Below are 72,089 nucleotides of genomic sequence, written 5' to 3' on the forward strand. Positions count from 1 at the left end.
AAAATCGTTTCGGAAAGTTCTTCAACTTAAGATTAAGCGAAGTACAGTTAAAGAAAAGCAATGGAGGCAGTTTGCAGTTAAGATAGAGAGCAGAATGTAAATACAAACCGAGATTTAGAGTGGTTCGATCAATCTTGACCTACATCCACTTTTGGCTTTCTCCTCCGATGAGGTCACAAACATCCACTAGAGGCCTTCCTTCAATAGGTGAAGGCCAATCACCCTTTTATAGCTTTACTCCTTTTGATGGGATTAGGAGACAACCCTTACAGATTTTCACTCCTCTCTTGAATGATTAAAACTTAGAAGGAAAGAGGGAGAAGGACTTTTAGCCTTTTACAATACTTTTGAGTTCTCAAATTCTCATAATAAGATCAAGATTTCAGTGTCATTTTATGCAGGAAAGGGTGGGGTTTATATAGGCCCTAACTAGTTCAAATTTGGAGCTCAAAAATATCATCTTCCGAATTTCTGGGGTCTTGGCCACCATAATTGGACAGTACTATCGCTTGGCATTGCTCGGAGACCGAGCTCAGGTAGTACCACCGCTTGACAGGGGTGGTACCACCACTCAGCTTCGCTCGGAGACCGAGCTCAAGTGGTACCACCGCCTAACAGGGGCGGTACCACCGCTTGGCATTCCTGGGAGACTAAGCTCCTAGGCGGTGCCACCGTCGGCCAGGAATTCTGGGTCCGAATGGGCTAATCTATTCGGCCTAATTTAGGTCTGTCAAGAGCCTAATTGCCTCCAGATTAAGTTAATCGGATCACCTCCCATTTCTAACTTAATCTACATGCTAACTACGATATTTAAGACATTAATACTGCAACTAGCTCTAGTGTGTCAATCGCTTCTTCCGGCGAACTTCCGGCGAACATCCGACGAACCCTCGACGATGCTCCGGAGGACTTCCGACAAACTCCTGGACTTACGACAATCTACTTGGCGAGTTTCGATGAGCTTCTTTGGCAAGCTCCTGGACTTCTCGGATTTGTTCCCGTAGAACCTTTGACGATTGTCCGAACTTCCATCGAACTCTCGAACCCCCAACGTGATCATGGTCTTAACTCTGGCGCAACTCCTGCTGCATGTCTTACTGCCATCGCAGTTAATCTTGCACATGTAAAACAAACTTCGATCTAGACAATTAATACTAAGCATTAATCAAGTTGTCCGGCATGCCATTGGTCCCTCGACGCTTCGTCTGATTCTTCGACGCATCATCCTCTCTTGTGGCCTATTACCCAATCGGCCAGTTGACTCTGCAACTCTAATATCCTTAGCGCAATATATGTTCTTCTTGGTCCAATGCCCGAATCCACGGTCCGAAGCCTTCTGTCGATACGTCGACCGATCCACCGGCCCAACGTCCAATCTTCTAACATATTCTCCTCCGGCACAACTTAATTTTTCCTACTTTAATTGTCTTATCCTGATCGAAGTATCCTACGTCACTCAAAACATAGATTAAAATATTAATATAATTATTAATTGATTTCATCATCAAAATATGAGATTCAACACATGACTCATCATTTTATACTTATTTATATCTTTATCAAGGAGTTGAAGTTATCATATTTCCCGTAGTCTATAGCCAAAACACCCTTGACCACTTTTCTCGACTATTGAATCAATATATAAACAATTCAAGCTCTCATGTTAAGGAAAATAAGTATATAATTAAGAATTGTAGAGACTAATGACCTTCTTGACTCAGCTTTTGTCATCTCAAGAAGAATGATCGATCCAAGTGGGGGACAATGTAGTGTATGCTTGGGACAAGACACATGTCCCACTTAACTATGGTTGTGGGATGATCCATCGTATAATCGGATATGATCTAGTATAAAAAACAAAGTAAACACTCACCAGAGATATGTTATCACGAATATTAATATATCCCAATGTCAAAAGTTACTAATATCCTGTTCACTCGAGTTAACAATAGCTCGACCTCTTCGGATTGACCACTTCCTTAAGATGGTCGTGTCCTCGATAAGGCAACCTTAAGATGACTGTTCTCAAGTCAGTTGTACTCTCAAGATAAACACTCTCAGGTTAACCCATGATATTAAGTTGACCACAATTTATGATATTTCCAAGATGAGATGATCACATCCTTAAATTGAGTATCAGGTTAGCTCATCATATTAAGTTAGTCACAATTTAAGATATCTTCAAGATGATCTCATCCTTAAATTGACTATATCTTTGGGTCATTCTCAATCACTCTTGTCTTCAAGTCATCATTGCCTAATTTATTTTCAAATCACATCTTTGATTCATCCTCAAATCGATCCATACCTCAAAGTTCTTCATGATTGTAAGTAATACATTCGCCTGCCTTAGTGAGTGAGGTTAGCACTGCTTGACTTATTCAAATAAACAAGGCTCAAGCCGAGATCTAGCGATAGTCAACAGCAAAGAGAGTATTTTTTACCGATCAAGCCATGAGACCTCTCAATACAAAGAGCCCTCAAACACCAAGCCACTTGTGTTAACTATATTGACAACACAAGTTTAATAAGCTTAACACATGAACACCTCAAGTCAAGAGTTTTAGCAAGCAGGCCAAGTATTTCTGATCTCGACCTATCAAGGATCGGCAGCAAGAGGAGCGATAAGTGACAAAAATTTTATAACTAAAAAAAAAATTAATTTTCATGAAACTGATTTGATTTTCATTCTTAAATCGAAAGATATTTCATGAGGCACATAAAACCTTATAGCCAAGTTGAGAGCTTCACTTGTGAATAAAGAAGACATATATCAAAATTTTGATAGAAGGATTCTTAGTTCATTGGTGCCCGCCCAAAATAGAATTCTGAAGATGGAAAATTTAGTGAACTAATTCACTAGAGAGAGGAAGCAAATTCCCCTAATTATATATAAACGTATGCGAAGGAACCACCACCAATCATAGGTCATGTTAAAGTTTCCAGAATCGAAAGGACAGATCATGCCAAGGCCCACTACAGTAATGTCACATTAGATTCTTGTCAATAAGACATATACTTTGGTTCTATAGTGATAGACTATTTTGTGGAACACACTTGCATCATGTGCATGCTTTGTCTCTTGCAACTAAAGGGAAAATGCATAACTTGTAGTTACAGTCATCACAATTATAATTTCATTGGTAGGATATAAAGTGATTTGTAGATACATTATAGTTGTTCATTTTCCCAAATGCAATGCATTTTTGTTTGTGGGCATTTGCAGTTGCAGGTAATCATTCAAACAAAAAATAAAAGACACAACTGATGAAAGAAATTTGACATTGACATTAAAGGCTAATTGATCAACTTCCTTAACATAGCTGGGACTGGTGACAAGGAGATGATTCCAGTTCAGTCAAAGCCTAGGAAATTGCTAAGGCTTTCAGTCACCTCTCCTCCTATCTACAGCTACATCAAAGGTCTTGAAACTTTTGGCAAGTCAAGTTAAATATGTAACTTTGGGAATCCTCAACCACTGGTAGTTGACATGTTCACATCACCTTTCATCCAGTCAACTCCAATAAATTCTCCATCCAATTCCCAGCCTCTTTTTATTACAATGGATATTTTCTATACTCACTCAATCGAGTCAAGGTGATGTGCCAGAAGAAATAACTCAGGAATTACATAGCATGAAGTGAAAGAAAGCATGCAATCTGTGAGGAGTTTGTTTACACAACAACAGTTTATTATTTGACTTATAATGCACTCATTATTGGTGTTTTTGGAGTTGAGAACAAGTTACTGATTTCCACAGACCTTGATTCCTTTTCCTCTCTAATCATGAAACATGCTCATTATTCTGCCAGCCACACCTACAACATTGATATATAAGAGCCTGTAGCTTGGCACTGAATTCAAACCTCGAGTAGTGAACCTGAATCCTTTACTGCTGCAGCATTGTCTCTTGTTCTTCTTCATCCAAGATGACCGACCAGTATAGTTAAGGTTTCTACTGCAATTAGGTGGACTTTGGGCTCTCCTGCTTCATGACCTTATTAATAATACCACATACCAGCAGTAGTCCATATGAAAGCTTGACAAAGACAAGAAGCCTTTTAGGTTGCATCGTGAAGCAAATCCTCTCGATATCAGAATCAAGTATGACCAATCTAATACAACAAACTGACCCAAAAACACCCGGAATGTGTTATTGTGCCAAGAGAGTGCAACTAAACTACAAACCACAACCTAAACCACTGTAAAGGAACACTGGTAGACTAAGAAGACCGAATCTGAAATAGTTGGGACATCTTAGAATAAATGCATATATATCACATGCAACTATCAGCTCACTGATGCATGGGATAGGTGAGAGAGTTCATATGGGAGCCATTGCAGCTTTAGGTAGTGCAACAAAAGAACCAGCTAAAAGACTATTTAACTTTGGAAACATCTTCCCATGCCTATCTGATTCCAGCTAGGGGACAAGGAGGAAAAATTGTTGATCCAGCAAAAAAGTGATAACATTTTTGTTTTGGGAGGCCCACTAGTCAAACTCCTAGTGAACAAGGAGCATCAACTTAAGGCATCAGGGTCCCATCTTTGTGGTGACGAGAAATTCCAATTTACCAAACACATAGACAAGGAAGAAGAAATGGTTAAATGTGCTTAAAGAGAGTCGTCATCCTACTTTGATTGTGTGTTTTCTTTTTCTTTTCTTCTTTATATGAATCCTCCACACTTTGATTTATTATAAATGCCTGTATATTTTAGCTTCAAGAAGTAACACAGGAGTTGGTAGAGGACAGTGATTCTTGACTCCCATCCACTTCTACAGATAACTCAGATGAACATTTGCTCTCACTGGATACACTTTCTCCTTCCATCTAACTTCAGGACCACACCATCTCTCACAAAACCAATAAACTCTATAGAGGGAGAGAGAGAGAGAGAGAGATAGAGAGAGAGAGAGAGAGGTAGAGGTATACATCTTCAAGGTATTGAATTTAACAGCCTGTTGCTGGGGCTCCAACTCCAGCAATGTAGTAAATACTCTCATCCACAGATAGGTCAGCTACCCTTCTCTCATCTCTCACATACAGCTGCAGTAGATATTCCAACATGAGCACTTGAACTCTCTCATCCACAGAGTCCACATATGCCTTCTATAAATATGAAGCAGCTTCTGTGAACTGAACCACCTCCTTCCTCTACAGAAACACTGATACATCACATTGCAGCACAGAGTGGGGACTCTGGGAGCTCTATGCTTGCTGCAATGGGTGGTCATTTGAGGGACGCCTCCCTATCTTTGTTGTTCATCTCTCTACTCCCTTTGCTTACTGCTGCAGTGGGCACCATGGCCGACCAACAAGCTCACGACCGGATCACGGCGCTCCCTGGGCAACCGCCGGTTACCTTCGCCCAGTTCTCGGGGTATGTCACAGTAAACAAGGAGCAGGGAAGAGCGCTCTTCTATTGGCTCACCGAGGCTGCCACCGACGCTGCTGAGAAGCCGCTGGTACTCTGGCTTAATGGAGGTCAGTCTCTCCTTCCTTGCTTCCTCGCTAGCTACCGTGACTGAACATTTGTGGCTGATTTCTTAGTCATTGTCGACTCTTTAGGCCGTCTACTATAATTCATCTTCAGTTCTCTACTCTAATCCAAAATCAGCTCTTTAGATCTAAAAGTGCTTCATGAAGGGAACCCTAAAATTCTTTTGGGTTTGACCATAAAGTTTGAATTTTTATCGGGGTAGAATATAAGATAAGACTCATTTGAGCTTTATTTCTCTCCAAACAAATTAGGATTTTTTTTTTGCTGTTAGACTTTGTTTTTTAGATCATGAGAAGAGAGGAGAAGATCATCTCTTTGTTCTCCTAAGGATTTAAGAGATGCCATTGATTCCAGAATGATAAAGAGGCTGTTGCTGGTTTACAGTAAACTGGCCACAGTAAAACATTGGCAAACACTTCATGATCCTATCTCAAGTAACTGCCAAAGTGGCATGAGCTGGGCCTGCCAGCGCAGGATGCAGGAACCCGAAAGAATGGATGCCGTCCAATCCAACCAAGAGAAAGAGCGAATGTTAGTGCGCGAACACGGGTTTCTGCGAACGTGCTCCCTGAGGGTAGGGTGGAGAATGTGAAGCAAGAATATTAGATTACAGAGTTGGATCTTCTGAGGTGGTTGTTTCTTTGCTTCTTTGGCCTGCAGCACAGTTTGTGGATCATGTGAGCAGCGATCACTGTTCCCTGGATAAGAAGGACAAAGTCCAAGTCATGATTTCCTCCTCTGTTTGGTGTCAGCTCCTCATATCATAATCTAAAGTATTCTTTGTGTGTCTGCCTAAACTTCCTAACAAATCAGTATCTGTTACCATAAACATTTCAGATGTTCGGAATTTACAGTCTCCTTTATTCTGCAATCGTATATACTTGCATGTGAGTTGCGCTTCTTCTTCTCTTCTTCTTCCCTTCCCCAAAGTTATCTGTGAAGTGATAATCTCTGGTAGGCATGTGGCAGCAACTTGAGTGTTCATTTGTTTCTGTAAGAAGATGTGGGAAGTATGAGTTGGATGGGGGTTCGAACTGTTTCCAGTTTGGACAAAGATAATAACGGCAAAATATTTTGTTGTCTACAGTATCATTTTGTTTGGCTACATGCTCTAAAAGGTGATAACAAAGATGCAAAGTGTGTTGGAAACGCAAGCAGAGATCATAAAATAGTTAGGCAGACCTTTTGGATTGAAAACAATGGAAGGATAGGCTTTTGCTTGCAGTCCATCAAACCCAGGATTTTTGCGACTTCCGTTTGCTGTTGAACTGCCCAAAAGACCCAAAGCTGCAAAATTCTCTTTGTTTCTTCCACTGTCATCATCACAGTGGGAAGAAACCAAGAGCATGAAAACAACAACTTCCACAGCTGAAGCAACTTTACCCTTCCAACTTTTGGTTCTTGAACTGAGCCAAAGTGTGAGGAGGGAGAGGAAAAGGAAGGTGTTCACTGCTCCTCCCCTTCTTTGTGCATTAATCCTTAAGCTTCCATTACTCTATGCCACGGTTTGACTTAGTGGGAGATGCGCTGGTCAGTGACAGGACAGAGGAGTCTTTAAAGCACGCGCAGTGTTCAGGGGATGCGTTGGGATGCTGCTGCTACTGTACTGCTACTGCTGCCCCCCACAACCCCCAACACCGAACACCACCCCAATCCCCCCGGCCCCCTCACCCTCCCCTCCCCCCGCGGCGGGCGACCGAAGTCAATTTATTATTTGATTACCAACTTCTTGCTCCAATGTAGCTCACAGTAGATCCATAAAAGTGGGGACTCATGTCGTTTACGGTCTGAAAGAGTTACAACAGTCATCTGCCGAGTCCGATGACAGAGTATCGGGCTACGGAAATGATGCTCGATCGAACACATGCCGGGGTGCTTCGTTAGGGCGTCATCCTTGAGCCTCCGACATGTTCCAAAAACTTTTCATGGTTCAGGACTTATGATTATTGGGCTGACAGTCCATATTCAATCTAAGGTGGGCTTTATCAGCTCATAGCTTATTCCCTCTTAATCTAATCCTAATTTATATTAGAGGAGTATAGTGACTATAAAAAGAGATAAAAAAAGACAGCAAAGAGGTAGTGTTTTGGTAGCCACGGGATCATGATTGAGAACAATCTGTCTGTATTGTCCTTATCTTCTTTCCTTTCTTTCTCTTCCTTTTCTGTCTTGTTCTCAATCTAGTAGTGCTTTCATCTCATGTTAAATCAGATCTACAGTAAATTCTTATTGTGATTACTCAAGGAGAATTAAGGAGGATTTAGATATTGTGCACAGTGACATGATCCTTGTATCCCAATTATTCTCTTGTGATTGTTGCTAAGGTTTTGGCAAGAGATTAAGATTTGTATATTCATTATTATATTATTATTATAGTGGATTATCTATAGTTTATCCCATGATTTTTACCCTTCACATTAAATGGGTTTTCTATGTATATCTTGGTGTTCTGTTTGATTGTGGTTCCATTTAATTCCATTGTGTTATTGCTGCTAGTATTTATTCATATACAAAAGTTATTTCTCTTTATATCTCATCAACTGGTATCAGAGCAGGGTTGTAGTGATTTAATTTTGTATTTAAACATAGAGGCCAGTAATGTTTCTCGCTTGATTAGTTTAAATGGAAATAATTGGATGACATGGAAACCAAGAATGGAAGATATCTTGTATTGCAAAGATTTGTATAGACCTTTGCAGGAGGATAGTGCAAAACTCACAACGACAAATGATGAGTGAAAGAGGTTGGATTAAAAACAGTTGGGTTTATTCGATAGTGGCGTGATGATAGTGTCTTTTACCATATTTCTACTGAAAATTCTACATATTCTCTTTAGAAAAAATTGGAAGGTCTTTATGAAAGAAAAATAAATGGTAATAAAGTTTTTTTTATCAAAAAACTTGTGAACCTAAAATATAGAGAGGGTGCTTCTATTGCTGAGCATTCGAATGAAATGCAGAGTGTTACTAACTAGTTATCTTTTATGAAAATATCTCTTGATGATGAGTTGCAAGTATTGTTATTTCTTAGTTAATTACTAGAAAATTGGGAGACACTAGTAGTTTCTCTCAATAATTCTACACCATATGGTGTTGTCGCCATGAGTCAAGTAATAAGTAGTTTATTGAATGAGGAGTTGAAAAGAAAGAATTCAACAACATCTCAGAATGATTCACAAGCACTTATCTCAGATAACAGATGAAGGTCAAAGTCTAGAAACAGTTCACACATTGGTAAAAGCAAGTCAAGATCAAGGAAAGATATCGTTTGCTATACCTGTGGTGAGAAAGGACATTACAAGAATTAATGTAAGCAACCTAAGAAGAACAAGAAAAAGGGAAAAGAAGTGGAGTCTACATATTCAAAAGATAATATCACAGCTATAGTGCAGGGTGGTGATTATTTGATTTTGTATCTTTCTAATGATATTTTTTCTTGTATATGTCAGGATCTTGAGTGGGTGATTGACAGAGGTGCTTCTTATCATGCTACACCACGGAGGGAGTTTTTTGCTACATATAGGTCTGAGAATTTTGGTGTTGACAAGATAGGCAACTATGGCACGACAGACATCATTGACATGGATGATATCCATTTAAAGACCAATCTTGGCTACAAGTTGGTGCTTAAAGATGTGAGGCATGTGGTTGACTTGAGACTGAATTTAATTTCAGTTGGAAGATTAGATGATGAAGACTATGATAGCAGATTTCATAGAGGGCAATGAAAGCTCAGTAAGGGTTCTCTTGTTATAGCTAATAGAAAGAAATGTCATACCTTATACAGGTTACAGGCCAAAGCTTATGATGAGCAGTTAAATGCTATAGAGAAAGACTTTAGCATGGAGTCGTGGCATAGACGACTGGGACACATGAGCGACAAGGGATTGTAAGCTCTTTCCAAGATGGAGATATTGTCATACCTCAGAGGTACACAGAGTTTCATTTGCTAGACCTGGTATGTCTAGAAAAATGCATGCCTTAGACCATGTTTATACAAATGTATGTGGTCCTTTGAGGAAAAAAACTCCTGGTGGATCTGTTGATGTTCCTAGTATAAGTGGTGCACTTTATTTTGTCACTTTTGTAGATGATTTTTCTAGGAAAGTTTGGGCCTATGCTTTGAAGACCAAAGATCAGGTGATTAATATCTTCAAAAAAATTTATGCTAGGGTTAAAAGGAAGACAGAAAGATAATTGAAATATATAAGATCATATAATAGTAGTGAGTACACATGATTATTTAATGATTATTGTAGGTCACATGGTATCCAACATGAGATGACAGTTCTGGTACACCTCAACATAATGCTATTGCAGAGAGGATGAACCACACCATCATAGAAAAGATTAGATGTATGCTTCCACAGGCCAAGCTACCCAAAAGGTTTTAGGATGAGACTTTGAGGACTGCAGTTAATGTGATCAACTTATCACCATGTACAGCCTTAGATGGTGATGTTGCATAGCATGTATGGTCAGGGAAAGATGTTTCCTATAGGCATTTGAAAGTGTTTGGTTATCGTGCATTTGCACATGTTCCAAACAATGAGAGGTCCAAGCTGAATGGTAAGACTAAAGAATATATTTTTCTTGGTTACTCACATGATCAATTTGGTTACAGGTTTTAGTATCCAGAAAAGCAGAAGGTGTTCAGAAGCAGAGATGTAGTCTTCTTTGAGGATCAAACCTTTGAATATTTGAAGAAGAAGACACTGGCCAAGACTTCTACAGAAGGATTAGCAGATTGTGACCCAATTACTCCTCTAGTATATTAGAATGATGGGGGAGATATGTAGGAGGATGGTGTAGAGCTTGATGTTGATTTACTTGCAGGACATGTTGAGCAAGAAGAAGTTGAAGAGCAACTTCCTGCAGAACCTCAGTTGAGAAGATCTTCTAAACAACGTCAACCTTCCAGAAGATACTCTACGGATGAGTATGTGATACTAATTGATGCAAGTGAACTAGAATATTACTAGGAAGTAGTTGAAAGTGAGTAGAAAGAGAAGTGATTCATTGCTATGTAGGAAGAAATTGATGCTTTTCAGAAGAACCACACTTATGATTCGGTACTACTACCAAATGGATTGAAGGCCTTGAAGAACAAGTGGGTTTTAAGTTGAAGACTCAAGAATATTATTCTCAACTAAAGTACAAAGCTAGATTGGTTGTAAAAGGCTTTGGTCAAAAGAAAAGTATTAACTTTGAAGAGATTTTTTCTCCTGTTATTAAAATGTCTTCTATTCGTGTTGCTCTTGGTATTGCTACTAGCTAGGACTTAGAGGTTGAGCAATTAGATGTGAAGGACAGCTTTCCTTTATGATGATTTAGATGAGGAAATTTATATAGAGCAACTAGAAGGCTTCAAAGTCAAAGATAATGAGAACTTTGTTTATAAGTTGAAGAAGAGCTTGTATGGGCTAAAGCAAACTCCCAGACAGTGGTACAGAAAGTTTGATTCATTTATGATAGAAAATAGATATTAAAGAATAACTTTAGATCATTGTGTGTACATCGAATGATTTGGTGAGAAATTTATTATTCTCTTACTTTATGTTGATGACATGCTTATTCTTGGGAAAGATATGTCTACAATTGACAGGTTGAAGAAGGAACTAAGTGAGTCTTTTGCAATGAAGGACATGGGGCCAGCAAAGCAAATACTTGATATGCAGATTTCTCGTGACAAGAAAAATAAGAAGATTTGGTTGTTACAAGAGAAATACATCGAGAAGGTATTGGAAAGATTCAGTATGAGCAATGCAAAACCAGTTGGTTCTCCACTTATAGGTCACTTCAAGTTGTGCTCAGAACAGAGTCCGTCAAGTGATGAGGAGAAGGAGAAAATGCAAAAAGTTCCTTATACTTCAGTAGTCGAAAGTTTAATATATGCAATGGTGTGTACAAGGCCGGACATCACATATATAGTTGGTGTTACTAGCAGATTTTTTACAAATCCAAGCAAAGAACATTGGGCAACAGTGAAGTGGATTTTTAGATATCTCAGAGGGAGCTCTAAGGTTTGTTTAAGCTTTGGAGGTGGACCACTTGTGTTGACAGATTACACAGATGTAGATATGGCAAGAGATATAGATACGAGGAAGTCTACATTAGGTTATATACTTACTTTTACAGGGGGAGTTGTGTCATGGCAATCCAGATTACAAAGGTGTATTGCTCTCTCCACCACAGAGGCAGAATATATTGTTGCTACAGAGGTATGCAAAGAAATGTTATAGATGAAAGAATTCTTACAAGAATTGAGGCTGAAACAGAAAAATTTTATTGTGCATTGTGACAGCTATAGTGCCATCCATTTGTGTAAGAATCAAATGTTTCATTCCAAGTCAAAGCATATAGATGTCAGATACCACTAGATTCGAAATGTATTTGAAGAGAAGTAGTTGCATCTTCAAAAAATTCACACAGATGATAATGGAGCAGACATATTAACAAAGATTTTACCAAAAGAAAAACAAGAGATATGCCGATAGTTGGTCGGCATGGCTTCACATTGAGGAGTTATGGGACAACCTCCCTTATAGGCTGAAGGGGGAGGTTGTTGGGCTGACAACCCATATTCAGCCCAAGGTGGGCTTTGTCACCCCCCAGCTCACCCCCTCTTAACCTAATTATAATAACAGAGAGATTGTTCTCAATCATCTAGTTGTGCTTTCATCTCAGGTTAGATCAGATCTCTAGTAGATTCTTACTGTGATTATTTAGGGAGAATTAAGGAGGATTTAGATATTGTGCACAGTGACGTGATCCTTATATTCCAATTATTCTCTTATAATTGTTACTAGGGTTTTGGGCAAGAGATTGAGATTTGTATATTCATTATTATTATAGTGGATTATCTCTAGTTTACCCCGTGATTTTTATCCTTCACATTAAAGGGATTTTCCACATATATCTTGGTGTTCTATTTGATTATGGTTCCATTTAATTCCGCTGTGTATTATGGCATGCTAGTATTTGTTCATATACAAAAGTTATTTTTCTTTATATCCCATCAGCGATGACGGATCGACCGAGGGGGCGTTGGGTAGCTCCAAAGGGAGGGAGTGTAGGTGCAGTTGGCGATGGAGCCATTAGCTACATGAGTTGCGGGATAAGCGGGGTGACTATTTGCATTATTTTCATCGAGGCTTATACCTGCTTGGCAAAGACCGAGGAATGCCATGGGCAAGACGACTAAGGATGCCGAGGTGTTTCTGGAGGGAGAATCCCATTGAACATACACCAGTAGCAATCCGACATCTATGTCAACCCCGCCCCATGTCCCCATGGGCAGTGAGTGGTTGCCCTCCGAGCCTATAGGCAAGGTGGGTTACTGGCGATTCTTCGACGAAGTGGGCTCCGAGTTAGTCGTGGGTCGTTCCTATGATATCGACCCTCACTCTAACGTTAAAATATTAGTGAACTTATCTAACCGCAACTGAGGTGTTAGCATGGCTCGATCTGATCACTAATGCTTAGGATCATCCTTGCGATGTGACCCTTGTCGGGGTCAAGTTGAGCTCGGGGTTGGCTTTGCACGTTATTCTTTTGTCGACACGTAGTTTGCTTCGTCATCACTAGGTTCCCGTACATAGGCCTAGGTCGAGCAGGGAGGGGTTTCTCGACCTGGCCACTCCGAAGGTTAAGTTAACATCATCCCGATTATAGAAGTTAAGTCATTTTCTGAGAAGAGGAAGTCCCCCCCTCCGATCAGGGAAGGTTGGCTTTTTATACCTGCGAGGATGAGCTAATCGTATATGGCCCATTTACTACGACAGCTCATCAGGCGATCGACTTAAGCTTTCATGTGAGCATCGATCGACTCGCATGGATCGATGTCGCGTAGTGCTATCCTGAGCTTTCAGAGACAGCTGTACTGTGATGATGTTGTTTCGTATAGAGGGGTGGCAAGCGGTTGCCCACCACATGTGCACTATGCACCATATAAGACTTGAAGCTTCATATCCATATTGTCGCGTACTGAAATGTACCCTATCATCAAATATATAGAATATTACGTTATATAATATCAAATTGTTAGGGGTTGGAATAGTTCTTTCTTAACACTAACAAACAACATCTTTTTCATACTGAATGTCTCTTTTTAACTTATTTCTTAATGATAATAACTTATAACAAGTTAATCATGATTCTGCTTTTTGTTTTTCCCTTCATCTCGTGCTGTTAATCATGAATATTTGAATTGTTCTTTGAATAGTTGAATTGCAGACAAATAATGCTGCTTTATCTGCTGTATCTACATTAATTCTACATAAAAATCTTCATCTCAAGCTCTATAAAGCCTTGCCTGCACATAAGAAATAAAGCACTAGAAGACAAGTCAATCCAAACCTGCAACTTCTCTCTTGGCTTATGGAGCCAATATTGTCTGACTCATAGAGCATGTTCGGAACTAAAATGAGAATCCATATGTAATATGTAAAATTTTGAATTGGATTCGGATCTTATTATTGGCTCCACCAACATTAAGTTCTATAACGAGTATGAATTTGTAGGACCGCAAATAATAGAAGCATTGATGTAGTGTTAGTACTTTGTGCAGACACAATTATGATTGCATGACATTTAGTGCGCAGGGTTTGGATTTTTCTCTGAATCTTACGCCCATCCGATTTGCTTATATTGCCTTTGGATATCCTTTTAAATGGATTTATATGAAATAGCTATCTGATATGATTTTGGATATGATAAATTCATCAGATTTTTTTTCAAGTATTCATTATCCAATCCACTTAAATCAGATTTGGAACGGACTTGAATTAAAAAAATAATAGATACTTGAAATCATACTTAGCCACCATAACACAAGTTTAGAGATAATGATGATTTGATAGATTTAGATAAGGAAAGTGTTATATTTTTTAAAGATTTAATTCTGCATACTCTACATATCCAGGTAGAGGTATTGAATTCTGGTACATTACTATCAGATTAATATTTTTAGTATTTTTTAATGGCAATATTGACTATTAGGTTGAATGCAAAAATACCTGTTTTGACTTGCAAGACTAATGGAAGTCAAAAGATGACTTCCCCCACCAAATCCGGTCTCCTTCCCGAATTCAATTAGAGCCTTGACCAAAATGGCATTCTTGAACCAGGCCCAGGTTGCTCGTCGGTGGCTTACGGCGCCTCGGAGGAGATCGGTCCCTTCAGGATCAGCCGTACCTGTTCATCTATCGACCTCAACCAATTCTCATGGAACCGAGGTGACCACCATCTCCATTCCCTGTTCCGATCAAGTCTCAATTCACTGTTCCACTCCATGAAACCTTCTTGATCTGAGCAGAAGCGAACCTACTGTTCTTGGAGTCGCCCGCCGGAGTCGGCTTCTCTTACACCAACACCAGCTCCGACCTCAAGACCTCTGGCGACGAGCGAACAGGTAAACGCTCGAGACGAGCAGTTCTTCCCTGCATCGAAGTGTTTGATGCTGATTTCTTCTCCATCTGCAGCTGGAGATGCTCTCATGTTCTTGATCGGGTGGATGTCGAGATTCCCGCAATACAAGGCTCGAGATTTCTACATCTCTGGAGAGAGTTATGCTGGTAGTAATTTTCTCGTGAGCGCGCAGTCACGTTGATCGCCTTCCTGGTGGCGCTTCATTTGCTTTGACTGGTTTTGTTGCAGGGCACTACGTTCCTCAACTGGCAAAAAAGGTCATCGATCACAACAAGGCGTCTTCGGAGCCTTTCATCAACCTCAAAGGAATTTTTGTGAGTGTTGGTTGAGTTCACCAGCAGGATCTTTGGATTAATTGTTGTAATGAGATGTCACGATGAGCAGGTAGGCAATGCGGTGACGGACAACTACTACGACAGTCTCGGCACCGTCGCCTACTGGTGGACTCATTCGATGGTCTCCGACGGCACCTACCGATCCATCCTCTCCTCCTGCAACTTCAGCTCGACGAAGACGTCGCGGAAGTGCGACCGCGCCATCAGCTACGCCATGAACCACGAGTTCGGCGATATCGACCAGTACAGCATCTACACCCCCTCTTGCGCCAACGCTGCAAAGCGGCGGTTGCGGTTCAAGAACACCCTGCTCCGCCGCAGCTCCTACGGCTACGACCCCTGCACCGAGAACTACGCCGAGAAGTACTACAACCGGCCCGACGTGCAGAGGGCGATGCACGCCAACACCACGGGAATCCCCTACCGGTGGACTGCGTGCAGGTGCCACTTGCAACCCTGTGGAACGAACACTGTTTTCTTCGTTGCAGAATTCAGTGATGGAATCTGTATTTGGTTTTCTCCAGCAATGTGCTGATAAAGACGTGGGGCGATGCTGAGTTCTCGATGCTGCCCACTTACAAGGAGCTGATCGGAGCTGGCCTGAGGATATGGATGTTCAGGTGAAGTATGACGAGGTGCTTCTTGTTGGGTTGTGATCATGGATGTTTGATTTGAGGTGATTTCCATGGCAGTGGTGACACCGACTCCGTCGTCCCGGTGACAGCGACGAGGTTCTCCATCAGCCATCTTGGGTTAAAGATCAAGATCCCTTGGTATCCATGGTATTCAGGTCGACAGGTATGCATCTTCTTCTTCTTCTTCTTCGAGATCCCTTGATGCTTTCTGTGTGTGTGATGTTGGAATTGTGCAGGTTGCAGGGTGGACTGAGGTATATGAAGGAATGATATTTGCCTCAGTGAGGGGAGCAGGGCATGAGGTGCCACTCTTCCAACCAAGGAGAGCATTCCAACTGTTTCAGTCATTCTTAGCTGGGAAACCACTGCCCAAGACTTAAAGAGAAAGCCATCATCTCTCTCTCTCTCTCACATTCATTTCATCTAAAGCAGATGAATGGGTGGGGTTTACATGAATATAAAGGTAGAGAAATCTTTGGATTCCTTGGTAGGTGATAAGTTGGAAATCTATAAATTGAATGGTGTTACAATGTGATTATTGATTAACTGGGATCCAGAACACTCTCATTAAGGATAATGGGGTTATCAGTTGAAGGAAATTATTCTCTCTCTCTCTCTCTCTCTCTCTCTCTCTCTCTCTCTCTATATATATATATATATATATATATATATATATATATATATATATATATATATATATATATATATATATATATATCTATGTGTGCAATATGTATAAGTATAATATAGTTCCTTCTGTTGAGGAAGAAAGTTGTGCTGAAACATTCACTCAATTATTTGGACAAACTATTGTTCCATTGATATGGAATGGTTATTTCTGAGAACTATGAGGATTTGGTATTCAAGATCTGTAGTCAAACCCTGACACTTAAAAATGGTAAAGCTGGTTGTCCCCCAATTAGGCTTATGATCTGCATCATCATCATGCAACAACTTGCTATATCAAAAGATCTATTGCTGGTAAGAGACTGCAATATTAGATTTGAACTATGAGAGGGTGACCAGAAAGAATTATTCAGAGCGGAACGATAATGATCACTGATCATAATTATGATGCATACAAATCAGCTACCATCCAAATGAATCGTAGTATGTTGCAGAGCAGAATAATTATTTTCTTCTTTTTCCCAACCCAGTGACAAGGAAACTACATCAGTATGCTAGCTGCAGATCAGAACATAAACTCTACTGTGAAGAAGAAAAAATTCTCTCTCTCTCTCTACCATTGAGTCAAGGATCCACAAGTTCTGAAGGCCAATGAAAGCTGTAAACAGGGAAGCCTTGGTGGGTGCCGAAAGCCATAATAGATGGTCACAGCTCCCAGACACCTGCTAATGATACATCTGCAGCTTTCCCTTGCTCAGCAGCAGTAGCATAAGGGTATGAGCAGACAATCCTCTCTCTCTCTCTCTCTCTCTCTCTCTCTCTCTCTTTTTGCTTGAATCTGTGTTTAGCTTCACCATATCGGACTTGGGAACTGGAAGCATTCAGCACAGGAATGTGACGCTGATTCCTTCAAGGAAGGAGAAAACAAGAGTGCTGGTTGATTTAGACATTTATGTGTTTACCCCATTGATGAAGAATTTCAAATTATCCCCTGGAGGTGTTTTGAAGGAAGTTTCAGAGACGGGAAGGGGGTAAGACTTTTCATCATTCCATGTCAAAAGGGAAGAAAATAAAAGTTTCAGACTGGGACAGTTTCTTTTGTAGTCACACGAGGAAAGTGATGGGGGTGCCTCGAAAGAAATAACTGAGAGAGGAGGGGGCAGTCGAGTAAACTAGGCAACCAACAACACTATAAAAGAGTTTTGTCCCATCCACATCCATTACCATTGCCCCCCACCACCATCTGATCTGCACAAGGTACTAAGGCAACAGGTGCGGCATCAGAGCGAAGCAGCAGCCACAAGCTAGTCTCCTCTCATCCCAACCAACATCAAAGGGAGCAGAGAACAGAGATCATGCCCTCCAATCTCTCTCCATCCATCTCCTCCCAGATGTCCCAGCTTGTCATAAAATTTATACGATGGAAGGAAAACAAGAGGCGGAGGTGTGGAGAGAGCGAAACAGGGAAGGATGAGGATGGAAGGAAAGAGGAAAAGAGAAAGAAAGAAGGATAGGTGCCTTCAGAGGAGGGTGTCTTCCAAACCCACCCCCCCCCCCCCCCCCCCCTCTCCCTCTCTAGACACAGAACATGCCACAAATGCCCCTCTGCAACCCCAAAAAAAATCTCCGACTCCATCAAAGAAAAACAACTCCTCACCTCCTCTTCAGTTCTCAAATTTCTCAAATGATTTGGGGCTCTTTGGGTTTTGTCCTGGTCAGACACGCAAGGAGAGAGAGAGAGAGACAAGGGGAGGAGGCTCCCGCCCCGCCCCCCCCCCCCTCCCACCCCCTTCTCTCTCTCTCTCCACCAGCTTTATTTCTCCATTGCCTCCTTTCTCTCTCGGTCTGTCCATCTGTTATGTCCATGACCTCCTCTTTTTGAATATATTTGTTTCGCATCTGGGCTCTGCCTTCTCTCCCCCTTGTATTCCTCTTTTCCCTCTGAGGTGGAGATCTGGATGGCGAAGAAGGTGAGGAAGGTTCCCATGCAGCCTTCCCCATCCAATGCTTATCACCAGATTCGGGAAGATGCCAGGGCAAGGTTGAGATATCAGTACCTGCTGCAAGATTATGATGATCTGCTGAAGGTGAGAATGTTTCTTTCATGTATTCCTTTTCTTCTTTTTTGGCTATAATTCTTGGATTTGTGGAGCAGTAGATCCGTATGTATTCTTTTTTTCTGGGGTTTACCTTGATCTTAGGATCTAAAGGATTCTTGGTGCTATTTCTGAATCTTCACTTTTCTTATTTTTCTTGGTTGTGTGGATCTCAGCTTCATATTTTCCCCATGTTGATGTTTTTTTTCCCTATTTTTTTGCTTGATACTGACATCCAAGACTCCATTTTCTCAAATGGGTTCTCCAAAACTTTACAGATTCGTTTTCTAGGCAATGATCTTTCTGGTTTTTCTTGTTTTTGCCACTGTTGATCAGTTAGATTGAAAACCCACCATTTATTGTATAAATGATGACATATATATTGATATGTGAAACTAAATTAATAGTTCAATTTGCCAAAGGCTTTGCCTTATGTTTGCTGGCTTTCTGTGTGTGTCTGATCTTTCATGGGATTTTTATTTTTTTAGATTCAGGGAAATTAGTTTTGAGGAAGAAAATAAAAAAACTACAATGTTTTCTTCTGAGATAAAAGCTCTAGAGATATAAAATATTAGAATTAGGTCAAAATTTTCAATTACATATTTAAACAAAAAATTATAAAGGTTATGAACTTTACATTTTTTTTCCAGGAAACTGAAGAAAAGAAGAAGAATCTACAAAAGGCAAAACAAAAGAAGCTGAGACTCTTGGCTGAAGTCAAGTATTACTCTTTCATGTCTTTGGCAGTCCTCTGTTCAGTTTCACAATCTCCTAAGATTACATTCAACAGATTCAATTTTCTTTTCAGATTCCTGCTAGGAAGATACCAGTCCTTGTTGGAAAATCCATCTCAGACCACCTTTCATAGACTCAAGAAGCAGCTTCATAAAACTTCATCGCCTATCGCTGGCATTGTTAAACCAGCAAGGCTGCATGTTCCAAACGAGGTTTCCTTCAAGGGGAAGAATCACAGTGCAGTCGAAGCTGCAAAACCTAGCACTTCTACAATGCTAGATCTGAATCAAATTTCTTTGCCGGTACCTTCACGATCCCATCATTCGCTGTATTCTGTGCATGGATTCGTCGGTAGCCGATTGCTAATGTTGCTCTAGTATGCTTGTAGAGTGGCGAAGATGTGGAGTTTCAGTCACATATGGAGCCCCTGAAACCTGAGATGTCGGAGAGGCACTCAATGGATGGAGGGCCAAACAATCGAAAGTTTGCAGTCTGTAGAGATGAAGGGAGCAGCTCAAACAGGGCAAGTAAAAGGAAAATAACATGGCAGGACCAAGTAGCTCTGAAGGTTTAGAATTCGACTCTTTTGTGCCAGTGGTGAGAAACAATGTTCATCCTTTTAACCTCATTAACTTACTCTTTCTTTTTTTAACTGCATTTGATCTCTACAGAAACAGTTCAAATGTTAGATGTTAAAATCCATGTTATATGTGACGCATGATGTGGTTAATGGGAGGAAGTGAAACCTTTTACTCCAGAAATATGCTGTATGATTTTATTTATTTAATGTTCATAACGGGTTTTGCCAAACTTAAGTGAACTGTGAAGCAGGAGCCTGCACTAAACTTACTCTTGCTGGATTAAATTACAGTTGGATTAAACATGGATTAGTTTCATTTGTCTGTCATTGTGTTTTTGTTGGATAAACAGTTGGATGATAAATATCGTGATTGATTTCTTTTATCTCTGCCTGCTGTTAAATACTTCACAGTCAATTATCTATCAAGAGGAGATGGTATCACTAGTTGACTGAGCAATGATCTCTCGAGGTCCTGCCTTTGAGTCTAGGATTTATAATAAATTATCAAAGTCCTTTCTAGTTAAATTAGTTAGCATTAGAAGAATCTTACTTAAAATAGTTTCATAAATCTTAGGATAATATACCAACTCCTAAGATAGGCTATATGGCTGGAGGAAATGAGAATACAGAAGCCATGAGCATTACTTACCTTGGAAGACATGGTATTTGGTGGCACTACCGTTCTTGATTACATAGAACAAGAGACTAGGAAAGTCTATTGTTGATCTATGAGCCAATGTTAGATGGTTGGTGACTCCTGGAAATGGCAAGATCCTTGCCAACCTTGGCTTACAAATGGCTTCTATGATTACCAAACGGTCTCCACCAGGTTGATTAGTGAAGGTCACCAATACCTCCTCCCTCTGATACCTCTCCAAATGAAGCTTTTGCAAAAGTAAAAGGTAGTATCACCTGCAAACTATGGAGAATGATAAGCCTAAGTGTTGAGCTCAAGGATTTAAATCTCGGTCCAATGTTAATTTAGGCGATCAGATCAAGTATTACCGAAAAAATATACATTGGATCAGTAAATTCGGACTGATGTTGTTGAGGTTGGAATTGAGAGATGTGAAGCTAATGTTGTTGAGGTTGGAGTTGAGAGATGTGGTGGTGAATAGAGAAATTTGGGTTGTTCTTTTGCTAATGAGTCATGAAGATTTATGTTCATGCTACCATAAGATGTAGTGCAGCAAATAGGAAGAATCACCAGAGACTAAAATGCTGATCACTGCAGAAAGCGTGAGTAATAAGCACAGAATTGGGTCTAGGTCACCTCTCCTTTCTCTTCCTGTTGCAAATTGTAATGTTGTTTCATGCATTCTCTTTTATGTCGCACATATTGTGTCTTGCTTGATCACTGTATCCCTTGTTTTTACATAAAAAAATCAGTTGTGATCCGAATACGATTTAACTCTCAATTGATGAGTCCGTATTGGTTGGATATCCATCTCAAAATTCATAAAGCCCTATAAGGTAAGGTAAGGTAACCTACCTTATCCGACCATTGACGAACGAGAAGCAGCGGATTCCTTTTGATAACAGAGGAGGAATAGAAATATAGTATTTTGATAATAAAAGAATAGAAAGATAGTAATTAAAAAATAATAGGAATTTTTTGATAATAAAAGAATAGAAAGAAAGATAGTAACTAAGAAATAATAGAAACACAAAGGATAATTCTGACTCAAGGAGGGAGAAAGAACTCAATTTCAATGTTTTAGTCCCTTTTTTTTATAAGTTCAAGTAAAAAAAAAAAAACCATAAGAAAAATTATAATTGCATATGATGACCTCTTTGAATATAATTTGATTTGAGAAATAGTCTTCCTATCTTAATGATATTTTTGTAAAGATGAATCTTCAGTCAAGATTTATAATATTTAATAAAAATAAATATGATTTCCAACATCTTTTTTATATTTACTTCATTTTTTCTTGTTCAGTAAATACCGATATGTGATAACTTATTATATTCGTAAAATATCGCTAAACTAATTAAATTTATTTAGATAAAAGATACATTAATTGGTTCGCATCAACCATTGACAAAATTATATAGGGTGACCACATTTAGGGTTGGAGAGTTAGAGATCCACCACCTTCCACTCATAAAGGCAAAGCAAATCATCCCGGATCATCTTGATCTAGTAAAAAATTATATAGAGTGATCACATTTAGGGTTGGAAGTTAGAGATCCATCACCTTACACTCATAAAGGCAAAACAATTCATCGCGGATCATCTTGTTCTAGCCCTAATGTTTCTCAGTCATCATTGACTGGTTTATCATCTTTGCAATGTCATGATAAAAAGTATCCATTTAACAAAATTAACTGGCTGTCTAAATTGGTCTCTGTAGTCTTAGTACTAGAAAAGTCCAATATTTTTAGTATCTTATCTATGCAACTATCAACAGTGCATGGATGCCAAGGGTGAACAAAAGCTTCAATTTTCATTTATGATACTGAAAAGTTTCAAACATGAAAGACTTAGAAGTAATCAAGAATCTCCAAATGCATCTTTCACCTTGAATTCTTTGCATTGAACTTACAGTAAAACCACGAGTGTTGGCTCTATGTTTTCCTTGTGTAGCTGTTGCTTCATTCTCTTACTTGGCCAAGGTAGAGTTGACCATATCAAACCCCTTATCAAATGACACATTATCATGCTTGAAACACAAGGAGTCGAACAAAGATCATCACAAAAACTTGATTCTGCTAATGAGAGAGCTCTTACTTTTTTATCCCAAAGGCTTGTATTTTCATAGTCTTTTCCGTCACCAAATCCATGCAATTTTATCAATATCCCAACACGTAGATTAATCTTGTCAAACGATTATCTTATTAAAGTTATAAATTGTTCATTCATGATTTAGGCTTTCGAATTAGGCCTTTAAACAATCCATGGAGCCGTTCTATGGCTTTGCCTTCTAAGATGAGCTATAAACAACAACATTTGCTTGGTTTCATCTGTTTGTGTTTGTCCCTTCTTGGTTGAACTTGCCAAGAGAAGAAACCAGACAAACAATTGAGACAACTTCAGCACCAACAAAATGCAGACAACTCATTGCAGGCAAATCCTCAGGGAATAATTTAAAGCAACAAGCTGTAGACTACGCGTTTGCTTCATCTTTCAATGGTTCAGACAAGAACTGATAACTGTGTCAATTTTGTTGTCTTTTCTATCCATGTACTGCTGTTTGGGATGTGTTAAAAGCACACAATGTCGATTGACAATTGATATTGATCAGCCTTCAGCTTTACAGAAGTTCATTAAAAATATTAATAAATTCTGATGGTCAGATACTGGTTAAGTTCTGAACCTGGATTTCTGAAACAAAGTATTTATCAAGAAAGTTTATTGTCAATCAATTCTGCTGTGTAGGTTGGCCAGGCAGAATTTTACTGATTTTATAAAAGCAACTCAACAAAGAAAACTGGAATTGTAGTTGTCGTTCGGCCATATTAGAGATCTCCAGTGATGTAAACAGGAATAACCTTTGTATAGGAATAAATACTAGAAGACCAAAATATGCAGCGGAATAAAATGGAAACACAATCAAACAGAACACCAAGATATACGTGGAAAACCCCTTCAATGTGAAGGGTAAGCAAACTAGAGATAATCCACTATAAGAATAATGAATGTACAAATCTCAATCTCTTACCCAAAACCCTAGCAACAACCACAAGAGAATAACTGGGATACAAGGATCACGTCACTGCCCACAATATCTAAAACCTCACAAGTAATCACAGCAAGAGCCTACTGTAGATTTGATCTAACCTGAGATGAGAAGACTACTAGATGTTTGAGAACAGTCTCTCTGCGTTGTCCTTGTCTTCTTCCCTTTCTTTCTCTTCCTTTTTTGCCTTGTTCTCCTTCTTCTCTTTGGAATCTCGTTTCTTCGAAGATCTGCCTCGTTGCTGCCTTTTTATAGCTTTAATCTGTCTCTAAAATGCAGCCACCACACCCCCTAATCTTAATTAGGGTTAGGTTAAGAGGGGGTGTGGGCTGTGGGCTGATAAAGCCCACATGAGCTGAATATGGGCTATCAGCCCAACAACCTCCCCCTTCAGCCCATAAGGGAGGCTGTCCCATGACTCCTCAATGTGAAGCCATACCGACCAACTGTCGGTATATCTCCTATCTTTCTTTTGGTAAGGTCTTCGTCAACATGTCTGCTTCGTTGTCATCTGTATGAATTTTCTGAAGCTGCAACTGCTTCTCTTCAAATACATTTCGAATCTAGTGGTATTTGACATCTATATGCTTTGACTTGGAATGAAACATTGGGTTCTTACACAAATGGATGACACTCTGGCTATCACAATGCACCACATAATTTTCCTGTTTCAGCCCCAATTCTTGTAAGAATTCTTTCATCCATAACATTTCTTTGCATACCTCTGTAGCAGCAATATATTCTGCTTCTGTAGTGGAGAGAGCAATACACCTTTGTAACCTGGATTGCCATGATACAGCTCCCCCTGCAAAAGTAAGTACATAACCTGAAGTAGACTTCCTCGTATCTATATCTCTTGCCATATCTGCATCTGTGTAACCTGTTAACACAGGTGGTCTACCTCCAAAGCTTAAACAAACCTTAGAGCTCCCTCTGAGATATCTAAAAATTCACTTCACTGCTGCCTAGTGCTCTTTGCCTGGATTTGCAAGAAATCTGCTAGTAACACCCACTACATATGCGATGTCCAGCCTCGTACATACCATTGCATACATTAAACTTCCAACTGCTGAAGCATAAGGAACCTTTTGCATTTTCTCCTTCTCCTCATCACTTGACGGACTCTGTTCTGAGCACAACTTGAAGTGACCTGCAAGAGGAGAACCAACTGGCTTAGCATTGCTCATACTGAATCTTTCCAATACCTTCTCGATGTATTTCTCTTGTGATAACCAAATCTTCTTGTTTTTCCTGTCACGAGAAATCTGCATGCCTAGTATTTGCTTTGCTGGCCCCATGTCCTTCATTGCAAAAGACTCACTCAGTTCCTTCTTCAACCTGTCAATTTTAGACATATCTTTCCCAAGAATAAGCATGTCATCAACATAAAGTAAGAGAATAATAAAATCCTCACCAAACCATTTGATGTACACACAATGATCTGAAGCCGTTCTTTTGTATCCATTTTCTGTCATAAATGAATCAAACTTTCTGTACCACTGTCTTGGAGCTTGCTTTAGCCCATACAAGCTCTTCTTCAACTTGCAGACAAAATTATCTTTACCTTTGACTTTGAAGCCTTCTGGTTGTTCCATATAAATTTTCTCCTCTAAATCACCATGAAGGAAAGCTGTCTTCACATCTAACTGCTCAACCTCCAAGTCCTGGCTAGCAACAATACAAAGAGCAACACGAATAGAAGACATTTTAACAACAGGAGAAAATATCTCTTCAAAGTCAATACCTTTCTTTTGACCAAAACCTTTCACAACCAATCTAGCTTTGTACTTTGGTTGAGAACAATATTCTTGAGTCTTCAACCTAAAAACCCACTTGTTCTTCAAGGCCTTCATTCCATTTGGTAGCAGCACCAAATCATAAGTGTGGTTCTTCTGAAGAGCATCCATCTCTTCCTGCATAGCAACTAACCACTTCTCTTTCTACTCACTCTCAACTGCTTCCTGGTAACTCTCTAGTTCACCTGCATCAGTAAGCATCACATACTCATATGTAGAGTATCTTCTGGAAGGTTGACGTTGTCTAGAAGATCTTCTCAACTGAGGTTCTGCGGGAACTTGCTCTCCTACTTCTTCTTGCTCAACATGTCCTGTAGGTAAATCAACATCAGGCTCTACACTATTTTCCTGCACATCTCCCCCATCACCCTGATATACTGGAGGAATAACTGGGTCACAATCTGCTAATCCTTTTGCAGAAGTCTTGGCTGGTGCCTTCTTCTTCAAATCCTCAAAGGTTTGATCCTCAAAGAAGACCACATCTCTGCTCCTGAACACCTTCTGTTTTTCTGGATCCCAAAGCCTGTAACCAAAATGATCATGTGAGTAACCAAGAAAAATACATTCTTTAGACTTACCATCCAGTTTGGACCTCTCATTGTCTGGAACATGTGCAAATGCACGACAACCAAACACTCTCAAATGCTTGTAGGAAACATCTTTCCCTGACCATACATGCTCTGCAACATCACCATCTAGGGCTGTACATGGTGATAAGTTGATCACATCAACTGCAGTCCTCAAAGCCTCATCCCAAAACCTTTTGGGTAGCTTGGCCTGTGAAAGCATACATCTGATCTTTTCCATGATGGTACGGTTCATCCTCTCTGCAATTGCATTATGCTGAGGTGTACCAGGAACTGTCATCTCATGTTGAATTCCATGTGACCTGTAATAGTCATTAAACAATCCCGTATACTCACCACCATTATCTGATCTTATGCATTTCAATTTCTTTTCTGTCTCCCTTTCAACCCTAGCATGAAACTCTTTGAAGACATTAACAACCTGATCTTTGGTCTTCAAAGCATAAGCCCAAACTTTCTTGGAAAAATCATCTATAAAAATGACAAAATAAAGTGCACCACTTATACCAAGAACATCAATAGATCCACCAGGAGTTTTTGTCCTCAAAGGACCACATACATCTGTATAAACACGGTCTAAGGCATGCATTTTTCTAGACAAAGCAGCACTAGCAAATGAAACTCTATGTTGTTTACCAGCCAAACAATCAATACAAGGGTTCAGATGTATACCTCTGAGATCTAGCAATACCTCTCTCTTGGAAAGAGCTTGCAGCCCCTTCTCGCTCATGTGTCCCAATCGCCTATGCCACAACTCCATACTGAAGTCTTTCTCTGTAGCATTTAACTGCTCACCATAAGCTTTAGCCTGCAACCTGTACAAAGTATGACATTTCTTTCCACTAGCTATAACAAGAGAACCCTTACTGAGCTTCCATTGCCCTTTGTGAAATCTGCTTTCATACTCTTCATCATCTAGTCTTCCAATTGAAATTAAATTCAGCCTCAAGTCAACCACATGCCTCACATCCTTAAGTACCAACTTGCAGCCAAGGTTGGTCTTTAAATGGATATCACTCATGCCAATGATGTCTGCTGTGCCATAGTTGCCCATCTTGACAATACCAAAGTTTCCAGACCTGTATGTAGCAAAAAACTCCCTCCGTCGTGTAGCATGATAAGAAGCACCTGTGTCAATCACCCACTCAAGATCCTGACACACACAAGAAAAAATATCATCAGAAGGAGACAAAATCAAATAATCACCACCCTGCACTGTAGCTGTAGTATTATTCTTTGACTCTGTAGACTCCACTTCTTTTCCCTTTTTCTTGTTCTTCTTAGGTTGCTTACATTGGTTCTTGTAATGTCCTTTCTTACCACAGTTATAGCAAACAATATCTTTTCTTGATCTTGACTTGCTCTTACCCATACGTGAACTGCTTCTAGACTTTGACCTTCCTCTGTTCTCTGAGATAAGTGCTTGTGAATCATTCTGAGATGTTGCTAAACTCTTTCTTCTCAACTTCTCATTCAACAAACTGCTTGTTACTTGACTCATAGTGACAATACCATCTGGCGCAGAATTACTAAGGGAAACCACCAGTGTCTCCCAACTTTCTGGTAATGAACTGAGAAGTAACAATGCCTGCAACTCATCATCAAGAGACATTTTCATAGAGGATAACTGGTTAGTAATACTCTGCATTTCATTCAAATGGTCAGCAATAGAAGCACCCTCTCTATATTTTAGGTTCATAAGTTTTCTGATAAAAAAGGCTTTGTTGCCAGCTGTTTTTCTTTCATAGAGACTTTCCAATTTTTTCCAAAGAGAATATGCAGAAATTTCAGTAGAAACATGGTGAAAGACACTATCATCAAGCCACTGTCTAATAAACCCAATTGTTTTTCGATCTAACCTCTTCCACTCATCATCTGTCATAGTTGTAGGTTTTGCACTATCCCCCTGCAAAGGTCCATATAAATCTTTGCAATACAAGAGATCTTCCATTCTTGGTTTCCATATCATCCAATTGTTTCCATTCAAACTAATCATACGAGAAATATTACTGGCCTCCATGTTCAAATACAAAAATTAAATCACCAAAACCCCGCTCTGATACTAGTTGATGGGGATATAAACAGGAATAACCTTTGTATAGGAACAAATACTAAAAGACCAAAATATGCAGCGGAATAAAATGGAAACACAATCAAACAGAACACCAAGATATACGTGGAAAACCCCTTCAATGTGAAGGGTAAAAACTACGAGGCAAACTAGAGATAATCCACTATAAGAATAATGAATGTACAAATCTCAATCTCTTGCCCAAAACCCTAGCAACAACCACAAGAGAATAACTGGGATACAAGGATCACGTCACTGCCCACAATATCTAAAACCTCCTAAGTAATCACAGCAAGAGCCTATTGTAGATTTGATCTAACCTGAGATGAGAACACTGCTAGATGTTTGAGAACAGTCTCTCTGCGTTGTCCTTATCTTCTTCCCTTTCTTTCTCTTCCTTTTCTGCCTTGTTCTCCTTCTTCTCTTTGGAATCTCGTTTCTTCGAAGATCTGCCTCGTTGCTGCCTTTTTATAGCTTTAATCTGCCTCTAAAACGCAGCCACCACACCCCCCTAATCTTAATTAGGGTTAGGTTAAGAGGGGGTGTGGGCTAATAAAGCTCACATGGGCTGAATATGGGCTATCAGCCCAACATCCAGTGCAACTGATACTAACACCTTCTTAATTTATTGCTATTCAGATTACATGGATGAAATCCAATTGATAAGAATAAAAGCAAACAGTGTCTTAAAAACTTAGATGTGTTGTTTTTCTAATGAGTTCATAGACTTCTACAAGTAGCAGATGTTAACTTCTTTTGAACAAGTACGAGGAAGAAAGAAATTGTTGGCAAACTAATATTAGTATTGAGTGTTAGATTTTGTGATCCTTTATAATTGGATAAAATATATATAATATAACTAATTGATTTTAATGAAATATATTAGCTAATAGAAAAAAAGTTTACTTAAAATAGGATTCTTTAGGAGATAATGAGGAACTTTCCTAATTACTTATCTTAGACCCTCTGCTCTCGCCTATAAATAGATAGGACCTCTAGGGACTGAACTCAAGAAGAAATAGAGAGGTTATCTCAGTTGAGGGATTACAGTCTTTCCCTCTACTTTTCTCCCTAACCATCAATCTAGGTGGTCATGTGAAAAGATTAAAAGAGAAGAGAAGGATCTAGTTCCTTTTTGCAGATTCATAACGATATTGGATTAAAGATGGTGCCTTTACATATCAAACAAAGATTTCTTTTCAGATGATATCAAAAGGTATACATCATTAAATCAGATCTAATTATTTGATTTTATTTCTAACATAAAATATTGTTTCCAAATTTAATACAGCATATTATAGATTTTATGCTTACAATTGGTATTAAAGCCTAGGTTCTTGAGATCAAATACATTATATCTATTATTTTTTATTTACGATGTATGAATGATCCCTATTTTCCAATGATCGCGAAGTAATAATGGTCGTCGTTGACCTGACCTTGTTGCGTACAACTAACGAATTTGCTAGCGGCAGAGGCTACGTTGGGCAGCGTGTGCGTCGCAGCGCAGCAGGCAGCACACGTATGCGGGCATCACTATGCCCTTGCGGTGGCCACACGTAGGCAGAACCCACGTCCATGCAGTGGCCATATGTTGGCAACAACCGCGACTGATCGCTGGAAGCAGCTACGACCAGTCGTGCGTAGGCGACGACAATGCGTGGGCAGGAACTATTGTAGCGACTGCGCATAGGCAGAGGCAGCCCCATGGTAGCAGGGCTGCACGTGGGCAACGACAGCGCCGCATGCGCAGGCGACGATGGCGGCGCTGTAGTAAGGTTTTAAGCAAAATTATAGTTTTACCCTAGGGTTTCCCTTTGGTCAAATTATAGCTTTGCCCTTTTATATTTTATTAATATCTTTTAATTCTTTCGATAGTTCTGCCATTTATAAATCACATAATTCTAGTCTATATACTATCAAATATTTATAGTTTTACCCTTATAAAAATAAAAATTTCTAATTTATATTTTCAATTATAAAATTAATAAAATTGATAAATATGATTTATTATAATTATGATTGAATTTAATCATGATTATATTTTGATTATTTGATTGGATTTAATTTTGATTAAAAAATTATAAATTACGGTTTACTTTTATAGTTTTCTCATATGTATTATTAATTATATTTTTACATGTGGTAAATAAAATCCAATTATTGTTCTTGGATATTCATTTGGTTATTCACTTGTTTATATTTGGACTTGTGAAATAATATTCATCTTTCATAAGAATGCATGATTTATATGTTATCATGATTATCATATGAGTTTTTCTTTTGCTGATTAATGTTTAATAATTATTATAGTTGTTATTCTATTATTGATCTGCTTAACATAAATTAAATTAAAGAAATTTGATAAATATTATTTGTAACTCATCTTTCGAAGTTTTGTCTGACTTGTAATTGCCAAAGTGGCCTAGGATGATAAGCTTTTGTGATGTGAATTACAATAAAAGTTTTATCATTTATAGGATATTTTAAATTATATATTATATTATTGTATTGGTTTTTGTAGCCACCAAAGTGTCCTAGACCAATAACTTATAAAATAATATTAAGGAATTAGTTTTAAATGATATTTAAGAAATAATATTCACAATGACACACATAATTATGAGATTTAGATAATCCAAAAGGAGAATCTACTTTAAATAATTATGTGATGGGGTAGGATGATACTATTGAATCTCGGATTTTGATGATGAAGTCAATTGTCATTTGTTGTCTAATTTATGTGTTGAGATAAGTGTGCAGGATTAACTACGATAAAAGTTAAACATGCAGTAGGAGTTGCACTAGAGTCAAGACAATGATCACGTTGGGAGTTCGAGAGTTCGACGGAAGTTTGGATAGTCATCGGAGGTTCTGCGGGAACAAATTCGAGAAGTCCATAAGCTTGCCAAAGAAGCTCGTCGGAACTCGCCAAGTGGATCGTCGCAAGTCCAGGAGTTTACCGGAAGTCCGCAGGAGTATCACCGAGGGTTCATCGGATGATCGACGGAAGTTCGCCGGAAACTCGCCGGAAGAAGCGATTGACGCACCGGAACAAGCTGCAGAAATTGTCTTAGGATTTATCGTAGTTAGCACAATGATTAAGTTGGAAATGGGAGGTGATGCCATTAGCTTAATCTTTGGGCAATTGGGCCCCTGAAAAACCCAAATTGGGCCGAATGGATCTACCCATTCGGACCCTGATTGCTGTGGGAGGTGCAACCGCCCAAGCCAAGAGGTAGCACCGCCTAGGCTAAATCGCCCAGGGAGATTGGGCGGTGCAACCGCCCCAGCCAGGAGGTGGCACCGCTTGGGCTCAGTCTTCGAGCGAGACTAGGCGGTGCAACCTCCCCTGACAGGAGGTAGCACCGCTTGAGCTCGGTCTTCAAGCTCTAGCAGGCGGTGCAACCGACCCAGTCAGGAGGTGCAACCGCCTGAGCTCAGTCTTCGAGCTCTAGCAGAGAGGTGCAACCACCCCTGACAGAGGTGGCACCGCCCAGAGGCTCAGTCTTCGAGCTCTGCCAGGCGGTGCAACTGCTTCAGTCAGGAGGTGCAACCGCCTGATCCCGAAATTTCGGGAATTGACAGTTTTGAGCTCCAAATTTGAATTGGGTTGGGGCCTATAAATACCCCACCCATTCAGCACTGAAACAACAAATAACTTACACTCGAAATCTTGATCTTTTTCTGTGATTCTTAGAACTCAAAATTGTTATAAAGGCCAAAAGTTCTCCTCCCTATGTTCTTCAAAGTTTTGAGTTGTAACGAGAGGAGAGAAAATTTCTGTAATGGTTGTCTCCTAAGCCCGTCAAAAGGAGTGAAACTGTAAAAGGGTGGTTGGCCTTCGCCTATTGAAGGAAGGCCTCTAGTTGACGTCGGTGACCTCATTGGTGGAGGAAGCCAAAATTGGAGTAGGTCAAGATTGACCGAACCACTCTAAATCTTGGTTTATATTTACTTTGAGCATTTTATCTTTATTGCAAACCTCCTAAATAACTACTGCCTTCTGCGCTTTTACGAACGAGTTTCTAAGTTCAGAGCTTTCCGAATCTGCGTTTAGACGTAAATCGACTTTTTCGTATGATCATTACATTTCAGTTTATGTTTACGTTTTGATTTCAATCATAACTGCAAACTACCTTCTGCGCATTTATAAAACGTATCTCAAAGTTCAGTATCTTCAAAATCGGCATTTAGACGTAAACCAGTTTTATCGTACGAACGTCGCATTTCAGTTTGCGCTTGCATTCTGATTTTCATCATAAACTGCAAACTGCCTTCGTAGATTTACTTTAACGTCATCTCGCTTAATCTTAAGTTAAAGTAATCTTAGAATCGACTTTTACATCGAGATCATTTTTATCAAACGAACGCAGCTTTCGATTTTAATAGTAAAAGATTTCTGCTGCACTAATTCACCCCCCCTCTTAGTGCTCTTGATCCTAACAATTGGTATCAGAGTGGGGTTAACTCTCAAACGGATTAAAACGAAAGAGAGATGGCTTACGCCGGAAACTAAGAGGGTCATTCTATTACACGTCCACCCATGTTCAATGGGACGTACTACACCTATTGGAAGACCCGAATGAGGATCTTTCTTATTTCTATGGATTTTGAACTTTGGAATCTTATCGAAAATGATTTTTCGAAGTCTTCTCTTCAAATGATCGATTGTAATGATTTGGAGAAGAAGGCATTCGCTCTTAATGCAAAGGCTATGGATGCCTTATTTTGTGCACTTGATAAAAATGAGTTTAATCGTGTTTCAATTTGTGAAACCGCATTTGATATTTGGCACACACTCGAAGTGACTCATGAAGGCACTAGTAGAGTGAAAGAGTCAAAAATCAATCTTTTGTTACACTCTTTTGAACTTTTCCGGATGAAACCGAGTGAGACTATTGGCGACATGTTTACTCGTTTCACGGATGTCGTCAACGGTCTAAAAGGACTCGGAAAAAGTTTTTCGGATTTTGAGCTCGTAAATAAGATTCTAAGATCCCTTCCTAAAAGTTGGGATCCTAAAGTCACTACTATTCAAGAGGCGAAAGATCTAAACAACTTCCCTCTTGAAGAACTAATTGGGTCATTAATGATCTACGAGATGACTTGCAAAGCTCATGAAGAGCAAGAAGACATCCTTCCAAAGAACAGGAAGGATATGACACTTAGAACTTCAGAAGACCACTTGAGAGAAAACTCAAGTGATGAGGACTGTGATGATGACTTAGCACTTCTAACAAGAAAATTTAAAAAATTCATTAAAAGAAACAAGTTTAAGAATGACACAAAAAATAAACTTGAACCCAAAAAGGACTACGTCATTTGCTATGAGTGCAAAAAGCCGGGACACTACAAGAGTGATTGTCCCTAAATCAAAAAGAGACTATCAAAGAAGAAGGCGCTCAAAACAACATGGGATGATTCGAGCGCATCCGAAGAAGAGGAGTCCAACACCGAGCAAGTTGCTTATTACGCCCTAATGGCCATCGGAGAAGAGGTAACGGATTTAATTGATGCAGATTTACCTTATCATGAATTACTAAATGCTTTCCATGAATTATTTGATGAATGTAAGACAATTAGTAGAAAATATAAATTGCTAAAAAAGGAGCATGATAGCCTTATTTGTAATTTCGATAAGTTAAAAGCTGAATATCATGATAGTTTAGGCTCATGCATAAAATGCCATGATCTAGAAACTCTCCAAAAGGAAAACTTGCTACTTATGGACACCTTGAAGAAATTCGAGGTTGGTAGCAAGTCATTAAACATGATCCTTGCAAACAAGGGTCACAAAAGAAGTGGTATTGGATTTGTGAGAAGTCCTCACCATAATCCAACCACCTTCATAAAAGGCCCTATCTTACATGTTCGACACCAAAACAAATGCAACTTTTGTTGCAAACTTGGACACAAAACGTATTATTGTCCATTTAAGAAAATTAGTCTGAATAAATTAATTTGGGTTCCTAAAGGAACAATGATAAATTCTATGCAACATGATAAACAATGTAGATCTATTTTTGAGACACCCAAAAGCAAATGGGTACCTAAAAATCATCCTTTCTTGTAGAAACCCATACCATCGCAAGCTAGGAGCAAGAGATGGTACCTTGATAGTGGATGCTCAAGGCATATGACCGGAGATCCATCTTAATTCTCTAAGCTCACTAGCATAGACGAAGGCTATGTCACCTTCGGAGACAATAACAAGGGTAAAATCATTGGCAAAGGAACCATAAGTAACAAATCCAACTTCTTTATTGAAGATGTTTTGTTAGTTGATGGTTTAAAACATAACCTCTTGAGCATTAGTCAATTATGTGATAAAGGATAAATTGTTAGATTCGAATCTAATGCTTGCATCATTGAAAAACCACACAAAAACATATCTATGATTGTATTAAAACAAAATAACATATACACTATTGACATCAATGATTTGTGTAATGAAATGTGTTTTTCGGTTTTGAATGAGAATGCTTGGCTATGGCATAGAAGATTAGGTCATGCTAGCATGAAACTAATCACTCAAATATCATCTAAAGATCTTGTAAGAGGAATTCCTCATATCAAGTTCATCAAAGATAATGTATGTGATGCTTGCCAATTAGGTAAACAAATTAAGGGTAGTTTCAAATCTAAGAATCAAATAAGCACCTCTAGGCCCTTACAATTGATTCATATGGACTTGTTCGGACCAATCTCTACATCAAGCCTAGGAGGTAGCAAATACGCCTTCGTCATTGTGGATGACTATAGTAGATACACATGGACTTACTTCTTAAAACAGAAAAATGAATGCTTTAGATCTTTTACCAAGTTTTGTAAACTTGTTCAAAACGAGAAGGATTCTATGATTTCGTCAATTAGAAGTGATCATGGTGGAGAATTTCAAAACCATAATTTCCAAGAATTCTGTGAACTCAATGGATACAACCATAATTTCTCTACTTTAAGAAATCCTCAACAAAATGGAGTAGTAGAAAGAAAAAATCAAAATTTACAAGAAATGGCAAGAATCATGTTGAATGAACATAGCCTACCCAAATATTTTTGGGCCAAAGCCGTAAACACTACATGCTATATTTTGAATAGAGTTCTAGTTAGACCCTCACTCACCAAAACTCCTTATGAGTTATGGAACAACAAAAAACCCAATGTTTCATATTTTAAAGTCTTTGGGTGTAAGTGCTTTATCTTGAATGAAAAAGATAACTTAGGAAAATTTGATGCTAAATCCGATGAAGGAATCTTTTTTGGTTATTCTTCGGTTTCTAAAGCTTTTCGTATCTTCAATAAAAGAACATTAATTATTGAAGAATCTATTCATGTTGTTTTCAATGAGATTTTCGAAATCAGGAAAAACGATTTTGATGATGATGTTAATTTTGATTCCTTGAATTTAAATGAAACCCCATCTCCAACTAGCACCTTGAATGCATCCACTTCCGAAACATTCTTACCCAAGGATTGGAAGTATGTAGATGCTCATCCTAAGGAGCTAATCTTAGGAGACACATCAAAGGGGGTTTAAACACGATCTTCTCTTAAAAATTTTTATGCCAACACCGCTTTTTTCTCCCAAATTGAACCCAAATACGTTGACAAAGCCATGAAAGATGATTCATGGATTATCGCAATGCAAGATGAATTAAATCAATTTGAGAGAAATGAGGTGTGGAAGCTTGTTCCTAGGCCAAATGACCATTTAGTTATTGGTACTAAATGGGTCTTTAGAAACAAGCAAGATGAAAATTGTATTGTGGTTAGAAACAAGGCTAGATTAGTGGCCAAAAGTTTTAACAAAGAAGAAGGTATCGATTACGAAGAAACCTTCGCTCCTATGGCTCGATTAGAAGCCATAAGGATGCTCCTTGCCTACGCTAGTAGTAATAATTTTAAGCTGTTTCAAATGGATGTTAAAAGCGCTTTTCTTAATGGTTTTATTTCTGAAGAAGTCTATGTTGAACAACCTCCTAGATTTGAAAATAATAGCCTCCCTAATCATGTGTTTAGATTAACTAAAGCTCTTTATGGTTTAAAACAAGCTCCGAGGGCTTGGTATGAGAGACTTAGTTCTTTTCTTATTGAAAATAATTTTATAAAAGGCAAGGTTGATACTACATTATTCATCAAGAATTTTGAAAATAATTTTCTCATTGTTCAGATTTATGTTGATGATATTATCTTTGGTTCTACGAATGAATCTCTTTGTGAATCTTTTGCTAAAACTATGAGTCTTGAATTTGAAATGAGTTTAATGGGAGAGTTAACATTCTTCTTAGGTTTACAAATCAAACAACTAAGCAATGACATCTTTATTAGTCAAACTAAATATGCTATGAATTTACTAAAAAAGTTTAATATGAACAACTCAAAAGCTATTAACACTCCTATGAGCACCTCCACTAAGTTAGAAATTGATGAAAGTGGAGAAAGCTTCGATTAAAAAACTTATAGGGGTATGATAGGAAGTTTACTTTACCTTACTGCAACTGAACCAGACATCATGTTCAGTGTAGGACTTTGTGCTAGATTTCAATCAAACCCTAAGATATCTCATCTCAAAGCAGTTAAAAGAATACTTAGATATCTTAATGGTACCACAAATCTAGGATTATGGTACCCAAAATCAGAGAATCTTGAGTTAATTGCTTATACTGATGCAGACTTTTAGGACATGCCCTTGTTTCCTGGTCATCTAAGAAACAAAACTCGGTTGCACTATCAACAACCAAAGCTGAATATATTGCAGCAAGTGCATGCTGTGCACAAGTTGTATGGATGAAAAACACTTTAGAAGATTATAAAGTTCATCTTAAAAATATTCCCATTAAATGTGATAACACAATTGCAATATGCTTAACAAAGAATCCTATACAACACTCAAGAACAAAACATATTGATATTAGACATCACTTTATACGAGATCATGTTACTAATCATGATGTAATCATAGAGTTCATTGACACTAAACATAAACTAGCCGATATTTTTACAAAACCTCTAAGTGAAGATCAATTTGATTTCATAAGAAGAGAATTAGAAATGTTGATGTGTCCGAATACATAAACTAGTTAAAATTATTTTTCGGACTTTATTGAATGATCAAATCACTTGATTGCCATTACATGCCTAAATAATATGTTGGAAATTATGTGTTGAATACAAAAATGTTGTCTTCATTTGAAAATTTGTAGCATAGTCTTGTCCGAATGCATGAAAGAGTTCATTTCATTTTCAGATTCACTTAACAATTGGAATGCTAAAAATCAGATTTTAACTTTTTCTGAAATGGATTTGATGAAATGATTCCTGCTTATGAATTCTATGGATGATAGTATTTTTACTTGCAAAAAGCTGTTTCACACACATATCTTGACTCAAAGTAAACTCGCAAATCGCTGGTATCACAAATGGCTTTCCTCCTTCATGCAAAAAGATTATAACAAAGGAAGAAGTATTCAAAGCAATCTACGAATCATGCTTTCCTTTATATGCTTAATTTCCTATCATTTACTATTGGAAATAACATGAATCAAGTAAAGGCATGAAACAATCATCGCACTTATGCTCAAAATTTACTTGTATTGTTCTCCTGGTATCACAACTACCATGCTTTTTGTTGATGACAAAGGGGGAGAAATATATGAATTGATGCTATAAACACTGATGCTATAATTATGCCATGCTTGCATCACCAAGAGATATATGAATAGATGCTATGATGCCTTGTATCGTGTCAAGATATCAAACAAAAAAACTTGCATCGTAATTTTACGAGTTGATATCTTACCGTGTGATGAAATGCAATACTTGCTAAAATATTTGAAATATGTACATCATCTATGATCTTACTTCGCAGTTTTACATGTTGATATCTTACAATATGATGAATTGCTACTATTACCATCATTCAAACTTGTAATGTAAAATTTCAAAATGAATGTCAAGCCTTGACATCATCTTCAGAGAGATACATCATGATAGGAATCATGATGGGAATATTGATAAGTTCAGATGATTTTAACTTATCAATATGTCTCTTGAATTCTTAAGGTTTTGAATTCAAGAAAGACTTATCTCAAGTATGACATATAGATAAGGGGAGTTAAGGTTAACTCCATTATCAATTGATTGTCATCATAAAAAAGGGGGAGATTGTTGAATCTCAGATTTTGATGATGAAGTCAATTGTCATTTGTTGTCTAATCTATGTGTTGAGATAAGTGTGCAGGATTAACTACGATGAAAGTTAGACATGCAGTAGGAGTTGCACCGGAGTCGAGACAATGATCACGTTGGGAGTTCGACGGAAGTTCGGACAATCGTCGGAGGTTCTGCGGGAACAAATCCGAGAAGTCCATAAGCTTGCCAAAGAAGCTCGTCAAAACTCGCCAAGTGGATCGTTGTAAGTCCAGGAGTTTGCCGGAAGTTCGCAGGAGCATCACCGAGGGTTCATCGGATGATCGACGGAAGTTTACCGGAAACTCGCCGGAAGAAGCGATTGACGCACCGGAGCAAGCTGCAGAAATTGTCTTAGGATTTATCGTAGTTAGCACAATGATTAAGTTGGAAATGGGAGGTGATCCCATTGGCTTAATCTTGGGGCAATTGGGCCCTTGAAAAACCCAAATTGGGCCCCTGAAAAACCCAAATTGGGCCGAATGGATCTACCCATTCGGACCCTGATTGCTGTGGGAGGTGCAACCGCTCAAGCCAGGAGGTAGCACCACCTGGGCTAAATCTCCCAGGGAGACTGGGCGGTGCAACCGCCCCAGCCAGGAGGTGGCATCGCCTGGGCTCAGTCTCCGAGCGAGACTGGGCGGTGCAACCTCCCCTGACAGGAGGTAGCACCGCCTAAGCTCGATCTTCGAGCTCTGGCAGGCGGTGCAACCGCCCTAGTCAGGAGGTGCAACCGCCTGAGCTCAGTCTTCGAGCTCTGGCAGAGAGGTGCAACTGCCCCTGATAGAGGTGGCACTACCTAGAGGCTCAGTCTTCGAGCTCTACCAAGCGTTGCAACCGCTTCAGTCAGGAGGTGCAACCGCCTGATCTCGGAATTCCGGGAATTGACAGTTTTGAGCTCCAAATTTGAATTGGGTTGGGGCCTATAAATACCCCACCCATTCAGCACTAAAACAACAAATAACTTACACTCGAAATCTTGATTTTTTTCTGTGATTCTTAGAGCTCAAAATTGTTGTAAAGGCCAAAAGTTCTCCTCCCTCTATTCTTCAAAGTTTTGAGTTGTAAAGAGAGGAGAGAAAATTTCTGTAAGGGTTGTCTCCTAAGCCCGTCAAAAGGAGTGAAACTGTAAAAGGGTGGTTGGCCTTCGCTTATTGAAGGAAGGCCTCTAGTTGACGTCAGTGACCTCGTCGGTAGAGGAAGCCAAAAGTGGAGTAGGTCAAGATTGACCGAACCACTCTAAATCACGGTTTGCATTTACTTTGAGCATTTTATCTTTACTGTAAACCTCCTAAATAGCTACTGCCTTCTGCGCTTTTACGAACGAGTTTCTAAGTTCAGAGCTTTCCGAATCTGCGTTTAAACGTAAATCGACTTTTTCGTACGATCATTACATTTCAGTTTACGTTTACGTTTTGATTTCAATCATAACTGCAAACTGCCTTCTACGCATTTATAAAACGTATCTTAAAGTTCAGTATCTTCAAAATCGGCATTTAGACGTAAACCGGTTTTATCGTACGAACGTCGCATTTCAATTTGCGCTTGCATTCTGATTTTCATCATAAACTGCAAACTACCTTCGTAGATTTACTTTAACGTCAACTCGCTTAATCTTAAGTTAAAGTAATCTTAGAATCGGCTTTTACATCGAGATCATTTTTATCAAACGAACGCAGCTTTCGATGTTAATAGTAAAAGATTTTCGCTGCACTAATTCACCCCCCCCCCCCCCCTCTTAGTGCTCTTGATCTTAACATATACTATTTTGGATATCCTTGTAGTTTAGGATTGTATACCTAAAGGTTGTTAGGATCAAGAGCACTAAGAGGGGGAGGGGGGGTTGAATTAATGCAGCGGAAAACTTTCGATGATTTAAAACGACGTTCGTATGATAAAAACGATTTCGGTAAGAAAGCCGATTCGGAAATTACTTTAACCTAGATTAGGTAAAGTGCAATTAAAGTAAAGCTATGGAGACAGTTTACAGTTAAGATAGAGAATAGAAAGTAAATGCAAATCAAGATTTAGAGTGGTTCGGTCAATCTTGACCTACATCCACTTTTGGCTTCCTCCTCCAATGAGGTCAACGACGTCCACTAGAGGCCTTCCTTCAATAGGCGAAGGCCAACCACCCTTTTACAATTTCACTCCTTTTGACGGGCTTAGGAGACAACCCTTACAGAATTTTCTCTCCTCTCTTGAAAGATCAAAACTTGGAAGAAAAGAGGGAGGAGAACTTCTAGCCTTTACAACATTTTTGAGCTCTAAAAGTCACTGAGTAAGATTGGATTTTCGATGCCCTTTCATGTAAGAAAGGGTAGGGTTTATATAGGCCCCAAACTAGTTTAAATTTGGAGCTAAAAAATGTTATCTCTTGGATTTCCGGGGTCTTGGCGGTACTACCTCCAGACTGGGCGGTACGACTGCCTGATAGAGCTCGGAGACCGAGCTCTGGCGGTGCCACCGCCTGACTGGGGTATTAGGATCGGAGCGGCACTAAGAGGGGGGGGGGGGGGGGGGGTTGAATTAGTGCAGCGGATTAAAACTTCGGTTTTGATAAATCTTTCGTACGATGAAAAGCAATATCAATGGAAACCGATTTTAGAAGCTTGATAACTTAGAAACGTATGGAAGCGTAGTAACTAAGTAGAGAAGTTTGCAGTATGTAAATGGCAAGAGTAGGATGCAAACCAGATAACGTAGCAGTTTTTAAAGTGGTTCGGTCAAAATGACCTACATCCACTTGCGAAGCCTTCTTCGAAGAGGCTTCCAACTTCCACTAGCAAATTTCTTGTAGGGGAAGGACTAATACCCCTCTTACAACCTTTACAAGTAGTTCACACTCTTACAATTCTTTTCAACAAGATGGGAGGAGGTGAACACTTAAGCAATATGAAAAACAAGGCTTGCAAAGACTATTCTAAGGATCTTAACTCAAACTATTGCTTTTCAAAAGGTTATGATCTCAGCTGAGATTTGAGAGGTATTTATAGGCCTCAAGTGGATTCAAATTTGGGCTCCAAAATTTGAATTCTCTTTGGTTCCCGATGCTGGTGGTGCCACCGCCCAGCCAAGCGGTGCCACCGCCCAGCTCTCGTGTGCTGGGCAGTGCCACCGCCTACACTATTTCAGTTCACTGGTTGGGCTCCAAAATTGGCCCAAACCTATCCGAACTAGAGCCCAATTGGTCCCTACTTGGTTTATAGGATTAACACCTAATCCTAACCCTAAGTAACGTGCTAACTACTAATTTAAAGACATTTTCTAAGCTATTACAAAGTCCGTAAGTCAAGACTTCTTTCGGCGAGCTTCCGGCAAACTTCCGACGGTTTTCCGATAAACTCTCGGAAACCATTCTGCGGACTCCCGGCAAGCTCCTAGACTTCACGATTTGATCTTGACGAGTTCCAACGAGCTTCTTCGGCAAGCTCCGATCTTTCTCGGCGAGCTCTGTGAACTTCCAACGAACCTTCCGGCGAGCTTCCGAAAAACCCTTCGGCAAGCTCCCTACTCATTCTCGGCTAGTTCCGACAGCATTCCCGATGAACCTTCGGACTTCCGTCGAACTCTCAAACTCGCAATGAATCCTTCGTGCTTGACTCCGACACTTTGTTTTGCTTTATGTCTTCGTCGTTATCGTAGTTAATCCTGCACACACAAGCTAAAACTCTACTCTGATCTAGACAATTATTACAACGCGAATTGACATTCTGTTGCCCAGCATGTCATTGGTTGGCGTTTCGTCCGATTCTTTAGTGCATCGTCCTTTCTTGCGGCTTGTTGTCCAATCGGCAGTTGACCTCCGCAATCCCGATATCCTTGGCACAATTCCGCTCTCCTTAGCCCGATGCCCGACCTCCGAAGCGTTTTGTCATTCAATATCCTAACGTGATCTCCTCCGGCGCAACGTCAATTCCTCCTGCGTCAATTGTCTCATCTTGATTGAAGCACCCTGCGTTACTCAAAACACAGATTAAATCATAAACACATATCAAGTGGTTTCATTATCAAAATATGAGATATTACAATCTCCCCCTTTTTGATGATGACAACCACTTGATGACGGAGTTAACCTTAACTCCCGGAGTTTAAACAAACTCCCCCTATCAACATGGCTTATTGATAGAAACTCTTGGATTCAAGAATCCAAGCAACATGTCATCATAAACTTATGCATAACATGTCATCATGTCATCATAAACTTATGCATAACATGTCATGTTATCATACTTCTCCCCCTTTGTCATCAACAAAAAGGAGAAGTTCCTACTCTTATGTGTTTAGAGATAAAAAGTTCCATACATTGCATGAAAAGCATAGTATCAAATTTTATCATCATGCAATCTAGCAATTAAAGATGTGTAAGCTTAGCATGTTTGCTTTTCTTGAGATAACAACTAATTGCTTCTCTTTAGACTACAAGCTAGCAATTTTCATATGATATGCAAGTTGCAAGCTAGCAAATTTTTGCTTCCTTTGCAATGTTTAAGCTAGCAATTTTACTTCCGTAACAAGTTAGCATGTTTTGTATCTTGAGATAGGCAAGATAGCACATTTGCCTTTTTTGAGATAGCAACTCTTTTGATATAGTGATCTTAGCAAATTTTACATCATGCAAGGTAGCAAATTTTTGTGATGTTCAAGATAGTAAGTTCTTTCTTCTCTTTTGAGAAGTGCTATTTTCGCTTCCTTTATAAAGTGCAAGCTAGAAAAGTGTTTGAAAAAGTGAGAAATTTTACAACATACAGGCTAGCAAAAATTTTGAAAGCAAATACAAGATAGCTTTCTTGTTGAAGTGTGTAAGCTATCGATTCTTGCTTCCTATTGTAATTTGCAGGTTGCAAGTCTTGCTTCTTGAGATAGGCAAGATAGTGATGTTTAAGAAGATAACTTTTGCTTCTTAAAATAAGCAAGTTAGTAATCTTTGCTACTTAAGATAGGCAAGCTAGCAATCAAGTTTTTGCATATTCTTGACTTGTGCAAACTTGCTATCTCCTCCTTTGTCACTGTCAAAAAGAAGGGAAGACCCTTTACATCAATTATGACAAAGGTAAGTATCAATATTATTTGTGCATCATTATATTTTTAAATTAAAATATGCAGTATTTCAAAAACCTTATATTTCATTCATACACGATATTGAATAAATCAATCAACATTATGAGCATATCATACATGATACATCATTTTGGAAATAAATCATAGCATTTATCAATATTTTGATCATGATATCAAGCATTCATCATTTTGAGCATTCATGATACACATTATATGCATATATCATCACAATAAAAAGCAATTGCGTGCATAATTTCAAATCATAAATGTTTCAAATAATGATGGTATCAATTTTGTCAAATGATATCCTACCATGTTCATAACTTTTCATTTGTATGCATCAAAATAATATCAAGAGTATTTTATACATAATACAAAATCATCATTTATAATTACATCAATATTCTAATCATTATTTCAATCTACACATCATGATAATAATAAATTTGTACTATAGACAATCTCATGTTTTATCATTCAAGCTAGCGTATATTTTTGCAATTAGCAAGCTATCAAATTCCTTTTTCTTTTATAACAGTGATTCAATCATATCAAGGCATTTGTATCATAGATACAAAGAAATCATATCATCAAAGATAATACCAACAAACATGATTTATTTCAACAGTTCTCCTTTATTTTTATAAATATAAAAAAGAAATGTAGGAGATCAAATGTTATAGTACCTTGATTCTTGCATAAGAAGTCATAAGTTATAAATTTCAAAAAATCAAGATAAGTCTTATTCAAATTCAAATCAACAAATCAAAATCATTTTCAAGAGATTCAAAAAATAAAAACATAGATAGATTTTTTTAATCTCTCAATTCTTTATGAATCATAAAAATTATAATTCCAAAAAAATCATGATTCATTTCATAAATTTTCTTCTTTAGTAAACAATAAGAAGAAACATGGGAGTTCAAAGAACAAGATCTTGATTCACAATAAAATTTCATGTATCGATTATCGAGAAATCAAGATGATGATTCATAAAGAATATCACAAGTTACATTCAAGAGAAAAGTCATCATTCATTTTCAAATAATTTAATTTATAAAATCAACATTTCTTGGGTATGCATGATATCAAAACATAGTTTCAAATCTTCAACATATAACATGAAATCAAAAATCGAAAGGAGAAGGGAAGAATTCAAAGGTACACAGATTTCAACCATCTTATAAACAAATGAAGGATCTAAGTCATGAATCGAAAATTTCATGAATCATTTCGACAAATCTCCTTTTAAATAATCGAGATGATCAACAAGGGAAATATCATGTTATTCTAAGAAATCAAGATCATGATTTTGATAAAACTCATCTCAAATTCAAATAACCAAAATCATTTTTATGGTTCACAAAATTTGTAACATAAGTAGATTTATGATTTCATTGATAATATATTTTTTCTTTTTTTTTTATGTATTTCATTTTAAGTGATTGATTTCATGTTAGCATACTTTTTCATTTATGTTAAATAAAAACATGCATCAACGTTTAGGATCGAAAAATGAATTTCATCATAAAACCATCAAGATCAATAGATTCTCAAAATTGAATTGTTAGGATCAAGAAAATCCGAAAATGAAATTTAACACTTTCATGCATTCGAACATGGTTTTGCTATAGATTTTCAAATTCAATCATGAAGTTAAAACATGCTCATGATCATGAAATTTTTTGTATCCAAAACACATAATTTCCAACATGTTATTAAGGAATGTAATAGTGTAAAATCATCAAGATACACATGCATGGATTAATCCTAAGCACTATCACATATCATATAATTATCATTCCTAATGTTGCATACATCATTCAACATTTCAAAACATAACATGCATGAAACCTTAGCAATATACTTTTCATGATCAAATTTTTAATTTTTCAAAGATGCTAAAAAGAAAAACAGGATATAATTTTTGAAAAACAATTTTTTTATTTCCTATTCCTACTATCTAAATTAAGCACTCATGAAAAACTTCAAGTAATTTCAAAATAATTCAAGAGAGTTGAGTTACTTACCTTCTAGTCGAAGCTCGTCAAAGCCCAATTTGCCGTTTCACCTTTGGAAGTTCTTGATTCATCATTGGGTGCCTTCCTTTTCTTTGGCCTCTTCCTCCGTTCAAGTTCATTATTTATTTTAGATTTTTTTTTAATGAACTTATTAAGAGTTGGTGTTCGAAGTTCAAGTTCATCGTTGTCCTCATCACTTGAGTCATCACTCTAGTGGTATTCATTTGTCCTGAGTTCCAAATCCTTCATATTCTTTGGAAGGTGGTTCAAGTGTTGATTGTGTTCATCATGTGCATTGCGCACATTTCATATGTCATCAATGAGCCGATAAGTTCTTCAAGTGGAAAAATATTTAAATCTTTTGTTTCTTGTATTGCCGTTACTTTTGATTCCCAAGCTTTAGAAAGTGATCGTAAAACTTTACTAACAAGTTCAAAATTCGAGAAACATTTGCCAAGAGCTTGTAAACCATTGACGACATCTGTAAAACGGGTGTACATGTCAACAATGGTTTCGCTCGGCTTCATTCGAAAAAGCTCGAAATCATGTATTAAAATATTAACTTTCGAGTCTTTGACTCTACTAGTTCCCTCGTGAGTGATTTCAAGTGTTCGCCAAATATCAAAAGTCGTTTCGCACGTTGAAATCCGATTGAACTCATATTTGTCCAAAGCACAAAATAAGGCATTCAAAGCCTTTGCGTTTAAAGAAAAATACTTCTTCTCCAAATCCGACCATTCATTCATCGGTTTAAAGGGAAGTTGAAAACTGTTTTCAACGATATTCCATAAATCCAAATTCATAGAAATCAAGAAAACTCTCATTCGAGTTTTCCAATAAGTGTAGTCCAATCCGTTAAACAACGGTGGATGAAAAACCGATAAGCCCTCTTGAAAGCAATGAAGAGCCATTTCTCTCGGGTGTAAATCCAAAATGAGAAATATCGGGCTCTGATCCAAAATGAGGGGGGGGGGGGGGGTGAATTAGTGCAGTGGATTAAAACTTCAGTTTTGATAAATCTTTCGTACGATGAAAAGCAATATTAATGGAAACCGATTTTAGAAGCTTGATAACTTAGAAACGTATGGAAGCGTAGTAACTAAGTAGAGAAGTTTGCAGTATGTAAATGGCAAGAGTAGGATGCAAACCAGATAACGCAGCAGTTTTTAACGTGGTTCGGTCAAAATGACCAACAACCACTTGCGAAGCCTTCTTTGAAGAGGCTTCCAACTTCCACTAGCAAATTTCTTGTAGGGGAAGGACTAATACCCCTTTTACAACCTTTACAAGTAGTTCACACTCTTATAATTCTTTTCAACAAGATGGGAGGAGGTGAACACTTAAGCAATATGAAAAATAAGGCTTGCAAAGACTATTCTAAGGCTCTTAACTCAAACTATTACTTTTCAAAAGGATGTGATCTCAGTTGAGATTTGAGGGGTATTTATAGGCCTTAAGAGGAATCAAATTTGGGCTCCAAAATTTGAATTCTCTTTGGTTCCCGATGCTGGCAGTGCCACCGCCCAGCCAAGTGGTGCCACCGCCTAGCCCAAGCGGTGCCACCGCCTAGCCCAGGTGGTGCCACCGCCTGGCTCTCGGGTTCTAGGCGGTGCCAACACCAAATCTGGCGGTGCCACCGCCTACACTATTTCAGCTCACTGGTTGGGCTCCAAAATTGGCCCAAACCAGTCCGAACTAGAGCCCAATTGACCCCTACTTGGTTTATAGGATTAACACCTAATCCTAACCCTAAGTAACGTACTAACTACGAATTTAAAGACATTTTCTAAGCTATTACAAAGTCCGTTAGTCAAGACTTCTTCCGGCGAGCTTCCGACGAACTTTCGACGGTTTTCCGATAAACTCTCGGAAACCATTCTACGGACTCCCGGCAAGCTCCTAGACTTCACGATTTGATCTTGACGAGTTCCAACGAGCTTCTTCAGCAAGCTCCGATCTTTCTCGGTGAGCTCCGCGAACTTCCAACGAACCTTCCGGCGAGCTTCCGAAAAACCCTTCGGCAAGCTCCCTACTCATTCTCGGCTAGTTCCGACAGCATTCCCGACGAACCTTCGGACTTCCGTCGAACTCTCGAACTCGCAATGAATCCTTCGTGCTTGACTCCGTCACTTTGTTTTGCTTTATGTCTTCATCGTTATCGTAGTTAATCTTGCACACACAAGCTAAAACTCTACTCCGATCTAGACAATTATTACAACGTGAATCGACATTCTATTGCCCGGCATGTAATTGGTTGGCGTTTCGTCCGATTCTTCAGTGCATCGTCCTTTCTTGTGGCTTGTTCCCAATCGGCAGTTGACCTCCGCAACCCCGATATCCTTGGCGTAATTCCGCTCTCCTTGGCTCGATGCCCGACATTCGAAGCGTTCTGCCATCCAATATCCTAACGTGATCTCCTCCGGCGCAACGTCAATTTCTCCTGCGTCAATTGTCTCATCCTGATCGGAGCATCCTGCGTTACTTAAAACACAGATTAAATCATAAACACATATTAAGTGGTTTCATCATCAAAATATGAGATATAACATGGGGTGGTTCCACCGCCTAGTCTTGCTCGGAGACTGAGCCCAAGCGGTGCCACCGCCTAGCTTTCCTGGGAGACTGAGCTCCTGAGCGGTGCCACCATCGACCGAAGCGGTGCCATCGCAGGCCAAGAAATCTGGGTCCGAATGGGCTGATCTATTCGGCCCAATTTGGGTCTATCATGGGCCCAATTACCCCCATATTAAGTTAATGGGATCACCTCCCATTCCTAACTTAATCTACATGCTAACTACTATATTTCTTAAGACATTTTTTTTAACTTGCTCTGGTGCGTTAATCACTTCTTTCCCGAGCTTCCGGCGAACTTCCGGCAAACATCCAACGAACTTCCAGCGAACATCCGATGAACCTTCGACGATGCTCCGGCGGACTTCCGGCAAACTCTTGGACTTGCGACGATCCACTTGGCAAGTTCCGACAAGCTTCTTTGGCAAGCTCCTGGACTTCTCGGATTTATTCCCGCAGAACCTCCGACGACCGTCCGGACTTCCGTCGAACTCTTGAACCCCCAACATGATCATGGTCTTGACTCCGGCGCAACTCCTGCTGCATGTCTTACTGCCATCATAGTTAATCCTACACATGTAAAATAAACTTTGATGTAGACAATTAATACTAAGCATTGATCAAGTTGTCCAGTATGTCATTGGTCCCTCGATGCTTCGTTCGATTCTTCGGCGCATCGTCCTCTCCTGTGGCCTATTAACCAATCGGCCAGTTGACTCCGTAACTCCGATATCCTTAACGCAATACCTGCTCTTCTTGGTCCAATGCCCGAATCCATGGCCCGAAGCCTTCTGTCGATACGTCGACCGATGCATTGGCCTGACGTCCAATCTTCTGACATGTTCCTCCGATCCAGCATGATTTTTTCTGCTTTAATTGTCTCATCCTGATTGAAGCATTCTGCATCACTCAAAACATAGATTAAAACATAAACACAATTATCAATTGGTTTCATCATCAAAATACGAGATTCAATAATCTCTCCCTTTTTTATGATGATAACCAATTGTTGACGGAGTTAAACTTAACTCCCGGAGTTTAAACAAACTCCCTCTATCAATATGTCATATTGATAGAACCTTGAATTCAAACTGAATTCAAGTCATTACAATATTCATCATGAATACTTGCAACACGTCATCATGAACTTATGCATAAACTTATACATAACATCATACTTCTCCCCCTTTGTCATCAACAAAAAGGAGAGGTTCCAACTCTAATATGTTTAGAAGTACGAGTTCAAATCATAATATAATTTTCAGTTTTATCATAATGCAGGCTAGCAAAAATTTTACAACATGCAAGCTAGCTGTTTTGAGATGTTCAAGAAGGCAACTCTTGCTTCTTGAAATATGCAAGTTGCAATCTAGCAAAATTTTGCTTTCTTTGCAATGTTTGAGCTCGCAATTATGCTTTCGTTGCAAAGTGCAAGTTTAGCATATTTAGCATCTTGAGATAGGCAAGATAGAACATTTTTGTATTTTCTTGAGATTTCAAGCTAGCAATTATCGGTGATGTTCAAGATAGCAATTTCTTCTCTTTTGAGAAGTGTAATTTTTGCTTTCATTTTGAATTGTGCAAGCTAGCTAGTTTGCCTATTTTCATGATGTCCACGCTAGAAATTCTTGCTCCCCCTTTGTCATTGTCAAAAAGAAGGAAAGACCCTTATATCAATTTTTAGATTATGACAAAGGTAAAGTATCAATCTTATTTGTGCATTCTTATATTTTCAAATTAAAACATGCATATTTTCAAAACCTTATATATATTTTTTTTTATGCATGATATTAAAAATAAATCAATCATCATTGCAACTCATCATGCATATTATTAAAATGTAAAATCATCAAATATGATACAAATATTTATTTTCATTTTTGCAAGGATCAAGCTTCATTTTTGCAAGGATCAAGATATGTATGTGAATCAAATCCTTGCAAATGTTAAAAAAGATCTTCCTTTTTCAAGAAAGAATTCATAACATGGAATCATTTCATTAAATCCATTTCTTGAAAAAATTATTTTTCACATAATAAGTCTATGAGAGATGCATTTGTTAATTGATTCCATATGTCAAAAATCAATGATATGAAACAAACTCGATATGACATATGCTTATGAAAGCTATATTAAGTCCAGAAGAGAAATACTAAATCATGTTAGGATCAAGAAAATCCGAAAATAAAATTTAACACTTTCATGCATTCGGACATGGTTTTGCTATAGATTTTCAAATACAATCTTGAAGTTAAAATATGCTCTTCATCATGAAAATTTTTGTATCCAAAACACATAATTTCCAACATGTTATTAAGGCATGTAATAGTGTAAAATTCTCATTATAGCAATTATATCCTACCATGCATGATCAAAATTTCTCCTCATTTTATCATTGTAAACAAGAAAGAAGAAGGGAAGAACATGATTTATTTTGATCATTTCAAGACATCCAAGCCATAAATACAATCACATCATGTCATGAAAGATAAAATCACTTGAATATCAAAAGACATGATTCATTTTGACACATCTCCTCTTTAAATAAAAAATGAAAAGAATTCTTAGGAGATCATGATATAGATAAAATTCATTCAATCTTGTATGAGAACGGTCACGCCCCCCCGAATTATCACATTCAGGAGGTGTGATCCTATCTAAAATCAATAATATTATAATTAATCATCAATTCAATCCAGGATCCAATCTAACAATTTGAGGATACTAAGAATCATTCAAAATCAATATTCACAATTCATAAGCCTGTACGTTATATAAAACATAATCCACTTCACTCAAAGATTCACAAAATCTAAAGGCAACTCAACTAAACATCAACCACAACACAAATCCATAATCGTAGACGTATATACAATCACAAAAAGATAATTAATTACCATGAGTTCTTATCCTTATACAACTTAAACTTATCATTCCAAATACATGAGCGGTCCTTTAAACTTTTACAACACATAAGTATCAACAGATCCTTAACATTACATCAGAAGTAAAGTCTACTATACAACAAAAACCTTTCATCCAACAAAGATTAGCTCAAAAATCTTCTAGCATTTCACTGCTTTAACCCAATTCTAGCTTTTCAATACATGACAAGCTACCCTGAAAATTTTATATAGCAACGGGGTGAGCATAAAGAGCTCAGCAAGCGTCTAACATATCCATGGCGATAAGAGAAGTTCAAGCAGGCTTAGTATCAAGATACAAAAGTAGAAATACAAGTGTTCATTTGAAATCATCTCATTTGATATAAAATCACAAAGGTTTATCTTATTCAAAAAAAACAAGCATTATACATAACAATAGGAGAAGGGAAAATTGGAGCATTTCATTGGCAAAAGAAATATTTAGGTATGTATCAAATGACACATGAAGCATTTAAGCGCATATCAAAGGCATAAGAGTGTTTGGGGGCATGATAATGACAAACGAAACACTTCAAAGTATAACAAGTGAACCGAATAATAAACACAAGCTTGTATGACATTTTTGGATGTAGCATGCATTCCATTTTTATCCAAAGCATAATATGAACTCATAAACAAAGCTTTGGATATCATATCAATAAACATAGAGGGCGCTGTGGGACCACATACATAATGTGATTCATCCATTTCTGGATGACCACCAAGCATAAGTCTCCCACGTCTGGGAGCTCCATCCACCAACGTCTGAGTGAAGTCAATGGGGCCTGCAGAGCAATCGCGGGCTCTAAGCATAACTCCCTTTACCATTTCTGGTAAAGGTTCACAATATCCCACAAGACACCAGAGTACAAAAAGGATAGTATGAACAATAACATTGGCACATATCAGAAGCACATGTGGAACAACAAAATGTACATATGCCTTTTGAGTCAATACGATACAAACATAATCTTTCATAAATGTATTCAGATTTGAAAGAAAACAAAAGCAAGAGCATACAAGGATTTCAAGAAATCATATATAGCTCAATTGAAATAAGAAGGTTAGGTGAATTCAATGTCCAACGAAATTAAACTGGAAGAGGAACATATCGAAAGCAAATGCGGAACAATGGGATGCATGTGCCGAATCATTACGATGCAAACATGATCTTTAGATGATAGCTGTAGATGTACAAATAAATAAAGGACAAAAGTGTACAGGAATTTAAGGTAATAATGTAAAGCTTAACTGAAGTAAAGTTTTTGCCGAAATCGATTTCCAAAGAGAAGAAACAAAGAAAGCTGAAATCGACCAAAGCTCGATTCTGGCAGAATTTGATAGAAACATTATATGAACGATTTGGATAACCAATTATGCTCCAATTTATACAAAATAGGTGTCATTAGAAAGCTTTGTCAATCTAATTTTAGGCAAATCAAGTTTAATAAGAATTGGAATTTACAACAAGGAGTTACTGATAATTTCGTAGCTAAAGGTATGAAAATATTAGCTCTATTTTACTGAATCCATAGGGTCGATGAAAGCAGATGTTTCAGTTAGCAATTGTACTCCAAAAATTTCAAATCAGGTATATAAAGAAAGAATTTTGAGTCTATCTTCGAATAAATCATACTTTGTATGAATCTGAGTTCACAGCAGAAAGTTATAAGTAGTTAAGCAACCAGAGATCAGAAATTTCAGTCCCTATTTTGCAGAATTTATAGGGTTAATTGAAATAGAAGTCTTAGTAGGCATTTAAACTCCAAATCATTCAATCTTAGTGTCAAAATAAAGATATTTGAGTCTACTTTCAAATGGATTAGGTTTAGACTAAATCAGAGTTTAGTGCTAAAAGTTAGATCCAAAACAATGTATGGAAGTCAGATTACCAAAAAAATTTCAGATTCTTGGCTTTGTATCAAAAGGAAAGAACGGTTTGGTACTAAGCTGAAATATTTTGAATTATGAAGAATTAAAAAGAAAAGAGAGATTAGGAATTCTATAGGAAGAGGTTAGAACACTTGCCTTAAACAAATTTGATTCCCAAATGGGGGGAGTTGATGCAAAAACCTTAATCAAATCTTCTTCTTCAATTCCTCTTCTTCTTCTCCTTCTTCTTCTTCTTCTTCTTCTCTTCTTCTTCTTCTTCTCCTCAAACTAACGTTGGCTGAAAACTTTCTTCTTAATGGTGCCTTAAATTACTTAGGTTTAGCTCATGCTAAAATAGTGAGGTGGCAAGCATGCATGGGTGTTTAGGTGTCAACTTTAGAATAAATGCTAAGTGGCTCATCCTTGTTAATGACACATGTCTTCCATTTTATTTTATTTTATTTTTATTTACTCAATTCTGAATATTCTATAAATCATCTCAAACATTTAATATTTACTCTTAGGTCCTTAGCCATAAACTTTAATATAATATTATTTAATAAAAAAATTTATTAAATAATCCTCATATTTACAAATAAGTATTTACTAATTTTTTTTTTAAATGGGGGATGTTACAAGAACAAGATATTAATTTAAGCATATAAAATTTCTCAATTCATTATGAATCATAAAAAAATGTGGTTCGGAAAAATTATGATTGATTTAGGAAAAATTTCTCTTTAGTACACGACAAGAAGAAATATAGCAATGATACCAATCATGATTCATTTGGATGGTAGATGGCAAAAAGAAACATTGAGGATAAAATATCTCGATTTTTATAGAGTAAATCTCAAGTTTTAAATATAAAAAAATCAAGATAAAGCCCATTCAAATTCAAATCATCAAATCAAAATCATTTTCAAGAGATTCATAAAATGATGATAAAATAGATTCATCAAAGTCAATAAGATAGAGAAAAAAAATTTTCAAAAAAAATACTTTTCTCTATTTAGTTGTTTTATACCAGCATGCCTTTGTCAAAAAGAATATATATCATCGATCGTTTAGGATCGAAAAATAAATTCCGTCATAAAAACCATTAAGATCAATAAACCATAAAAATCATCATGTATAACTTTAAAATCTCATGCATAAAGTAAAATCATCAATCATGGTATTAAAACATCATTATGCATTATTAAATCATCAAGCATGATTTTATATTTTCAATCAAAAATCATTTTTTTTGTTTATCATAAGATATGCATTTTTCATAATTATTTTTAAAATCATTGGAAAGGTAAGCATGATAAGCATAATCCTAATTCATTAGCATTTTTATTATATTATTTAAACATATAATTTTTAAGAAAATTAATTTTATACTAAAAAAGAAAATGCATTATGGAAAGCATCATGTAATTTCGAAATAAATTAAGGGGGTTTTGATTACCTCAACATTGAATGTCGTTAAGGCGTAGTTTGCCACCTCGCCTTTCTTGATTTTCTCCTCGTCTTCGGAGGAGCTCGATTCATCCCACTTTGTGTTCTTCTTTTTGTGTTCAAAACAATTAGTTCCATTCTTTTTTTTCTTAAATTTTTGTTTCTTTAATTTTTTAAATTTCTTAGTGAGTAGTTCTTGTTCACCTTCACTTGAACTTATGCTCAAGTGGTCTTCAAATGTTCTATGTCCCAAATCCTTCATGTTCTTTGGAAGGTGGTTTTGTTCATCATGTACATTGCGCACCATTTCATATGTCATCAATGAACCGATAAGTTCTTCAAGTGAAAAAATATTTAAATATTTGGTTTCTTGTATTACTGTTACTTTTGATTCCCAAGCTTTAGAAAGTAATTATAAAACTTTAGTAACAAGTTCAAAATTTGAGAAATATTTGCCAAGAGCTTTTAAACTATTGACAACATCCGTAAAATGGGTGTACATGTCAACAATAGTTTCGCTTGACTTCATTCGAAAAAGCTCAAAATCATGCATTAAAAAGTTGATTTTCGAATCTTTAACTCTAGAAGTGCCTTCGTGTGTGATTTCAAGAGTGTGCCATATGTCAAAAGCTGTTTCGTATAAAGAAACCCGATTGAATTCATTTTTATCTAAGACGTAAAACAAGGCATTCATAGCCTTTGCATTTAGAGAAAATGTCTTCTTCTCCAAATCATTCTAATGGTTCATTGGAAGAGAAGACATTTCTAATCCGTTTTCGATTATATGCCATAAATCAATATTCAACGAAAGTAATAAAACTCTCATTTAAGTTTTCCAATAAGTGTAGTCCGTCCCATTGAAGAAGGGAGGACGAATGAGAGAGTGACCCTCTTGGTTGTCGAAAAGAGCCATTTCTCTTGGGTGTTAATCCAAGTGAGAAATAACGAGGCTCTGATACCAATTGTTAGAATCAAGAGCACTAAGAGGCGGGGCGGGGGGGGGGGGGAGGGGGTGAATTAGTGTAGCAGAAAACTTTCGACGATTTAAAACGATGTTCGTACGATAAAAATGATTTCGGTAAGAAAGCCGATTCAGAAATTGCTTTATCTTAGGTCAATCTTGACCTACATCAACTTTTGGCTTCTTCCTTCGATGAGATCACCGATGTCCACTAGAGGCCTTCCTTTAATAGGCGAAGGCCAACCACCCTTTTACAGTTTCACTCCTTTTGACGGCCTTAGGAGACAACCCTTATAGAATTTTTTCTCCTCTCTTGAAAGATCAAAACTTGAAAGAAAAGAGGGAGGAGAACTTTGTTAGGACTCTAGCTAGGAGAGTCCTAATTGAGAGGGACATTCATGTAAAACCTACCTAAGTCGACCCCTATTAAAGAGTTGAAGTGGCTGGCTAAGGTTAGGAGGTTATTTTTTAGAGAAGAATAAGGAGTTGTAAAGGAATAGGAGTCTTGAGTCGGAGCTCTATTAGGAGTTGGTTAGAAGTAGGAGTCTTGAGTAGGAGTTCTATTAGGAGTTGGTTAGAAGTAGGAGTCTTAAGTAAGAGTCCAATTAGGAGTTAGGATTTAGAAGCCCTATAAATAGTCATGTATTCTATCTCTTTTCATAAGCAATAGCTAAATCTTTTCTGCAGCCTTTGAGCAGCAACTTGGAGGGAGGAACCCCTATAGAGTTCCAAGGAGGCCGATCCCCTAAAGAGATCAACCCAAGTTTAGAATATGTAAGGGTTCTAACACCTGGTATCAGAGCAGCGTTCTTGGCATCTCGCTGCCCTTCCACTGCCATCCATCAACCCTCCACAACTACCCAAAGCAATTTCCACAATTGCTTAAAAGATCGTCGCCGAATTCCGCCATCATCTCCACCACCGTGGATCATCCTTTGATCTCCCCGTGAATTGCAATAGGTTCTGGTTTCCTACCTTACTGCTGCTGCAATTTAGTTATCCTTTTTCGAAAATCCAAAAAAAAAAACTGTTCCAATATTGCTGCATAAACCTTTCGTCACAAAGTTTTCATCTCTATGACGAAAGATACATTGCAGAATTCTAGCCGCATAGCACCATCTGTTTGATCTTCCTACTGTGCTTTTTCTATCCAAATTTCTATGAAATTTTTATGACATCTTTAACACTTCCTAACAGCAGATTTCCCTTTAGTTTTTTCAAAAAATTCTCAATATAAACCATTGATCTTTTACGTCTAATCTGCTATACTTGAAAATCTGCACTGTAAAATTTTAACCGCATATTACTATTTGTTTGATCTTGATACTATATTGTTTTTATCCAAATCTCTATGAAATTTTTATAATAGCTTTGACACTTCCTAACAGTGGATTTTCCTTTGGTTTTATCAAAAAATTCTCAATATAAACCACTGATCTTTTATGTCCAATCTGCTATACTTAAAAATTTGTGCTGCAGAAAATTTCAACGGCATATTGTTGCCTTAACCCATCTATTTGCAATCTTTTTTGAATAAAATTTCTTATACACTTCATAGATCATCTTGGCTTCCATCTAAGATTGATATATTAAGGAATTCATCTCTAAAAATGATTTTGTATTGCTGTAAATTTTCATCGTAACCCATTGAAATTTTTCGATGACAATTCTGCTATCGCAACTTGCACCAATTTCCTTGCTGTTACACTGCCGAAATTCTCTTGATTAAATTATACATCCTTGCTGTCATATAATCTATGATTTTGCTATCAATTCCCTCCTCAATTCTCTTAAGTTTTTGGTAGAAATTACATCGAGAAACCATTGTTTCTTCGATGACAATTATGCTCTTACAAGATAGCACATACTTGCTGCAACTTCCACTAATTTCTATCAAACCTTTGCTGTCATCTACCATAGGTCCAAAACTTTCATCGACAGCCCTAAAACTCTACTAAACCATACCCTCAAACTGCACCCAAAACTACCACAAAATAAACCTAAATCGTAGCCTACATCCACCGATCCACCAACCCTTTCGACCATCACTTCTCTCAACCTATACATGCCTTTAACCTAACAACAAAAGAGAGATCTTAACATCATAGATTTGGAGGCATATACTATGGCATCTAAGGAGGCAATCAATGCTAAATTCAAAGCCTTGGAGGCGCGAATGGAGGATAAGATTCGGACGCTCTTTACCGAACTTAGATTGGGCCGACCACTAAGCCCGAAGAAATCACACAAGGAGAGAGCTTTGCCCAATCACACCAAGCCTAAAGATATGACTTCCAAGAGAGGGGAAGCTCTATGACCAACCCCAACTATCCATGCATGAGAGTGGATTTCCCTAGATGGGAAGAAGGAGACCCGATTGGTTGGATCTCGCGCGCGGAGCGATATTTTTGGTACTATAAAACCGCGGATTCATCTATGGTGAAAATTATAGCTATACATCTTGAAGGGGATGCTATACAGTGGTTTGAATGGTTTGAACATACTTAAGGAGTCCTTTCATGGCAACAATTCAAAGAAGGACTGCTGATCCGCTTCAAACAAATCGATTACGAGAATATTGACGGACAACTAGCAAAGATCCGACAAACCTCCACCATTCAGGAGTACCAAACCAGGTTTGAAAGGTTATCTAATCAAACTTGTGATTGGTCTCAAAAATAGCTATTAAGGACCTTCATTGAGGGCTTGAAGCCGGAGATCCGAGGAGAAGTTAAAGCGCGACAACCGTATACGCTTATGGCAGCCATCTCTTTCGCACGATATCAAGAGGAGCAATTGAACCATGAAGCTTGGAGGACTAGGGTCACTCCTCAACCAGTAATATTAAAGCCCTCAACCCCCCCTACTATAGACCAAGTCCCTACACCAAAGAGGTTAACAAGAGAAGAGCCACAACCGACCGACGTTACAGTACACACACTAGCTGGCTACTCAAACCCACAAACGATGAAAGGGAGACTTCTTATGATTGAACTAATAGAAGAAGATGTCATTAAACATTCAGAAGAGAACCTTGAACATAAAGAAGATGCGGAAGAAGAGCCACAACCGACTGATGTTACAGTACACGCACTAGCCGGCTACTCAAACCCACAAACGATGAAAGTTGGAGGCCTTCTCAAACAACAACCGATCACTGTTCTCATCGACACGGGCAGTACTACTAACTTCCTAAATAGTAAGCTTGCTGTTCGGATAGCATTACCTATCGAGAATCGCTGCAGGTTTGATGTTAAGGTCACTGACGGATGGATTTTGAATTATGATCGTAGGCGCTCGCAAGAGAAACTATTGCTGCAGGACCAAGAGATAATTGCAGATTTCTTCCTTCTCCCTCTTAACAATCATGAGGCCATGCTCATAATTAAATGGTTGATGACATTAGATGATATTTCCTGGAATTTTATGAAACTAATTATGAAATTTTACAATAAGGAGAAACAGGTGACATTGCACGGGAAACGTGGGGGCGACATAACAACGATTTGCACACAACAAATGGAGAAGGTTTTGCATAAAGCATACAGCGGCTTTTTGGCATAACTTGAGCAGCAAACTAAGGGAGAGCCAACAGAATTTGAAGATCTAAATCTACTTCCTTTGCTTGCTGAATTTTCAAATATATTTGACGAACCGCGCAACCTACCTCTTATCCGTCGGTATGATCATTATATAACGATCCTTTCAGGAAAATCTTCAGCAAATGCTCAGCCATATCAGTATCCACATCTCCAGAAGGATGAAATACAAAGGATTGTAAAAGAGATGCTCGAAACAGGAGTTATTCGACCAAGTTGCAACCTCTACTCTTCACCGGTGCTACTTGTACGCAAGAAGGACGGAACAAGGCGATTATGTGTTGATTACCGAGCTCTCAATGGCATAACCATCAAGTATAAATTCTCTATTCCAATAGTAGATGAATTGCTAGATGAAAGGGAGAACAAATCTTCACAAAGCTGGACCTTCGATCCGGGTATCATCAAATACGAGTATACGAAGAAGACATACCGAAAACCACCTTTTGAACACACAACAACCACTATGAATTTTTGCTTTCTTCAAAAGAAGGTGGAATATCATGGGCATATCATATCAAAGAAAGGTATGGCAATAGACCCTTTCAAAATTGGAGCAATGCAAAACTGGCTGACCCAAAGGAACATAAAATTGCAACATGGCTTTTTGGGTTTAACAGGCTACTACTGCAAGTTCGTGAAAAACTATGGAGAGATCAGTGCACCACTTACTTCCTTACTGAAAAAAGATGTCTCCCAATGGTCGGACAGAGCCTCCACTGCCTTTGACAAACTTAAGGCAGCCATAACGACGACGCCGGTGCTAGCGCTACCAGATTTTAACAGACCCTTCATCATTAAGGCCGATGCATCTGGAGATAGAATGGGAGATGTTCTCATGCAAGATGGTCGACCAATCACATACATTAGCAAGATATTGTCTCCCCCCGATCAAAATATGTTAACATATGATAAGTGTTAGGATCAAGAGCACTAAGAGGGGGGGGGGGGGTGAATTAGTGCAGCGGAAAACTTTCTGCGATTAAAACGAAATTGCGTTCGAACGATGAAAACAATTTCTGTTTGAAAGCCAATTCTAAGATTACTTTAACTTAAGATCAAGCAAGATGATGTTAAAGTCAATCTTTGAAGGCAGTTTGCAGTTATGATGAAAACCAGAATATAAGCACAAGCTGAAATACGACGTTCGTACGAAGAAACTGATTTATGTCTAAATGCTGATTCGTAAATCACTTGATTAGGCGAGATGCAGTTTTAAGCAAGGATATAAAGGCAGTTTGTAGTTATGGTAAAAGTCAAAATGTAAACGTAATATAAACTATGATGATCGTACGAAAAAGTAGATTTACGTCTAAACGCTGATTCGGAAAGTGCAAAGCTTGAAACCCGATCGTATATACGCAGAAAACAGTAAGCTTCAGAGGAGGTTTGCAGTAAAGATAATATTCTCAAAGTAAATGCAAACTGAGATTTAGAGTGGTTCGGTCAATCTTGACCTACTCCACTTTTGGCTTCCTCCACCGACGAGGTCATCGACGTCAATTAGAGGCCTTCCTTCAATAGGCGAAGGCCAACCACCCTTTTACAGTTTCACTCCATTTGATGGGCTTAGGAGACAACCCTTACAACTTAGAATTTGGAAGAACAGAGGGAGAAGAACTTTTGGCCTTTATAACAATTTTGAGCTCTAAGAATCACAGAAAAGGATCAAGATTTCGGTGTTAAATTGCTGCCTTTCAGTGCTGAATGGGTGGGGTATTTATAGGCCCCAACCTAGTTCAAATTTGGAGCTCAAAACTGTCAATTCCCAGAATTCTGGGATCAGGCGGTTGCACCTCCTGACTGGAGCGGTTGCACCGCCTGGCAGAGCTCGAAGACTGAGCCTCTAGGCGGTGCTACCTCCTGTTAGGGGCGGTTGCACCTCCTGACAGAGCTCGAAGATCGAGCTCAGGCGGTTGCACCTCCTGACTAAGGTAGTTGCACCGCCTGGAAAAGCTCGAAGACTGAGCTCAAGCGTTGCCACCTCCTGTCAGAGGAGGTTGCACCGTCCAGTCTCGCTCGGAGACTGAGCCCCAGGCGGTGCCACCGCCTGGCTGGGGCGGTTGCACCTGCTAGTCTCGCTCGGAGACTGAGCCCAGGCGGTGCAACCTCCTGCCTTGGGCGGTTCAACCGCCTGGCAAAAATCAGGGTCCGAATGGGTTGATCCATTCGGCCCAATTTGGGTTTTTCAGGAGCCCAATTGCCCAAGATTAAGTTAATGGGATCACCTCCCATTTCCAACTTAATCAATATGCTAACTACGATTTTTCCTAAGACATTTACTGCAACTTGCTCCGGTGCCATACGGATGTGGTACTAAATTTGCCATTGTCATGAGGCCAAATAAGTATATCTGAAGAGTTGTTCCTGATTGGAATAGCTATGATAGTCGGCTAAAGTGATAACATTTCGGGAGAAATAGGATTAGGGAGACACCAGGTACCGTTAGCAATGATCTCGGAACCCTTCCAATCTTTGGGAGCCCCAAGATCTTTTCTTATTCTATTGCCATATAATTGAAATATACTCTTCTCATTCACCCAAGGATTGTACCACATATTAGTACTAGTTCCAGAAGAGATTGCATAAGAAATGTGTTTGATTAGCTAATTCCTTGCCTTTAAAATTCCTTTCCAAGCTGCAGAGTGGTATGTTCTTGTTGAAATTTCCCAGATTGATTCCTTTGAAAGATACCTAGCAGAAACCCATTGTGACCATAAGGAACATTTGTTTTGTAAAAGATCCCACAATTATTGTACCAGGCATGCTTGATTCCAATCTCAAGTATTTCTCAAGTTTAGCCCCCCTTCATCTTTCGGTTTGCAAATGTTATCCCAATTTACCATATGCATTGCCTTATCATTTGTGCCATTCCAGAAGAAGTTCATTAATAACCGTTCAATATCTTGGAGAAGTCCAGCAGGCAGAAGAAATGCATTACACTAATATATAGAGTAGGAGTGCAATACCGAACGGATGAGTTCGAGTCGTCCTACTTTTGATAAAAGCCTATTTTTCCAAGAAGAAATTTTATTCTTTATTTTTTGCAGGATAGGCTGACAGTGGGTTTTGTGAATGCCTGTGGATATGAGCGGGAGACCCAAATAAGGAACTGGCAGGCTTCCCTCACTAACCCCCAAAGTTTATGCAATAAAGACCTTATCCTCAACGTAAGGGCTCATATATACTTTACTTTTCGCATGATTTAACTGAAGTCCAGAAACCATACCAAAGTCATTCATAATAGTAGCCAGGTTCTTTACTGAAGTTGGATCATTTTGGAGAAAGATAAATAAATCATCTGCAAATGTCACAATATATGAATAGAACCAGCAATGGGTACCTTAATGTTGCAATTTAAGACTGCATGTTCCAACATACAGCTAAGTCCTTCCATCACAATAGTAAAGAGATACGGAGAGAGTGGATCACCTTGTCGGATGCCATTCGTGCTCCCAAAAAAACCAATAGGTGAGCCATTAAAGAGTATCGAAAACTTTGAAGTTTCCAAGCAAGATTGAATCCAATTAACCCATTGTTGTGGGAAGTTCATATCGAGGAGCATCTTATAGATAAATTTCCTATTAACTGAATCAAAGGCTTTCCGTAAATTAGCTTTAAAACAGATTTTTGTCCCTCTTGTTTTTTAGTGTAAATCTTTGACCAAGTCATTAGCAAGTAAAATGTTATGATGTATACTTCTCCCTTTGATGAAAGCAGCTTGATTTGGGCTAATGATCTTGTGTATTACCTTTTGCATTCTATTTGCCAATACTTTGGAGATGATCTTGTAAATAAAGTTGCATAATGATATGGGTCGATAGTCCTCTAGTGAATCAACCCCTGCATTCTTCAGAATTAAAGAAATAAAAGTGCAATTCATCTCTCTAAGAATATGACCTGAAGAGAAAAAATGTTGGCAAGCCTTGATCACATCATTTCCAATAATAGACCAAGCAGTTTGGTAAAATTCAACTGAAAATCCATCTGGACCTGGGCTTTTGTGCTTTGGTAACTTAAAGACAACACATACAATTTCGTCATCTGTAATTGGGGCATTGAGGATTGAAATAGCTTATGAATCAAGTTTTATAGTCGGCTCCACATGAATGTTATTAGGTTTCCCAGCTTGATTGAGTAAGGAATAAAAAAATTGCTCTGTGTGTGCTTTAACCTCATCTAAATTCTCAATAAGATTATCATCTTTGTCTCTGTATTTGCTGATACGGTTAACAACCCTTTGAGTAGCAATTGAAGCATAGAAAAATTTAGTATTGGAATTCCCTAGTGTAAGCCAATGCTGTCGAGATTTCTGTTTTACAAAACTTTCCTCCTGTTTTAAGGCTTGCATGAAGTTATTTCTGGCTTCTGTCTCTTTGTAAATAATATTCTCATCATTTGGCTGAAGTTGCAGCTCATGTTGCAATGACATTAGTTCCTTTCTACAAAATTGAACTCTGATGGTAATATTGCTAAAGGTATTTGTATTCCACTCCTTTAGTGCTACTTTATAGGCTTTGAGCTTTTGACATAAGATGTAAGGGGGGGATCCATGCACATTAACATTCCAAGCAGATTTGATAACATCAAGAAATTGAGGATGAGTACTCCACATGTTAAAGAATCTAAACGGTTTCTTGCCTCTTAGTGTCACTTTGTCTGCGTGTATATACATTAAAGAATGGTCAGAAAACAAAGGAGCACCATACTCAAGAAGTGAATCTGGGTAAACTGTTAACCATTCATGATTAATTAAACACCTATCAAGTCGAGCCATTATATTTCTGTTAGCAGCACCTTAATTACTCCAGGAGAGCCAATTTCCCATAGATTTTATATTAAACAATGCTGTAGTGTTAATGTAATCGTTAAAACTTTGAAGTTGGCTTTCTGAAAGTTGTCTACCCCCCTCTTTTTCATTTGTGTACCGAACAGTATTAAAGTCTCCAAGAACAATCCAAGATACATTGAGACAGCCATTTACAATATTAGTCAGGTTAGACCAAAGAGTATTTCTTTCTTGCATACTGTTTGAAGCATATATACCAGTGAAATTGAATTGACAGCCATTCTTTTTGTCCTCTACCTTAAGATGAATGAATTGATCAGTAGCAAAAATAAACCAAGCATTAATAGAGTTAGGATGTCATAAGACCCATATTCGCCAAAAGTTTCATTTGAGTCATTGGTAAACAGTTCTGCGTCCGGCCATATTAAATTCTTTTGAGTTTGAACACGCGATTGTTTAATTTTCGTTTCCACTAGAATAACAATATCACATGCGGCAGACTTGATTATTCTGTTGAGCTCCCGACATTTCTCAGGCTTATTAAGTCCGCGAACATTCCAGCATGTTATCTTCATTAGTAATAAACAAATGAAAAGGTGGTAAGGTATTCATCTTATGACTTTAGATGGATTGTACCATCCTTTTTCTTATCCTTCGGTTTTGTATTTTTCTCCCGCACAATATCCTTACCTTTTATGGCTTTATTCCTATATTTATCCACTTCATCTACAGCTTACAGATTTTTAAACTTTAAAATACCTTGAATCATGTGGTCTTGATTGGCAGGGTTTGTTGAAGCACGATAAGAATGTTGCAGCACAATATCCTGGATAGTATTTGTTGGAGCAGCCTGGCTAGAGAGGTTTGTTGGGGCTTGAGTTTGTTGAGACAGAATATCCTTATTGGCAATGTTTGTTGTGGCCTGAGTTTGTTGAGGAAGAATATCCTTACTGGCGAGATTTGTTTGGGCCTGAGTTCGTTGAGCTATTGTGGACGGATCTAAAGATATTGGAAGAGATGAAGTTTCTGACTTATGCTTCTCCTGTCCACTAGTACTATGGGAAACTTTTGTTGTGGAAGGCTCAGACATTATAGGAAGAGGTATAGTTTTGGATTTGTCCTTCTGTCCGCGGTGCTATCCTTGCGAGTCGGAATGCTCAATAGTCTTTGCCACCATCGGTGCTACTGCCATTAGAGAAGACTCGCTTTGTTGCTAAGGCGCTTGACGTGGTCGATAGACCTTTGTGGTCAGTTTTGGAGTTTGCTGACAAGCTCCATTTGCATGACCAAAAGATAAGCAATGCTGACATCATTGTGGCTTCCAGGAATATGAGACATGTACCTTCCGAGTGTTCCCGTCAAGATCACGATAGAAAACCTCATTTGGAAGATCTTCGTCGGAAGAAACCAGTATGCATGCTCGTGCAAATGCCAATCTCGTCTGAGCTGCTATTGCTTTGTCGATGTAGAGTGGTTGTCCCAGAGTGCTGCATAACTTTGCAATAAAACGTTGACTCCAAAGATGCAGAGGAAGACATTGAAAGGATACCCATAATGGAATAGACTGTAGGCTATCTAACTCCAAATGGACATCAGGAGACCAGCGTCGTAGAATCATTGGATGGCCGCGAATAGTCCAGAATCCTTCGAGGACCCGTTGTAAATCTTCTTCAGAGTATAGCTTACAAACAAAGAATCCGTTCTCCAGCATATGAAGATCGAATGATGATATTCCCCATCGAGTTTTGATAAATGAGGATAGTGGGAAATAAGATGTTTTGAGACCTACCACATAGCCAACAATCGCCATAGTCCGTGTCTCAATAAGCTCTGCTGAATCATCAGTCTCGTATACAACAATCTTCTTATCAACCTGAACTTCTGGAGTAAAGAATTCCAAGCTTAGATCCGGACTTCCAACCGGAGCTTTGAAGAGGCTAGTCCAAGGCCGAGGGTCACTGGAAATGAGGGCAGGCTGCCGCGATCTAGAGCGCGACCTACTTCGATGCATCGTATCAACCCTCCCGCCGATGTTGCTAGCCCTAGGGGCTGTCGCTGCCATGTTTGATCCCTCTTTTGGTCGCAGCTACAGAATCGTCTCCATAGGGAAAAGCCACCATCGCAGTATATTCGCCGCTACAGTACCGTCGCCCTAGGGAGATCTGGTCGCCTCATCGCCCTTAGGGAGAAGCCGACGTTGCAGGAGATCCGATCACCACTAAGGGAGATCAGATCGTTGCTATAGTACCGTCGCCCGAAAGCCAACACTGCAGGAGTCAGATCGTCCTAGGGAGATCTTGTCACCGCTACAGTATTGTCGTCGCTACAGTACCGTCGCTGCTACAGTGTCGTCGCCGCTGCTATAGTACCATCGCTCTTGGGAGAAAGCCAACGCTGCAGGAAACCGCTACAATGTCGTCGCCCGTCGCCCGTGGGAGAAAGCCAACGCTACAGGAGTCAGATCGCCCTAGGGAGATCTGGCCGCCGCTACAGTGTCGTCGCCGCTACAGTGGTCGCCCTAGATCTGGTCGCCGCTACAGTATCGTCGCGCTATAGTGGTCGCCCTAGATCTGGTCGCCGCTATAGTGTCGTTGCCGCTACCTAAAACATTTGGGCGTCAGACGGTACTACTAACCAAAAATAATTTGTTGCCAAATCTACCACAGTTGGCATCGATAAATGGATCTCTAGCCCTTAGCGTCACAACAACAGACGTTACTAACCAACTGCGCCAACAGATGGTACTAACCAAATTAGGCAAAGAAATATCAAGTGGGTCCCAAGCAGTTGGACATGGGATCGACCGGGATCACAAAGACATTCCTTATGTACATGGTAGGCCCTTCTCAATAAACTACCTACAATAGACAATATGAAAAGAAGAGATATCTATCATGTTAACCGATGCTCCCTTTGTATGCAACAAGAAGAAACTATTGACTACCTCTATTTTGCTTGTGATTATACAAAATGGATATGGAAGGAGATTCTCTAGTGATTTGAACTCAATAGACTGCCGCAACCAAACTTGCACCAAGAACTAGGCGACCTCATGCAATGTTTCTCAAGAAAAGGGCCTCTCACACAACTGGTAAAGGTTACTTTTAGATGCGCTATTTGGTGGATGTGGAAGGAGAGATATAATAGAATTTTTGAATGTCAACACACAAATAATGCTTAGCTCTTGAAAGAGATTATTGGAGACTCAAGATCCTGTATGGAGCATAATCTCAAAATCGAGCACTTTAACCGAAGAGAAAAATATATTTTTATCAAATTTAATTTTTCTATTAGCTAAAAATCTTGGGAATGATAATGTACCCACAAGTAGTTTTGATATAACTGGATAAACATTTTCTATGTTGACTATAATTGGAAGTTATAGTCTACAGCATGTGTAGTCATAACTATCGCATTCGCACTCTATGAGTTACTTGGCTTTGTCTATGACTTGTATAGATAAAGCTATTTGTAGAAACTTTACACATAATCAATTTACTTTTACTTACTAAAAAAAACTTGCTCCGGTGCGTCAATCGCTTCTTCCGGCGAGCTTCCGGCGAACTTCCGTCGATCATCCGATGAACCCTCGGTGATGCTCCTGCGGACTTCCGGCAAACTCCTGGACTTGCGACGATTCACTTGGCGAGTTCCGACGAGCTTCTTTGGCAAGCTTATGGACTTCTCGGATTTGTTCCCGTAGAACCTCCGACGACTGTCCGAACTTCCGTCGAACTCTCGAACTCCCAACGTGATCAATGCCTTGACTCCGGCGCAACTCCTACTGCATGTCTCACTTTCATCATAGTTAATCATGCACACTTATCTCAACATATAGATTAGATAACAGATGACAATTGACTTCATCATCAAAATCCGAGATTCAACAATCTCCCCCTTTTTGATGATGACAATCAATTGATAATGGAGTTAACCTTAACTCCCCCTATCTATATGCCATACTTGAGATAAGTCATTCTTGAATTCAAGACCTAAGAATTCAAGCGACATATTGATAAGTTAAATCATTTGAACTTATCAATACTCCCATCATGATGTATCTCTCTGAAGATGATGTCAAGGCTTGACATTCATTTTTAAATTTTACATAACAATTTTGAATGATGGTAATTGTAGCAATTCATCAACTTGTAAGATATCAACATGTAAAGCTATGAAGTAAGATTTTGATATCATTACATGATGTACACATTTCAAATATTTTAGCAAGTGTTGCATTTCTTCACATGGTAAGATATCAACTCAATGCAAATTAATGCATGGCATCTGTTCATATATCATAGCATCAGTGTTTATAGCATCAATTCATATATTTCTCCCCCTTTGTCATCAACAAAAAGTATGGTAGATGTGATACCAGGAGAACAATATAAGCAGGTTATCAAGCATATAAAGGAAGGCATGATACGTGGATTACTTAGAATACTTTTTCCTTATTTTTTGTTATAATCGTTTGTGCATGAAGGAGGAAAGCCATTTGTGATTCCAGCTATTTGTGAGTTTACTTTCAGTCAAGATATGTGTTTGAAACAGCTTTTTGCAAGTAAAAATACTATCATCCATATTTCAAGATGTAATTCAAAAGCAGGAATCATTTCATCAAATCCATTTCAGAAAAAAATATTTTTCATAAGAGTGTATAAGAAAATTCGATTTTTAGCATTCCAATTGTTTAGCGAATCCGAAAATGAAATGAACATTTTCATGCATTCGGACAAGACTATGCTACAGATTTTCAAATACAATCATGAAGACAAAATTTTTCAACGCATGTTATGTAATGGCAATCAAGTGATTTGATCATTCAATAAAGTTCGAAAAATAATTTTGACTAGTTTATCTATTCGGACACATCAACATTCCTAATTCTCTTCTTATGAAATCAAATTGTTCTTCACTTAGAGGTTTTGTAAAAATGTCAGCTAGTTGATGTTTAGTATCAATGAACTCTATGGTTACGTCATTATTAGTAACATAATCTCGTATAAAGTGATGTCTAATATCAATATGTTTTGTTCTTGAGTGTTGTATAGGATTCTTAGTTAAGCATATTGCACTTGTGTTATCACATTTAATGGGAATATTTTTAAGATTAACTTTGTAATCTTCGAAGGTGTTTTTCATCCATACAACTTGTGCTCAGCATGCACTTGCTGCAATATATTCAGCTTCGGTTGTTGATAGTGCAACCGAGTTTTGTTTCTTAGATGACCAGGAAACAAGGGCATGTCCTAAAAATTGACATGATCCTGATGTGCTTTTTCTATCTAGTCTACAGCCAGCAAAGTCCGCATCAGCATAAGCAATTAACTCAAAATTCTCTGATTTTGGGTACCATAATCCTAGATTTGTGGTACATTAAGATATCTAAGTATTCTTTTAACTGCTTTGAGATGAGATATCTTAGGGTTTGATTGAAATCTAGCACAAAGTCCTACACTGAATATGATGTCTGGTCTGGTTGTAGTGAGGTAAATTAAACTTTCTATCATACCCCTATAAGTTTTTTGATCGAAGCTTTCCACTTTCATCAATTTCTAACTTAGTGGAGGTGCTCATAGGAGTGTTGATAGCCTTTGAGTTGTTCATATTAAACTTTTTTAATAAATTCATGGCATATTTAGTTTGACTAATAAAGATGCTATTGCTTAGTTGTTTGATTTGTAAGCCTAAGAAGAATGTTAATTCTCCCATTAAGCTCATTTCGAATTCAAGACTCATAGTTTTAGCAAAAGATTCACAAAGAGATTCATTCGTAGAGCCAAAGATAATATCATCAACATAAATCTGAACAATGGGAAAATTATTTTCAAAATTCTTGATGAACAATGTAGTATCAACCTTGCCTTTTGTGAATTTATTTTCGATAAGAAAAGAACTAAGTCTCTCATACCAAGCCCTTGGGGCTTGTTTTAAACCATAGAGAGCTTTAGTTAATCTAAACACATGATTAGGGAGGCTATTATTTTTAAATCCAGGAGGTTGTTCAATATAAACTTCTTCGGAAATAAAGCCATTTAGAAAAGTGCTTTTAACATCCATTTGAAACAACTTAAAATTATTACTACTAGCGTAGGCAAGGAGCATCCTTATGGCTTCCACTCGAGCCACAAGAGCGAAGGTTTCTTCATAATCGATACCTTCTTCTTGGTTGAAACCTTTGGCCACTAATCTAGCCTTGTTTCTAACCACGATACCATTTTCATCTTGCTTGTTTCTGAAGACCCATTTAGTACCAATAACTAAATGGTCATTTGGCCTAGGAACAAGCTTCCACACCTCATTTCTCTCAAATTGATTCAATTCATCTTGCATTGTGATAATCCATGAATCATCTTTCATGGCTTCATCAACACATTTGGGTTCAATTTGGGAGAGAAAGGCGGCGTTCGCACAAAAAATTTTAAGAGAAGATCGTGTTTGAACCCCCTTTGACGTGTCTCCTAAGATTAGCTCCTTAGGATGAGCATCTACATACTTCCAATCCTTGTGTAAGGATGTTTCGGAAGTGGATGCATCCAAGTTGCTAGTTGGAGAAGGGGTTTCATTTAAATTCAAGGAATCAAAATTAACATCATCATCAAAATCATTTTTCCTAATTTCGAAAATCTCATTGAAAACAACATGAATGGATTCTTCGATAATTAAAGTTCTTTTATTGAAGATACGAAAGGCTTTAGAAACCGAAGAATAACCAAGAAAGATTCCTTCATCGGATTTAGCATCAAATTTTCCTAAGTTATCCTTTTCATTCAAGATAAAACACTTACACCCAAAGACTTTAAAATATGAAACATTGGGTTTTTTGTTGTTCCATAACTCATAGGGAGTTTTGGTTAGTAGGGGTCTTATTAGAACTCTATTCAAAATATAGCATGCAGTATTTATAGCTTCGTCCCAAAAATATTTGGGTAGGTTGTGTTCATTCAACATGGTTCTTGCCATTTCTTGTAAATTTCGATTTTTTCTTTCTACTACTCCATTTTGTTGAGGATTTCTAGGAGTAGAGAAATTATGGTTGTATCCATTGAGTTCACAAAATTCCTGGAAATCATGATTTTGAAATTCACCACCATGATCACTTCTAATTGACGAAATCATAGAACCTTTCTCATTCTGAACAAGATTACAAAACTTGGTAAAATATCTAAGGCATTCACTTTTCTGTTTTAAGAAGTAAGTCCATGTGTATCTGCTATAGTCATCCACAATGACGAAAGCGTATTTGCTACCTCCTAGGCTTGATGTGGAGATTGGTCCGAACAAGTCCATATGGATCAATTGTAAGGGCCTAGAGGTGCTTATTTGATTCTTAGATTTGAAACTACCCTTAATTTGTTTACCTAATTGGCAAGCATCACATACATTATCTTTGATGAACTTGATATGAGGAATTCCTCTTACAAGTTCTTTAGATGATATTTGAGTGATTAGTTTCATGCTAGCATGACCTAATCTTCTATGCCATATCCAAGCATCCTCATTCAAAACAGAAAAACACATTTCATTACACAAATCATTGATGTCAATAGTGTATACGTTATTTTGTTTCAATGCAATCATAGATATGTTTTTGTGTGGTTTTTCAATGATACAAGCATTAGATTCAAATCTGACAATATATCCTTTATCACATAATTGACTAATGCTCAAGAGGTTATGTTTTAAACCATCAACTAACAAAACATCTTCAATAAAGAAGTTGGATTTGTTACCTATAGTTCCTTTGCCAATGATTTTACCCTTGTTGTTGTCTCCGAAGGTGACATAGCCTTCGTCTATGCTAGTGAGCTTAGAGAATTGAGATGGATCTCCGGTCATATGCCTTGAGCATCCACTATCAAGGTACCATCTCTTGCTCCTAGCTTGTGATGGTTTAGTTTTCTACAAGAAAGGATGATTTTTAGGTACCCATTTGCTTTTGGGTGCCTCACAAATAGATCTACATTGTCTATCATGTTGCATAGAATTTATCATGGTTCCTTTAGGAACCCAAATCAATTTGTTTGGACTAATTTTCTTGAATAGACAATAATGCATCTTGTGTCTAAATTTGCAACAAAAGTTGCATTTGTTTTGGTGTCAAACATGTAAGATGGGGCCTTTCATGAAGGTGGTTGGATTTTGGTGAGAACTTCTCACAAATCCAATTCCACTTCTTTTGGGAACGTAACCCTTGTTTGCAAGGATTATGTTCAATGACTTGCTACCAACCTCGAATTTCTTCAAGGTGTCCTTAAGTAGCAAGTTTTCCTTTTGGAGAGTTTCTAGATCATGGCATTTGATGCAAGAATTTAAACTATCATGATATTCAGTTTTTAACTTATCAAAATTATAAATAAGACTATCATGCTCCTTTTTTAGTAATTTATATTTTCTATTAATAATCTTGCATTCATCAAATAAGTCATGAAATACATTTAATAATTCATCAAATGATAAATCTGCATCTATTAAATTTGTTACCTCATCTCCGATGGCCATTAAGGCATAATGAGCAACTTGCTCGGTGTTGGACTCCTCTTCTTCGGACGCGCTCGAGTCATCCCATGTTGCTT

General features: G+C 38.2%; 2 protein-coding genes across 3 annotated transcripts; both read left to right on the forward strand.

The window, feature by feature from the left end:
* Window positions 1-5,036: 5,036 nt before the first annotated feature.
* Window positions 5,037-16,488, forward strand: LOC135625931 (serine carboxypeptidase 24-like). Its single transcript, XM_065131081.1, has 9 exons — window positions 5,037-5,486; window positions 14,630-14,737; window positions 14,818-14,913; window positions 14,984-15,076; window positions 15,159-15,244; window positions 15,315-15,706; window positions 15,790-15,885; window positions 15,958-16,063; window positions 16,137-16,488. Exons 1-9 carry the CDS (start codon window positions 5,213-5,215, stop codon window positions 16,278-16,280), a joined length of 1,395 nt encoding a protein of 464 aa, XP_064987153.1. The 5' UTR covers window positions 5,037-5,212; the 3' UTR covers window positions 16,281-16,488.
* Window positions 16,489-18,113: 1,625 nt separating this feature from the next.
* Window positions 18,114-20,173, forward strand: LOC135625833 (uncharacterized). 2 transcript variants are annotated; one of them, XM_065130926.1, is made up of 4 exons: window positions 18,114-18,614; window positions 19,274-19,344; window positions 19,432-19,660; window positions 19,736-20,173. In XM_065130926.1, exons 1-4 carry the CDS (start codon window positions 18,486-18,488, stop codon window positions 19,787-19,789), a joined length of 483 nt encoding a protein of 160 aa, XP_064986998.1. In that variant the 5' UTR covers window positions 18,114-18,485; the 3' UTR covers window positions 19,790-20,173. The 2 variants fall into 2 exon arrangements, with proteins under 2 accessions (XP_064986998.1, XP_064986997.1); XM_065130925.1 differs by having other exon boundaries at window positions 18,126-18,614; window positions 19,747-20,173.
* The last annotated feature ends 51,916 nt before the right edge of the window (window positions 20,174-72,089 follow it).

This window comes from Musa acuminata, chromosome BXJ2-10, assembly GCF_036884655.1.
Source record: "Musa acuminata AAA Group cultivar baxijiao chromosome BXJ2-10, Cavendish_Baxijiao_AAA, whole genome shotgun sequence".
NCBI classification, from domain to species: domain Eukaryota; kingdom Viridiplantae; phylum Streptophyta; class Magnoliopsida; order Zingiberales; family Musaceae; genus Musa; species Musa acuminata.

Bases quoted from the DNA above. Each gene is read 5' to 3' on its own strand.
- LOC135625931 (XM_065131081.1), top strand. From the start codon at position 5,213: ATGCTTGCTGCAATGGGTGGTCATTTGAGGGACGCCTCCCTATCTTTG. The intron at 15,077-15,158 runs GTAGTAATTTTC...GTTTTGTTGCAG, and splicing joins CTCTGGAGAGAGTTATGCTG to GGCACTACGTTCCTCAACTG. The intron at 15,707-15,789 runs GTGCCACTTGCA...GGTTTTCTCCAG, and splicing joins TACCGGTGGACTGCGTGCAG to CAATGTGCTGATAAAGACGT.
- LOC135625833 (XM_065130925.1), top strand. From the start codon at position 18,486: ATGGCGAAGAAGGTGAGGAAGGTTCCCATGCAGCCTTCCCCATCCAAT. The intron at 18,615-19,273 runs GTGAGAATGTTT...TTTTTTTTCCAG, and splicing joins ATTATGATGATCTGCTGAAG to GAAACTGAAGAAAAGAAGAA. The intron at 19,661-19,746 runs GTACCTTCACGA...GTATGCTTGTAG, and splicing joins TGAATCAAATTTCTTTGCCG to AGTGGCGAAGATGTGGAGTT.